Source organism: Zingiber officinale, chromosome 4B, assembly GCF_018446385.1.
Source record: "Zingiber officinale cultivar Zhangliang chromosome 4B, Zo_v1.1, whole genome shotgun sequence".
NCBI lineage: Eukaryota > Viridiplantae > Streptophyta > Magnoliopsida > Zingiberales > Zingiberaceae > Zingiber > Zingiber officinale.
Window position 1 is genome coordinate 78328238 of NC_055993.1, and position 71661 is coordinate 78399898.

Genomic DNA, 71661 nt, shown 5'->3' on the forward strand with positions numbered 1-71661 from the left:
ATCTGCTCGGGAAAGTCGTCAAGCTAGGGTGCTTTTCCTTTCCGTCTGTCCTGGATGGGTACATCCTCTAAAGAGGAACTTTGTGATTTTTTTGCTCAACCCTATTTTTTTTGACGATGTGCAGAATAATGCACAGTGGTGAGGGATTGGCACGTCCGACGCTTCTTTGAAGGTGGCGGTCGGCGTGATGTTTGGCTTGTAAACGGTAGGGTTTTCCGTTCGTCCTTTTGGATAAGCTGTTGACCCCTCCTTGAGACTACAAGGTCGTTTGCTCAGTAATCAGCTGTTGCCTGCTGCTGCTCCACCATCTTAGCCACTCGGGCTTGTATCAACAGCTCCAGGTCCTCTTGTGTTAGCATCACGGTAGCAAGTCGTTCAGTGTCTTCCATCTTTCGTTTCAGGTGTAGGTGAACTTCCCATAAATGACGCCAAATATGTTCCTGTCCAAAAGCGGAGAAGATGGCAAGTTGAGGATGTGACTGAAGTTTGACGAAGTGAAAATTCTACATAATCCTGCAACACAAAATGGTTAGTGCCGAACTAGGAAGGGGTTCATGGCGTTGGCCCTCCAACGCTCAAGTCAGTTTTCGGTGATGTAGAGAATAGTGGAAAACTATAGCTAAATCGTGTAGAATAATGAAGTTACTGTTGGACTGCTGGAGCCGACTAGAAGGGGAGTTGAATAGTCTGGAAAAAAAAATAAAAACAACCCTTCTCGAACTTTCAACAGAATAACACTTGCATAAAGTAAATTAACTAAATAGAACAGAAAAAAGAGGCAAGAGGATTTTTACTTGGTTACAACCGGGGAGGTTGTTAATCCAAGGAAAGTGTAGCACTAAATACTCCTTCAGGCAGAGAAGCCTCTTACAGCAATGAAGCGCAAAAACAAAGAAGTTAATCTAGAAATGAAACGTACAAGTGTTGGAAATGAATTGCTTGAGTTGATTGTAAAGCTTCTAGACCAAGGCTGTATTTATAGTCTTGGTCGGGGCGCCCCGAAGTGTTTCCGGCGCCCTGAGGGGATAAAAATTTATCCCCAACGTACAGATCTCGGTTTGACCGAGATTTGGATATTTTTTCGGTCTGGGGGCCTCGGACTGTTCCGGGCACCCTGGACTGTTCTAAGCGCCCTAGACAGTTCCGGGGGCCCCGGATGGGGAAAGTCAACCTCATTGATTTTTTTCAACCCGGGTCTTCTGCTCCGGCTTCATTCGCCTCAGTTCGAGTCTTTCGCTCGTTTTGGTGATCTCGGCCATCCGGAATAGGGCTCACCCGAACCCAACTTCCGGTCTTCTCGAGCAGGCTTCCGCTCCGGCTTCTCGTCCCTCGGAATTGTCGCGTGCTTCCTTCTCGTCCGCCAGCATACTTATCCGTAGTCTTCGTCCCTCGGTCGTACCCCGTGCCGACCTTCTCGCTAGCTACGTTTCTTGCTCCCCGAGCAGTCTTCCGCTCCAGCTTCTCGTCCCTTGGAACCACCGCACGCTTCCTTCTCGTCCGCCAGTGTACTCTTCCGCAGCGCCTCGTCCCTCGGACGCACCACGTGCTGTCCTTCTCGCTATCTGCGTCTTCCGCTCGACTACCTGTTCTCCTAAGCTCCTGCACACTTAGACACAAGATTAAAAACACACAAGACCTAACTTAACTTGTTGATCACACCAAAATAATCTTGGGGTTCTAACAGCTACGCATACCTCTTCCTGTAGATGGGAACCCCCTTTTATAGTGTTATTGTAGTGCCTGTGCACCTATCTCAAAGCGTGCATACGTTTTCCCAAGTGTCCTATGAAAATACAAGTCAAAAAGTATCTCTGACATATTTTCTTAAGCAAGCATGCATATATCTAATGTAACAATCTGGAAGCTTTTACCGTACGATTTGCTTGCGGAACATGCTTTGTTGACAGTGGCACAAACCTCTAAAAGAGTACAAGGAGATATATAAGTGGGTTATGTTGTAGGCCAACTGATGGGCTGTGCTACACAAATACTATCCTTTCACTTAGCTTTCTCGTTGTCGGAGGGTTGCCTCTCATTCGGACAGACCCTCCTCCCGGTCGGTAGGGACAACGACCAGGGGATGTACTACATGTTTGTCTCTTAACCTCGAGTTATTCATTTAGCCTTACTCGTCTGCTCGAACATGCTATCCGCTCGGCCGTAACTCGCCCACTCGGCCAACTTTGACTCCTTCCTTGACTTTGACTTCCACATCAGCCAGTCTTCCTTACTTTGGTCTATCTTTAGTGGGTCCTTCTTCATCTCTGCATCATCGACTGATGAATCTATAGAGTTCGGAATAACATGGATGCATATCCTATATTTTGTTTAATTCTCCTGATTATATTCATATCCTTAAATATCAATTTGATTTATTATATTGATCTAGAGAACTCATAATTATATGAAATCGAGTTCTACGTGTTCATCTAGTTCTCTTTATTATATCCATGTACTTAAACATCAATTGGACACATTATATTAAAAGTAATGATTTTTTAAATATAAATCAATTATATATATTTATGATTGTTACATTATGTGCTGATGAACATTACCCAAATGAATTGTAACAATTTATTAGGATAAATACTGTAGGATAAAATGAGTACAGATCTCCTGAACTACTTTTTTGTGGTTCAGGAGATGTGTCACTTATATTTACGGTCGGATCGTGGCCGCAATCCGGCCGCAAATGGTTATAATCCTTTCCTGGATTCACCATCCCCATCAGATTATAGTTTTTGTTCGGAACGGGCCGGCGGAGACCGCCCGGAGGCCTCCGGTGATCGATAAGTGGCCAAATTATTGGGCGGCGAGCGAGGGTATCCTCCAGGTGGCCTCCGGCCACCCGCTCCGAACAAAAACTATAACATGGTACGGACGGTGAACTCAAGAAGGAATCACAACCATTTGCGGCTATATCGCGGTCACGATCCGACCGTAAATATGAGTGACACATCCTCTGGACCATAAAAAGTGGTCAAGGAGATCCTGCCTCGAATAAAATAAATATGAGATACGTAATTTGATAATTTTAAAATTCATATGTAATTTGAATATTTTAAAATTTTATCTATGTGCTTCGGTAATTTATTTTAGATCGCCATCCACTGATTTCATCGGACGGCCGAGATTTGATGCCATGCGATCTTGTCTCTCTTTTTTTTCTTAGTTTTTTTAAAATAAATTTCCTTCCTCCACTCATTGGCATGAGCGTTGACTTGTATAGTGCCATCGCACCGTCCGTTGTATGAAGCGACTCGCCTTACCGTCCATCTCAAAGACAGCGTGTCCGTCGTCAATTGGCTGGTCCTCCGGAACGCCACGATGTCTTCTCTCGGTCGGCAGCCCACAGAGGTTGGGTCGATCCGATTGGCCAACTGAATCCATCGCCCACATTTCGACCAATGAGATAACGAGCGTGGAAGGTTGGGGGAAGGTCTGCGACGCCGAACCACATCGGTAGATGGCACTTTTAGAAACCTTTTCGTCAAGGCGCAGTATCCAGCAACGCCGAAGCATACCCACTTGAATATCTACCTTACTACCGGATGGAAGTAGAAGGGACCCGCGTCGGGCTATCTAGGTACGGAATTGAGCTGAGTCAGTGGAAGCGGATGACAAAAAAAGTGTTTTAGGCCACGGGAGTCGGGAGCCCGTGGAATGTGGGACCCGCGTCACCTCATCGTCTCATCCTCCATCCGTGTTTTTGGTCCCTTCGATTCTCTATTGCAGCTTGCGCTCTCGCCTCCTTGCTTCTCTCCTATCGTTTTATCTAAAATTCGTCTCGTGAGCGAATTCAATATCGCATCCTTCTTCTGCTAGGGTTTTCATCCTGTCGCTGGTTCACTTCCATGCCATGGAAGAGGTAAAAAAAAATCGAGATATTTTCTTCTGATGGGATACCACATGAGTTGTAGCTGCCTTTTATTCTTGTTTTTTTTAATAATATTTTTCAAACGGAGTTGGATTCTGTAGCTGCCTTTGTGGAAGCTGTGTTTTTTTTTTACCAATTCGATGTGTCGAAATCCATGTTTTTCTTTTGGTTTTTTGATTTGCTACTGTACTAGCTGCACGTTTCTTTCTGTTATTATTATTATTTTTGTTTTCATAATATGCGTAAACAATGGAATTTTGATGCAAGATCAAGGGATGGATGTTAACAAAATCCAAGCATTTTTTTATGTTTGTTTAATGTTTGAAATACTTTTGTATATTTGTTTGGTTTCGTGGTTTTGACGGAGTCCGAATTTGGTTAAAATACCACCAATTCAGATTCTTTTGCTTCCAAAAGTGAGCTATTAGAAACGTGCTTGCTGTTGAACTGATTCATATGGCTGACTGGCTTTGGCCCTTTTGTCTTTTGCTTTATGTGCTAACTATGATAGTGTTCCGTGCCTAGTGTTTTACAAGATTTTGGACAGTGCAATTTATAAGATTCCACCGCGTAAAAGTCAACTGGAGCTCCTATTGAATCTTAACCTGTTTTGAGTGGTATTATTCTTGGGAATATATTAGCTGCTTAGCATTTTACTAAGATATAAATGTTGACGACATTCCGTACTTTAGCAGGTTTGGGGTCTGGTTTTGGTCTTGCCTGTTCCTTTTTATCATGAACTCTGTTTTACTGATGTGTACTAGTTAAGCATACTACCCCGACCTTAGTTAAAAAAAAAACATGACGTATTCTCCAACTATCACTGCTAAAACTATGTTTCTTGGCAAATTTGAGGAAGATTTACTTTTAGTTTGTTGTACCTTACACATACCCTATTTTACTTTTCAACTTCTTTTAGTGCTCCAGCTAAAACTCAGGACATGCTGTCAATGTGGACATGATGGAACTTTTTGCTTAGAGCAGAAGAATAGTCTTGTTAAAACTACCAAGAACACATTACTTTTGGTTGCTTTTTGCTGAGACTGCAGAACCATGAATCATCTTTGTAATTATTGTGGGGAGAAAAAATCCATAGTCTACTGTAGGTCTGATGCTGCTTCTTTGTGTTTGTTCTGTGACCGGAATGTCCATTCTGCAAATGCTCTTTCTCGGCGCCACTCACGCACACTTGTGTGTGGAAGATGCAATGCACAACCTGCTGTTATCAGGTGCATTGAGGAAAGTGTTTCACTTTGCCAAAATTGTGATTGGAATGGGCATGGTGGATCAGTAGTGGCTTCAGGGCACAAACGACAGACAATAAACTGTTACTCGGGCTGCCCTTCTTCTGCTGAACTTTCAAGAATGTGGCCATTTTTTCAGAACTTATCTTCTATGGTTCAGTCTGATTGTGAGCAGGGACTAGGCTTGATGAACATCAATGAGAATAGCGTCAGTAATTGTTGGGAACCTTCTGGAAGCAACAGTAACATAGAAACTTCATTTGCAGAGGAAGTAAAAGATCTAGATGCCGCCAATAAGTTAAATCCATGGATTGGATCATCGTCAGGGTCTGCCTTATGTTCATTGCCATCTACTGCTGATCAGATAGCTGGTTCATTAGATTCAGAAATTCCAAAGGTACTTCTCAGATTATTTCAGTTTCCAAGGCTGTTGCCTTTTTTTTTAAAAAAAAGAAGGGTAGAAATTCTGTACTATCTATTACCAAGTATAACTTCAAAAATTTTGTTCTATACTTTCTGTTACTATCTAGTCCATTGTTTCTGTGCAGCAGCATATACTGCTTCCTCCTCAAATGTTTGTTCACACTTCTACTAAGGACTGATTTGTGAAACTTACTGGAAAATACATAGAAAAAAGAGAAAAGATTCAACCTATCATATTCTGGCCCTTGTCATTTTCATCTTTGTGACATTTGAACGAAAAATAGAATATATTGTGCTTACTTGATTTTCTCAAATTCAGTGAATAAATTGTTGCAGGACTCTCATTTGAGTTCAACTTCATATTGTATGCTTTGTTGACTAAACAACCTGCTTGTTGACCTAAAATCTCTACTTTTTTCATTGAAATTATACTCCAAAAAGTGCACACTTTTATTAATGCAGAACAAATTATACACTTCTAAACTGAAAATTTAAGCTTGATTTTTTATACCTCCTAATTCTTGTTTGATCCATTTGCAGCTAGGTTGTTCAGGGACTAAAGAATTTGAATTCAGCAAAGATCGTTTCTATGAAGATTTCAATGTGGACGATGTTGACTTGACGTTTGAAAATTATGAAGATCTTTTTAGTGCATCTCATAGCCAAACAAATCGTCTTTTTGATGATGATGGTGGAATAGATAGTTTTTTTGATATTAGGGAGGCTTCTGCTGCTAATTCTGGCTGCCAGGATCGGGCAGGACAGGCACATCTGGTTAGTTTTTATGTTTCCATATGAGGTTTAGTTATTATGCTAGCGTCTGTGTATCATGTTATGATCTATTATATAATGAAACATGATCTGCAATAGTTACACCCCATTATCGTTTGTTATTGAAATCATACTGTGCATAAAGTTTCCTTGCAAATCCATCAAAAGAGCAATTTCTTTTTACATCAAACATTCTAACTACAATTAATTATTGTGTAAAAATCTTGAATAATCTCTCAGCTCATAGCTCATAGCTCATAGCTCATGCTAACTCCGATTGAATACTCCCCTACCAAAAGAATAATAATAACAATGTATTAGCAGCACACTTTTGCCTCAGCACAATCTCTCAGCTCATGCTTTTGCCCCCAATAATAATTATTGAAAAGTATCAAGAGCATAAGCAAGATCTACATATGATATTCATTGGCTTAGGAAAAACTTATGATAGAGTCTCAAGAGAAATTATATGGAAAATTTTAGAAAAGAGATGTGTTAGCGTATATTAAACTCATTAAGGATGTGTATGAGGGTGTAATGGCTAGAATAAATACTTCTGGCGGATTAACTGAAGCATTTCCAATAAAGATAGAGTTGCATTAATGATCAACTCAAAGTTTCTATCTTTTTACACTAATCATGGACGAACTTTGATACATTCAAGACACAGTATCGTGGTGTATGCTGTTTGTAGATGATATTATTTTGGTAGATGAGATACATGAATGAGTAAATGCTAAACTAAAATCTTGGTGGGAAACACTAGAAGTGAAAGGTTTTAGGCTTAGTAGAGTAAAAATAAAATATATAGAATTTAAGTTTAACAATATTAGATGCAATGAGACAATTGTTAAGATAAGAGATGACGAGTTGTCTAGAATCGAGAGCTAAGTATTTAGGATTATTTTTGCAAAATGATGGAGGGATTAGGAGAGATGTCTTACATAAAATACAAGCAGCATGTTTGAATTGGAGGAGAGTGTCTGTTGTTTTATATGATCATAAGTACCTCAAAAATTTAAAGGGAAGTTTTACAAAACGGATGTTAGACTTGCTATGTTATATGATGCTAAATGTTGGGCTATGACTCGAACACATGAGTAGAAGATGAGAGTTACAGAGATGAGGATGTTAAGTTGGATGTGTGGGCATACGAGCATGGGCAAAATAAGAACTAAGAGCATTAGAGAGAAAGTTGGAATTGTATCTATTGAGGGAAAACTCTGAGAGATACATTTAAGATGATACAGATATGCGAGTTAGACAATGTGATAAATACGCACATTAAACGAGGAAGAGGAAGATCAAAAAAATATGATTAGTAATAATAAAATAAGATAAAATTTATTTAAGTATAGATAATGATATAGTAGGGATAGAGCCCAATGACATAGAAGGATCCATACAACCAACCCCATCTAATGGAATAAGGCTTAGTTATTGTTGTATTAGCAACACGCTAAGTAGGATTCCTAATAAGGTACGTAAATCAAATGAGACAATTAAGATGAGCAATTTTAATGACCTAGTGGCGCACATAAAATATCATAAGCATAGCCATAGAACATGAATTTCATAGATCTAAAAGACATCACAATGAAGAGTATAGTGTCATAAAATATAAGGGAATATACATCCGAATGTTGCCCACTTTGGTTGGTATGCTATCCTACCAGCCTCATGGATTTATCCAATGAACAAACCTAGTATAGCCGATCACTCACAAAAGTTATATAGTCCATATACATACGAAAGTATAAAAAAATCAAGTGCATATCCAAGACTCGAGTGACCAATGGAGAAACTCCCACTCTTAGAGCAGTGTATTACCCACCACAATGTGTCACAAATTTACTATCAGGCCCTATCTGAGCTAAGCCACCTAAGACAAGCTTCACTTATAGAGCATGATTTGCAATAATGTCAAAACCAAATGTAACATCAAATCTAACTAAATTGCATACCTTCAGAGAAAACATGATAGATTGCTTGACTGCATGAGCAATAGCCCTAAATAGAAATATAGTAAGGCCAAGCATTTACTATATAACTCTACTTGGTCGAAGGTATAGAGTAGGTGTTTCTATGCTATGAAACACTCGGGCCGACTTAACTTAAATAACAAGTAGCTATTAATCCAAAATAGATAATTATTCAACAACCCTTTAAAGAAAACTCACTGAGCTCTTACCCCCAAATTGAACATGATCTATGGCACTTTGATTCTAAAAGTTGGCCTCAATAGATTGCAATACTCTGTCAATGCGGTAGAAGAGAAACCCTAGAAAAGATAGGTTATCAATGAGGAATGAATGGTCAACAGCAGTGGCCTGCTTAACTCTCCACACATGCTCGAGCTATGAGGAAAAGAGTTCCCCAACTGCACTGTCAGCTCCAATCCCGAGCTACAACAATACCCAAGTTCACAAGTGAGAGGCTTGGGGGAAATGGGAAAGCAAGAGAGAAAGATCACTGACTAAGGCACACAATTCTTGCAATCGATGACTGAGGCACATTCTATCCCCAAATCATGTGAACCCTTGTGAGATCACTAATTGAGGCATATGATCATTGCTCATGCAGCATTAGTTATCTTTTCTGACATCAAGCAGTGATCAATTATTGCCGGCTAAAAGCCACCTCGGATAACATGTTTATTGATTTATGACTTATTTTAAATGATAACTTTTAGCTGTTTTCTCCTTGCTAAATTGTTTAAGCAGTTTTTCCAACTTACACGAACTTTTACAATAGCTTAAGTAGTTTATAAATACCCCCATGAGTTGGCGTAGTTGGTACCTGAATGGGTGTTTGCTGTAATAGGGTTTGGGGTCAATTCCCAGCGAATGCAAAAATGCCTCGTTGGATGCAAAGGGTCGCTGCTGTCACGCCCCGGAGGAGTCCTTGCTAGAGAAAAATCCGGCAGCATCTCCCCTGTACCGGTGACAATCTGAATCCATAAATATACAGCCCTCAGGGCCTCTCACCTCGGCCAATAAGACCGGAACATAAGCAATAATTTAAATAAACATTCCACGCAATTATATATATATATCAAACCTACTCCACCACAGCGAGAAAAACACAACCCACAACGAAAAGCCATCGCAGCGTAAATCATGGGCAGCATACCAAAATTTCGATATAAGATCCACGAGAGCAAGAACTACACATCACAAGTCTGGTTCACATAGCAAGAAACCAAAGTCCGGAAATAGAAAACCATCTCCATATCGACACAGAGTGGGGACTAGCAACTGGAACCTCCTGACGGCTTCAACCTGAAATAGGAAATAATCAACGGAGTGAGTTCAAGAACTCAGCGGGTATCGAGCAGACATGCATAGTAAGATATAGCTATCAGCAATAATCATGCAGTACAGTCTTCTGAATAGTAACAGGAAATGCAAAACTGAACAACAGAAGAACCTGTATTCACCCGGACCTCCTATCCGGATACAAGGGTCGTCAGACCAAATACCTCATGTCTCCTGTATACATGTCAATTATATGCAACCATCAAAATGCAGCATCCAAAATGTAGCAATCACAAGCAATAAATGCAATCCATGTATAGGATGCAAATGACATGGTCACCCCTGACACGAGTCAGCCACCTCACTCGCAATGGTGAGGTTTAGTGGATAGAGTTATGACAATTGTGTACTTTGTCATCACTACTCCTGAGTGACCGAGTGGACAGGATGCTGTCGGAGTACACCTATCCTCCTACCCCAAACATAGTGGGGGAGCCTAAGCTCTCATCTCCCTATGTCATAGTAAAGAGGAGGGATCCCTGTCTGCTACCACGCTGCAGTCACACTACCCATGAGCGGACTAGTGGAGCCCTGACAGAGCAAACTATACACACCCTCCTGATGTACCACTAACCCATGAGTGGTTGTGTATGCAGATACGATATGCTCAACTATAAAGGAGCCGACAATCGCTCAGTATGCAATCATGCAAAATGGTGCATGACACTAAAGCATGTAACTCCTGAAAATATCAACCTCCATATAATATGTACCAAAAGGAAAATCGAGTCTATAACAAGGATCTAGGTATACATGCCAAATAATAAAACTAGGTACACATGCCAGATATATCTAGTAGCTAGGTCTATACCCAGTAATACATTGTATGTCACTACTTCTATGAACATAAATACACATGGCAAGAATCAAGAGACATAAACATAAATACATAACAGATAACAATATGAGCAAACTACGGGTATCAAGTAGCGACATACCAAGCAAATATAAACATAACCATTACTACTAGCTATAACCTATTACGCATATCAGAATGACAATATCAAAAGAGATAAGTCAAAGATACCTGCCTCAAAACGAAGATCGTATCAGATAGATCTCATTTCGAGACTCTTGTCTCGAATCAAAGTCCTGCAAATCAAACGTATAGTTTAGCTACTCTAAAATGTATCAAATAACTAAATCAAATTCCTAATTCAATTAGGAAACCCTCATTATTAATCAGCCTTAACTGATCATCGATTAATTCATCCTCCCATTTGATTAAATTAGGTTTAGCCAAATTTTAACCCTTCCATAAAAGGATTAGACTAGGCTAAGCATGAATCATTTAATTTTTCCTAGTCATAATCCACAATCCCTTACTCAACCAATCCAGTATAACTTTAATCAATCTATTAACCCTCACAAACCAATTAACCCACTGATCAATCCCTGAACATAAACTGAAATTAGATCTCGATGATTACCCAGATCTGTCGGTAGATGGTGGTTGCGATGGCCAGAGACAGAACGGAGGAACTCGGTGAAAGGGGATCGAAGTTGTTGTCAACCACTCATAGAGGAATAGTTGGCTGGCCGGATTGCTCACAAACAGTGATGGTCGAAGCCCTAAACTGGGCCCACCAATTTCCCTCAGACGAAATCTGGATGCGGCTATAGCGGTGAACTAGGGTAGAGGGCACTAGGGCATTGGGAGGTGACCGCAGTAGAGCTGCAGTGGATCGAGCAGTGGCGCGGCAAGTCGGCGGCGTCAATCCGTCGGGTGATCGAGGCGGCGCGTCAATCTAGCAGAGTAGCACCACCATCAGCGAAATTCGAAGAGAGCCTGACGGTATCACGTGGAAGACAGAAAGCGGCACAGCGACTTCATGGTTGCAAGGGCGTCGCCAGCTGAGGAGAAGAGAGTTTGAGAGAGGGACAGCGGTCGGATTGGTTTTGTACGTGTGGAAGAAGCGGCATCGCAAGGCGACGTGTCGGGTTGGGGAGGCGAAGAGATCGGGGAAGAGGAAAGGGGTCGGCGTCGCGAGAGGGAGAGGGAGAGGAAGAGGGATCGGAAGGAGAGGATGGCTAGGGCACGGGCACGGCGTGGAATGAATAGGAAAAGGGAAATTTATAACTTAAGTCCCTTTAATTAAAGCATAGATTATTTTCTCAATCAACTCCCACTAAATGGATATTCCGAACAGGCTTTTTCTCAAGCCTATAAATCCATCCTCTCAAAATTCGTCATACGAGATCCGAAAAATTTCCAAAAAATTCCTTTAAGGTTATTCGTCCTTTACAGTATTTTACAGCTGCATTAGGGTAAAATGTCTCTCGTGATTTACCCCCTTCTAGAGTGTGTGGGGCTGTCCTGGAGGGGCCACTAAGGTGACAGTTTCATCTTTTGCTGCAATAAGTAGTGCATAAATTTATAAGAATTACACCGCGTCAATTGTTTATAGCCGACTCTACCTAGTGGGATAAGTCTTGATTGTTGGTTGTTGTTGTACACTGCATCAATTGTTTATGGACTACAATCTACTAGCCTATGTAAGAGTCCTCAAACTAAAAGGCTTGGCACAAGCAATTTTTTTTTTAATTAAAATCAGCCGAGCAGTTTTCTGACAATGACATGTCTAATCTCATGCCTTTGCTTCTTACGGCTCTTTTCTTCGGAACATTTTGATATTGTTCTTACCCATTTTTCCAGATATCATCTCCTGGAGAGATAAATAGCACACGGGCAACATGCAATGCAGTATCTGCTGCTTCTTTGATGTCAAATCCAGGAAAGAAACTTGATTCAAGTCTGTCTTTTCCTCCATGCAAAGCTCACTCCAGCGTATCCCTTTCCTTCTCTAGTTTGACTGGTGATATCAGCGGTGGGGATTATCAAGACTGTGTTGTATCATCAATGCTTCTAATGGGTGAACCTCAATGTTTTGCACCTGGTTCTGAAAATTCTTCAACGCCTACAGCTACCAGGGATAGTGCCATGATGCGTTACAAGGAAAAAAAGAAAGCGCGGAAGTAAGTCCAGACTATGGAAATTTCATAATGAAAAGCATACTTATACGCTGATTTCTCTAAGATTTGTGGAATGTGGTACCTTTAAGTTTCTAGTTGAGCTTAGCTTTATTGGTTAATCCATTAAAATTATGGTGTTTATTTAATTTATGCAGGTTTCTACTTTCTAACCTATGTTTTGTGATAACAAAAAAAGTTCTAGATCTTTTTCTTCTCTATATCCACTTGCTTAGTTGATGGTTTGGTTAGCCTTTTTTAACTAAGCATGGCTTATCCCTTGTGAACTTTACTGTTTATTGTTCTAATTTTTTCCCCAAATATGCCCTTGCTTTAGCTTGTGATCCAATTACATTCATCAAATCAACAAAGTTCATCTTTTATGCAGTTTATTGTTTGTTTCAACCACTGCTAATTATTTCTTCTGGCCTTTAAAAACCAAAATAATATATTGATGGAAAGGATAAGGATCTCATTATGATCTTGCATAATAATTATTTATGGCATTCGTTTTTGCTTGTGTCAAATCTTTTGGCAACTTGCTTAAGTTCATAGAAACGGGCAACTTGGCAGCTACTAGAAAGGATATAATTGGAGTTTTTGATGAAGAAAACTCTCCATTAGTCTTCTCGGTTACATGTAATACAGATAGGGGTGTAATCGAGCCGAGCCGAACTCTTGAATGTTTGAGTTTGGCTCGTTTATAATCGAGTCGAGCTCGAGTTTTATTTAACAAATATATTCACGACTCACGAGCTTATTCGAGCTTTTATCGAGCCTAAACAAGCTTAATAAATATAAATTATAAATTTAAATATTCATTAAAAATTAAATTATATATTTAGAGAAAATTAGAATATTCTTATTAAAATTTATAATTTTATTCTAATAAATAAATTTAGTATATTTGTCTATATTTTTCCTAAGTAGTGTGTAAAATATATAAATTTAATATCAAAACTATTATTTTTTTTATTTAAAAGTTGATTCATGAGCTTAACGAACGTGTTTACGAGCTAACGAGTCGAGTATTGTGAAGCTTGAGCTTGGTTTGTTTATCTTAATGAGCTTCATTAAACGAGTTCAAACGAATTTTTATCGAATCGAGTTTCAAATAGCTCACGAACGGCTTGGTTCATTTACACCCCTAAATACAGAAAACCAGCAATTCGAACTATACATTTATTGTTGCAAAAGGTGATTACGCTCACCCGAGGCACCCCTTACAGCTCGTTCCCATGTTAGGTTATGTGAAGGAAGGTAAATTACGGGGTCAGCTTATAGCCGATCGCTAAGTTAGCTAGGGGTAAACTACACATTTATTGATTAGGTATAAAATAACACAAAAAGTACCTTGCGTCAAATGTGATCTCTTTGAATGAAGAAAGAAATCACCAGACAGCTGGCATTGGCATGGCTTCTTGATGATGATCAAGTAACATGGAATTCTGATTATTGCATCCTTGGAAAGCACAAAAGACTAATTTACTGGAAATTCTGTTGATCTGCATTGCAGGTTACTTTATACCTCAGGACTATGAATATGCATTTGAACTAATAATAATAGTAGTATCCTTCTGCGATTACATAATGGAGAATGCAATAATCAATAATAGTGGAACAAAAGGCTGGGCACTAAGGCTCTGTTTTCTCTAGAGGGAAGGGAAAGGAAAGGAAAGGAAAGGAAAGAACGGAGAGGGAGAGGGAGAAAAAAACAGAACATGGTGATGGGAAGGGGAAGAAGGAAAAAGGTTTAAAATTGGAAAACTACCACACTATCTCTGTCTTCTCCATCACCTCCTCTCTTCGATTCCTCAGCCCTCTCCATCTCTTGTGACCTTTGTATCCAATTACCAACACTGGATGCCCTTCCGCTTACTGTATGCTAGTTTGTTGCCGATGTTGTTTGCCTTTTTTTGCCCGCTTTGGCTCTGGCAGCCTCTACAGTCATTTGCCGACTTGCTAGTGGAGATGGGTGCCATTGGAGATGAGAAGTAAAGATTGATCTTGATCCCTACATGTTAAAATACATGGGTATCATGTTTTCTCACACTGGATAAACACCCATATTCATCTAATTTTGGGTGGATGTTGAACTAGCACAAACCATCCATAGAAAGGCCCCAGACATCCTTTCCACAGGTTTGGTACCGAGTAAATAAGGGAAAGGTCACAAAATGAACCCCTTACCTCTCCTTACACTAAAATTACACACACCACAAGAAATAGATTTGTTTACTCTGAATTTGACAAAGATCCAATGCCATAATGCCAGATCCATCGAACACCTTTCAAATTAAGAATGGCTTTTAAGTGATAAAAAATTATATGTAAAGTACATTGGAACATTTTTCTCCTTGTGAATGGGAAACTTATTTTCTCTTTATTTGTTAGTCAGTTTGGAGGCCAGTAGAGAATATTTCATTTCACAAGGTTGGATCATTGTGAAGCTGTTGAATTGGTTAGGAATAGAATAATGCAATTGGGAAGTTGTTGAATCAGCTGGATCATTGTGAAACAGAAACTATGTGCATAGAAAAAAGGCTAGACCTGTGCGTATATGTAACTTATAACAGAATATTATGCACTATTTTCTGACTTTATTTGATAAATATATTCCTTAGAATTCTTCAATTGAATTATTTGGAAATGTCTTCCTTGTATTTGAACAGGTTTGAAAAAAAGATTAGGTATGCTTCTCGAAAGGCTATGGCGGATGTGAGAAGGCGTGTGAAAGGGCGATTCGTGAAGGCTGGTGAAGCTTATGACTATGATCCACTTTCACAGACAAGAAGCTGTTAAATGCAAAATCTATCTCATTTTAAGTAACATCAGCTGGTAGATATATTTGCCAAGTGGAGACAGAAATAGCTCTGCTGTGCAATTGATATATTTATTTGACCCAATATGATGAAATGAGAAAGAAGAAAGAAGGCATTTGACTGGCAACCAAGGTTGCAAGTGTTAATTCAATCTTATGCTCTGTAGTCCTGGAAATATCAGTTTTGAGCTCTCTAATTCCTGCACCAACCTTCTGATCTTGTTATGACTGGTCTTAGTATTTGATTTGATAGTGGATTGAGTGCATATATCCTAAATTCTGAAATTGCCGACATACAAGGCTTACGATTCCAATAATGATCCAATTATAAGTTCTTGAACCTCAATCATATAATTCTTTCACTTCAGCTCCGCTCTTTTGTATCTGTTCGGCACATAGCTTCTTGACTCCTTGACAATGATTCACCATGCTACAACATGCAGCAACATAGTGCAGCCAGGGTTAATTTCAACTTCAAAATTTCTCTCTATATTCTTTCCTGTAAATTTGTACATTATACTGTGTTGTATCTAAGAGTATCTCTTTGTATCAATTCACTTGTAAAGGAGAAACATATGTAAGAAATACTTGGAAAATCTGGAACTAGATTTCCATTCCATGTAGTGTATAGACATAAAAGAATTTGCTCTTTATATATATGCTTGTTTTGTTGGATGATTTCTGAGCAAAGGAAATCCTTTTTTATCTTTGCTCATCTATATATTCTGTCTTCCATTTTTTTAAATCATTGTACAATCACTCAACCCATTTATGCAATCCTTATTGATGATAAGTCTTCTTTTAGACCTGCACATGCCCATCCCTAAATGAGCAAATTGCAAACTCTATGATCAGAACTGACCTGCTATGTTTGAGCTAAGCAATGTTGAGTAGAACTATAATGACTCCCTGGAGCACATCAATATTGACAAGAGTATAATGATGCAAGTGTAGGCTTTTATATGCTACAACGAATCAACTACAGGACTAGCTAGATAGAGTCACTCTTAGATCCTGTTTGTCATATCTCTGTTATTTTTTTTTATGTTTGTGTTTTCCTTTTTCTATGGAATTATTTATCGATCACTTGATGCTTGCCAAACTTACAGTGGTTTGCCTCTTCCTTTTACATTTCATTCTACTCTATGATATACTAATCATGTGGACTAGCAGATGGATTGGCACGTGCAAGGTTGTGTGGTTGTGATATTGAACTTACATAAGATACCTGAAAATGCTTATGATTTGTCTATCACTTTCGATCTTATAACGGCATGGTGTGCATTTAGTTTCAATTCTGGGGCATCTGGGTAAACTTTCATGAGAACACTGTGGTCACCTTAGTGAGTTGTTCACAAATTGTAGGGAATATTGAATACTACTACTACCGTATGGCATATTCTATTTCAGTATAGATATTTTATTTGTCCTCTCTTTTATTAATTACCTAGATCTCGTATTAAATTTGATCTTGAAGAGAAGAAATAGTTTTACTTAGCAATGCTAATCAGACATCATTTTTGTTTGTTCAAAAACTGGCTAAGCCATCAAGTCAACACACTCACTGTAATTTTTTCTACTAGATTGTGCCTAAAAGTCAGTGGTTGCACTATGATACTTCACATCAAAATTTTCAGAATCTTAGTTGAAACTTGATTGAGATGTGCTGCTTTTGTCTTTTTGATAGTCTGGTTTCTGTTTGATGCTTTGTCATGGTGGTGTTAGTCATGTTATTCATTGAGATACCAAATTAGAAATATTGGAAGTGAAATAATTGCTGGTCCCTAGATTTTTCCTGGTTCATGTCTATTCAGCCTGGCCACCAAGGCCATCCTGGATGCATGGAAGTACAACTGTACCAAACTTTTCAGGAATTCATACTCGTCAATGGAGGCATCAGAGCAGGAGCAGGTGGACACAGTGCATCTACATTATCCTCACTTTGACTGCAAACAGCTGATCGAGCAGCCAAAATTTTGACTGGTGCCAAGTAGAACATGGCTATAATCTCTTCAGGGGTAATGAGCAAGATCAAATCACCATGTGCTGTTCATTCATGTGTTTCTGCCCTGGTCATTGCACAATGGATCTGCGTCCATGGTGAACTCCTCCCCTCATGCTTGAATGCTGGCTTGGCTTTGGTGTTCTGGAGTCCAGCTAAGAAATCTTATTCTAATTGCTACAACTTATCTTATTTTCAGAATTTTTTTTTTTAAAAAAAGATAATCCAATGTATGAAGCTTTCGACATGCGGGGTCTCAAGGAAGGATTATTATACGCAGTCTTATTCTAATTTTTACAAGAAGTTATTTACAGGATTCAAACTCATGATCTTTTGATCATAAAATAATAATTTTATCGTTACGTCAAGTTCCCCTTCCTATTTTTAGATTTTTTTTGCTTGCTAAAAATGCCTGTCATTGGATTAGAGACATCTAATTTCTCGAAAGCACTGTACTTGCTTCTTTTGAGGGTCAGACTTCCAATTTATCCTACACAGTTCAACACTTTCATGAGAACATTGATCTTGAGACAGCTGAGGCTATCTTTGAGTTCTTTCTCATCACAAATGGTCAATAAAGAGTCCCCTTTATCTCAATTTTGCATGAAGTTAAATTTTCACCTGTAAGCATAAGATGTCATAATCAATGCAGTAGACAATGGTCATTTTTATTACTTTTTAGCATGCATGCAAATTTTGTTGATATTCTTTCAACATTGGCTTCTGAATGTGTTTTGTCACAAGTGAAACAGAGCTCGACTTGAGGTGCCTTGGGACAGCCCAAATCATCTGCCACAATGCTCGAAATCAATCAATGTGCAGTGCACATGCCCCCTACAACACAGGTAACTAGAACAAAAGACTTAGACTTAATTTTTATATATATATATAATTTTATTTATTGGGCAGAACAAAAGAGTGACAAGTTAATTAATGGCCTTGCTCTGAGGAGCCCAGCACCAAAAACCCCTCCATGTGCTTCAGCACAAGCTTCAATGCGCAGGCAACTCTGTGTTTTGTTTGTTGTGCGAGGCCACAATAAATTACAACAGTGCTGTGGCGACCTCATTGGCCGAACCTCCTACGCCTCCATAGAAGGACCTTGCTGGAGCCACAACTGCCTCCCATTACTATATTCCTCTATAGATAAGATTCCATGCACTCTCTTCTGCTACTGTCGTTGAGTAGTTCAGATTCATTGATGAAAGAAAAAGATAGATAATACATCTTTCGTTAATCACACTTAATTTGATTGCATCACTGCCTGCACTGCACTGCCACATCTTAAATCGAATTCAAAGCAGAGCTGTCTATGTGGGCACCCCACTGCCTGCCAAAGGCCTCCTCTGCTCTGCTGCATCATCAAATTGGTAGGCACCACAAAGCTCGCTGAGCAAGTACAAGGTGGCATATTTATGGAAGCAGATGCCGAGACAAACGTGGTACGTTTGTTTGTGGCATTTTACCGAACACCTTGAGGTCGCTCGGAGTGTCCAGGAACTGGAAGATGAACTATTATTCTGGTCTTTCCACCTCCGGCAATTCTTCTTCTTCATCTTCTTCATTTCTTCTTCGTTTTCTTTCTCTTCACGGTGTTTTCATGACTGTAAAATCAAATTTTCAAACTATCCATGACAATGAAGCTTCATGCACAAGTCAACCATTAGTAGCGACATGCACGTTGATAATGGAAGATCCTTGTCTGTTTTGGAGGGACAAGGTCTTTGACTTTTATTATCATCCATAAAAAATAAATACTTCATTTAGAATTGAATAAGAATAAATCACGGAATTATAATATATAATCGACCGTCAAATTCATAATAATAATAATAATAATAATAAAAATAAATTATTATTATTATTATTATTATGTATAAAATATTATTATATATGTAAAGATTGAGGATTTTAATTTTTGTGTACTAATTTCACCATAAATTCATAAAAGTGAAACATAAATTTTCATCAAATGAACAAAAATCATTATAAACTATTTACTATAGATTCTAAGTCCCAAGTCTTAACTATTATAAATGAAAGTTTTAAAGAACTGACGACCTGAGGTAGGTGGGCACATGACATCTCTGACATAATGATCAAAGGTTGATTCTCAAGAACTGACGACCTAAGATTTACCCAACCATACGATCATAATAAGGGAAAAGGCATACTCAACAATATCAATGGAGGAGACTCAACTAAATTACCATCGGGAGGTGAAAGTTGTTGGTGCAACCTTAGGTCAAGGTTGACCTGGTTGACCCGACTCAAGGTGACTTGACTCGAGTTGTATTTTGATGTTTGACTTGGGAAGATTGTCGGTGCAACCTTAGGTCAAGGTTGACCTAGTTGAGTTGCATATTGATGTTTGACACTCGTGAGAGAGTTCTATTCTTGATGTTTGACAAGAATAGGTGTTTGGGAGATTGTTGGTGCAACCTTAGGTCAAGGTTGACCTGGTTGACCCGACTCGAGGTGACTTGACTCGAGTTGTATTTTGATGTTTGACTTGGGAAGATTGTCGGTGCAACCTTAGGTCAAGGTTGACCTAGTTGAGTTGCATATTGATGTTTGACACTCGTGAGAGAGTTCTATTCTTGATGTTTGACAAGAATAGGTGTTTGGGAGATTGTAGGTGCAACCTTAGGTCAAGGTTGACCTGGTTGACCTGATTCGGGAAAAGTCCAAGCAGGGACCTTGGCACGCGAAAAGTCCAAGTATGGAGACTTAGCACTGGAAAAGTCCAAGCAGGGAGCTTGGCACGCGAGAAGTCCAAGTGTGGAGACTTGGCACGCGAAAAGTCCAAGTATGGAGACTTGGCACTGGAAAAGTCCAAGCAGGGAGCTTGGCACGCGAGAAGTCCAAGTGTGGAGACTTGGCACGGGAAAAGTCCAAGTATGGAGACTTGGCACTGGAAAAGTCCAAGTATGGAGACTTGGCACGGAAAAGTCCAAGCAGGGAGCTTGGCACGAGGGAAAGACCTAACTGGGATGTTAGGCAGGTGGAAAAGTCCTGGTGAGTGAAGCCAGGCAGTGGGAAAGTCCTAACTGGGATATTAGGCAGTTGGAAAGTCCTGGTGAGTGAAGCCAGGCAGTGAGAAAGTCCTAACTGGGATGTTAGGCAGTGTGGAAATCCTGGTGAGTGAAGCCAGGTGGAAAGTCCTGGTGAGTGAAGCCGGGCAAGGGAAAATCCAGATAGATCAAGGGTAATCGGACATCTGGTGTTGAGAAGTCCAAGTGAGTGAAGCTTGGCATATGGAGTCGGAGAGGGCTCGGTAGCTCGTTCTCCGAGCTAGGTTAGAGGGCACTCTAAACCTAGGAGTTGGATCGGTCTGCAGATCGATCCAGTGAAACTTCGTGTTTCTCATCGGTGCGGTGACCGATCAAATTCCACTCAGTAGCATACTGTGGAGTCTGATCGGTCCTCGAACCGATCGAGCGTCAGTGAAGAAAGCTCTGATCGGTCGAGGGACCGATCAGGTGTATCTGATCGGTCTCCACGACCGATCAGAGAGAAAGCAGCGCCACGGTCGGGAGGCTGGATCGGTCGGGACCGATCGGAGGCAGGCCCGATCGGTCCCCACGACCGATCAGATCAGCCCCCTGAAGCCTGATCGGTCCAGGTTCTAGCCGTTGCGTTGCAACGGTTAGTTTCTTCGCTGTCTTCTTCGCAGGTATAAAGGGGTCGAGAGCTGCTGCTGCATTACTGCTTCTTTCTCTTCTTCTCTGCGACAGAACTGCTGTTCTGGTGCTTGAGCTTTGTTGAGCTCTTCTTCGCAAGCTTCGCGTGAGCTTCATTCCACGACTGGATCAGCTGCTGCTGAGTTGCTTGTCGGCATCCGTCCGTGAAGTTGTTGCTTCATCTGAGACTTCAGTCGACAACGAGAAGGCAAGCTAGTGTTGTTGCATTCATATTGTCTTGTATTTCTTGTTGTATCTCGTGTACTCTTTGCTTGCTGTTGCAAGATTTTGTGGCGAGGTTTCTCCACCCACAAGGAGTATCTATTAGCCGGGTTTCCGGGGACTCATCCACCGACGGATTGGTAGGCTTCGTCCACCTTACGGACACACCGAGGAGTAGGAGTTCATCTCCGAACCTCGTTATATGGTTTGTCTTTCTTCTCCTGTTTTCTTTCTACGTTGTATTTCCGCTGCACTAACCTAATCGTAGGAAGAAACGCGAAAGATTGGGGTCGGCTATTCACACCCCCCCTCTCTAGCCGTACGAAGGATCCTAACAAGTGGTATCAGAGCAAGGTCGCTCTTCATCGGATCAACACCCGTGGGAGCAAAGCTAGAGAATGGATCTCTATGGAGAAGACGTCACCATTCCACCCTTCTACGAATGCGGCGACTTCGCGTATTGGAAGGTAAGGATGAAGTACTTTCTTATGACTAACATAATGAATTGGTTTTGTGTACAAGAAGGCTTTTCTCCTCCGGTGGATAGGGAAGGAAAACCTCTTGAGAAGAAGGAGTGGACCGGAGAACAAATTCACAAATCCGAAATCAACGAAGAGGTAACGAAAACAATTGAATTTTCATTACCTACTAATATTTTGTGTAAGATAGGTAAATACAACAATGCCAAGGAGTTGTGGGATAACTTGGCCAAGTACCATGAGGAGAGCTCCACTTCAAGCCATGAAGAGGAGCCTAGTGAGCCAAGTAGCTCACATCATGGAGGGAGCGAATTGGGAGTTGAGGGCTACTCAACATCCAAGGAAGAAGAGGAGGAGAGTTCTTCTTCAAGTTCGGAGCAAGAAGAAGAAGCTTCTACCTCCGAAAGGGATGAAGAAGAGAGCTCGCATCCACCCTCAACCCTAGGTAACTCAAGCAATTTAAGTTCAATTAAATTACACATTATGTGCTTTGAGTGTAGGGAACATGGACATTACAAGAGTAAGTGTCCGAAGAGGGTAAGAAAGACTCCACCGGCGCCAAAGGTCAAGGAAGCCGGAGTCCCGAAACGCAAGGGCAAGGAGCACATCGTGTGCTTCCAATGCAAGCAAAGGGGACACTATAGGAGCCATTGTCCGAGGGGGAGGCAACCTCACAAGGGCAAGAGACCGGGCACATCGATAGGGGGAGCTAAGGCAAACCCTAAGGTAACCTCTAAGGTTCATTTTTGCAATTCTAATAAAATGCATGCTAGGAATTTTATTGCACTTGTCGATAATAACAAGCATGATAACCTTAGGAATCAATACATGTGCTTAGAAGCTAAACATGTTAGCCTAGGTAAGGATAACACTAGAAATACCAACCCTAGGATTAACGCTTCTAAAGTTAAGGAAAACCTAGGTAGAAACCCCAAGACAACTAGACATATGCCTAGGAATACCTCAAAGAAAAATGATAAATCAAAACTTGAGGTATTAGAGAAAGAAAATCAAGTCTTGAGGTCAAGACTTGACTCTCTAGAAAAGGTTCTTAAGGATTTGACTCTAGGGTCTAGGGGTCAAAAATCCAAGTCCAAGGACAAGAAAGGTTTGGGTCACAAACCTAAGTCTCAAGTGGTCAAGCCCACTTATCATAGTGTTCCATTCGATTATGGAACAAAACCTAGGGCTAGGAAGACCACCACCAAGGTCACAAGGGGAGTCACCCCTAGAGTTGATCTTGATGAGTCCCAAATGACCAAGGCTTCAAAGCCTAGGAGGGTCATTAGGAGGGTTGCTAGGGAAGTCATCCCTAGTGAATATTTAGTGAACCCAATGAGCTCACATAGATATTGGGTTCCTAGGAGCATCTTCTCTACCCCATAAATGGGTTAGAGAGTGTCAACTCCAATAAGAAGGGTAGTTAACCCAACTTTGAGGAATTGACACTCAAGGAGCATTTTCAAGGTTTTGTGAACCTTTGAAAATGAAATGGAATTATCATTTACTCCTTGGAAGAGTAAAATGTGCCATTATGGAAAAGAATGATTTTAATTGGCACAATTTGGGAAAATCTAGAGAACTCTCGAGGAAAAATGAAACATGCCAAGTTTTGAGGATAAATTTGATCTTTAAGTGGCATGAATTAATCTAGAGTTCAAGAAGTATCAAAATTAGGATTTTGGCATTTTAGGGCAATCAAGGGTTAAATTCTAGGTTAGCAAAGTGGTTAAGGATACTTAGATAGGTAATCTAGGTATATTTATTTATGCTAAATCTTGCCATAATTGTTTGCCCTCACATGTCATGACATCATGTTTAGTTTTATTATCATTTGAAATGTCATGATAATGCTTAGGCTAGTTTATATGTCATGTTTATTTAAGTTTCAAACTTTATGCCATGACATCATGACATTGGCACATATTTTCATTTATGATACCATTTTATGCCATGTCATCATCTCTTGCATTAATGATCAATGAAATTGATTTAAGGATGAAAAACACATTTTGATATTGAGATCAAATTTGTGTTTAGAAAATGCATGAGAACTTAGCCTAAGTTGACCTTAATCCATATCTCACATCAAATTGACTTGAATGTGGTTTGATACACCTTAGATGTGTGTGAGATATTAGGATCATGAGTTAGGATCAAGGTGCATAGTCCTTGTACCTAGATGACCCTAATTCAAGAAATTGAGGATCATAGGGAAAGCTTGTGTACAAGTCATGTACATCTAGCCCTAAGATTATGGTCCCAAATTCAAATGGTTTTAAAAGCGTTTTAAAATTGATTTGAAAAACCTTGATGAAGCTTTCCTAGTGATAGCATTCATCATTGAACATTGTGATACAAAATTGAGTTAAACTTGAACTATTTCAAAGTTTTTGAACTTTGTATCAAGATTGAAAAATGGAAACTATTTTCATAGAAAACTATTTTTCCTTGATAGTGTATGATATGAGGAATGTATCCTCAAAGTTTCGTAATTTTTAGAATTTTCTGTAATTTTCTTGCTTAAAATGTTTGAATTTGCTGAGTCTTTTGACTCACTAGATCCCTATGGTGTAGGTAATGAGGAAATGGAGGGACTTAATGGATGAACTCACTTATACCTGACAGTGTACCTTCGACGACACTCTTCTAGAATACTAGGTTCACTATATATTAAGATATTGGTCTGTTTTAATTTGAGTTATTTATTTATTTTTTTGTTGAGGAAGATGGTTTAGGTTCTTCCCGTTGTCTCAAGTCTATGTACTGACTTGTTTTATATTTGAGTTGTTTCCTTTATATTTGAGTGCATTTTCCTTGTTCTACTACTATGATGTATGTTTAATTTGGTTGGAGTCTAAGCTGAACTCGATTTAGATACATGTTTTGACTAGATGGTTATGAATATAACTTCTAGGGTGAATTACTAAAACCTTCACTTATCACACCCTAAGAGTGAAATTCTCACCGATGCCTTATTTATGACAATATAATTAAAAAAATATAAACAGGATAACTAACAAATTCATCTAATTTATTTATTTATATCAAATGAAATAAAGTAAATATAACAAAAAAATTGTAAATTAAATCAAGAATCAATAGTCGAGATTTCTAAACAACGTCTCTTGTACAAGCTTAAAAAAATATGTTTGTACGTGCAAAATTAGAGGTTAAAGAAGAAAATAAACACAATTACTAAGTGGGTATTATTAGTACAGGGAGCACTAGATAATCAAAGCTGATTTTGATGCTAGCAAAGATTCAAAGTTAAGATTTCTTGCTATCTAATGATGTTGATTAAGTATGCAGAAAAGTTCTAGTTGAGACTAGACATGAAGTCCTAGTCAAAGGATTGAGCACGAAGTCCTGGTCAAAAGGATCGGGTATAAAGTTCTGGTTAAGGGGATTGTGTATGAAGTCCTGGTCGAGTGGATTGGGCAGAAGTCTTGGCAGATTGAGGACATTAGGCGAAAGTCCTGGAGGTCATGAACACCAGACGAAAGTTTAGACGAATCGTGGATCGGATGTCCAACAGAAGTCTCGGAAGTCAAGGTCAGATGCTGAGTAAAAGTCTAAACGGGTATTTGGCAAAAGGTAACTCTCTTGAAAGGAGTAGGTGAGAACACATTCCTCATTGAGGGAGCAGTAGACATCGGTTCAACCTAGGATTTTAGTAAAATCCAAAGTCTGAACGTCCTGATCATTATGATTATTATATTATATTATACTTGTCTTGCTAACTTCGTGATGCAGGAAATCAAAAGTTGAAAGTTAGTTGGAAAAAGTGCTTCCAGGCGCCCGAATTAGGTCTAACCGCCTGGATGGGCCCAAACTTAGCCACTCGTGTAGATGAGGTGGCACACTCCGATTGGTTTGCACATGTCAGCATCTAGGTGTCTGGGAGTGGTTCAGGCACCTAGATCGAGATAAAATGTGGCGGATAGAGCTTCGCTGAGGTCACACCACGTCAACTTGATGGGGGGGGGGGGTGCCTGGGACCGGTCTAAACACCCGGACAAGGCTATAAAAAGAGAGTTTGACCAACACCTAAAACATAGTATTCAAAACGACTTTCGTGCTTGTGTGCTACTTCGAAAAGCTCTCCACGACGTTGAAATGTTCCCCCGACAACGGTGCTCAATTTTCTACTCTAAAGTTGGTATATTTGTTTTTATTAATTGTACTTTAAATTCTGAATTTTCTTGTAATATTCGAGTTATTTCCATTGAAAGCACTCAATGAGTGTGAGTCTTGGAATAAAAGTTGTCATAGTCTCTTAATCAAGTTAAAAACAGAAGGTATTAGCGATTGTTTTTTCTTTATTTTATTTTCCGCCATGTATTCTCTATTTTTTGAAAAAGTGAAAAATGACTCGCGCTATCCAACCTCCTTCTAGCGCGCGTTATGAACCTACAAGCATGAATTTATTTATTTTATAAATTCAATATTTAACATCACCGCTAAGAACAGGGAAAATTAAACCTATAAAAGTTGAATTATTGAAGAAATATATCTATCCTCCTTCACAGTGTTGATTGATGGCTAACAACAACAATAATAAAGCTCCAACCAATGAACTCAAATAGAATAAAGAGGAGAAAGATGACAAGTGAGAATTAACCATAGAGTGGCTAGTGAGCTCAACTAATTTTGGAGATGGACAATTTTCTCCCATTCATCTGCTGAATAAATCCAAAAGCATAGTAGTTTATACTTCGAAACCAACTTATTAAATTTTTTCTCCCTTTTTTGGATTGATAGTTGATGTGATGTACCGTAAGTGCATGATTAGCGTCAAGTAATAAAATTTATAAAAGTCGATCTCACGAGGATTGAAGATTTACTTCGAATTTAACTAGACAAAATCGATAATGGTTTGATTTGAGATTTTGTACTAAAATTTAAAAATAAGAGAAAGAAAGGTAACTGAGGAAGTACTTTGTTCAGAAAATATTTTAGGTCGAAAGTTTCATTATAATGGTGGATGTTATGCTACGAATTGGTCCATTCCTAGTTCTCGGCTTGTATGTTTGCAGGATAGTCTAAACATTTACTGAATTCCACCCTGCGATGGTGGATCAGAGTATTTCCCCTGCCAGTAACCAAATATGTCATCAAGTGAAGAAGTAACTTAGAGAGTTCAAGTTTTAGTAGAGTACCTCCTGTCACAGGGTCTCCCTCGGGTATGCGTCTCTAGATTACGTAGGTCACTTGCATAACATATGATTAGGGGAAGCCCATTAGGTCAAGTGATAGACTTATTCATACATAGAATCGTCCTCCCTTAGGAGGTTACATTCCATATTGAAAAATAGTTACCTTAGATACTCAACTTCAAACAAGTATCCTAAGGTCATTCCGAGCTATATTGGAACGTATACTCAAAAGAGATGATAATTTATATATCTGATCAACGAAAATTAAGGTTCATGCATAGTCTCAATATAGATACACAGCAATGTATCTAACTCAGAAATAAGATCTATGCATACAGAATGCAATCTAGATAGACAAATCCATGATCATAAGAAAAAGCTTCTATGCAAGAATTTCATCAAACAGAACAAGTACATACAAGCTTCATCAAACTAGGAAATTGGCAATTCCATAGAGTTTACATCATTCACACATTACAATTACTTTTTACGTCCTAGAACAATATAAATATACTCCAAAATAGGAAGAAATATAACTCAAGCACTAAAAAACATAGAAATTTTCAAAATCCTAAGGAAGGAGAGTAAAAACTTATCCTTTGACGTCGACTGAAGAGCTTGGATATAGATCTTGAAATGCCGACGAGGATAGAGCAGTAGAATGACCTTGGATCATCCAGATGACGCCTCCGAATGCGAGAATTCGACCTAGATGGTCTTCTTCCGTCCTTGGATCTTCCTCCCCTAGCAAGGAGATGAAGTGCCTATTAAATAGAAGTGAGGCACGGGGGTGATTGTGCCTCTAGGCATGGCTTGAGCGTGGCTCGGGCACCTGGCCATGCCATTTGGCACGACCAGAGCCAATTTGTCTCGGCCATAATTACTTGGCCATGCCAAATGGCACGGTCCTTCCCTGCTGCTGGCTTTTTGACCGTGCCTTAAGGCACGACCAGAGCCAGTTTAGCTCTGTCCACACGACTAGGCCATGCTACTTGGCACGACCAGAGCAGAACAACTTTGCTTTGCTTTTTCTGGGTTGTGCCAATTGGCATGACCAACTCTTCAAAACTGCGCCTTCAAGTGTATGGTCATGCCTCAAGGCACGATCAAGTCCAATTTGACTCTGGAAGATGACATGGACAGCTTTTGGCCGTGCTCTGAGGCACGACCTAGTCTTCATTTGTGCCAAGTCCACTTCTTGGCCATGTCATTTGGCACGGCTAGTGTCTTTTTTTGTTCCTTAACTGTGCTATTTGGCGCGACCAATTCCTTGAGCTTTTCTTGGTCGTGGCTTAAAGCATGGCCATGTCCAATTTGCCTCTGAGATGAATTGCGCACTCCATTCCTTGTTTTAATTAATTTTTATTTGTATCTTTAGTATTTTTTTTCGCTCCAAACTGCTTCTCAAAGTTAAAACAAGTATCGAGTATATATCTAAATATAAAATAATAATTATGCTGAAATTAATATGATAAAAATGTAAAAATATAAATTATAGACTACGAATAAAGAAAAATAATACTATATATAATCTATATATCAATAGTTGAGTGATTTAATGTTGATTGATAGTGTATCTGTGATGATTGGACTTTATTTAGGATATTTTAGATATCTTATTGATAAGTATGTAAGCATCTGATATTAAATCTTAAGAAAATAATGTGATTCTTTTGAGAGTTTTCGACAATTTAATGATCAGTAAATGACTGATCTTAATTTTTAATTGATTTCTTGAAATATTTTTTTACTTATCGTTTTTACCATTTGTCGTTCTCCCCTCTTTGTCCAATATATAGTTGTTTCAAATTAACCTCCAACACAGTCGATTTAGATAAAAATATTATTGTTATTAAAATCAAATCAAATTAAATTAATCAAATAAAATCAAATTATTTTTTTTTTAGATAACTTAATTGATTAAAATTTTAAAAATAACTGAATAAATTGAACTGATCAGTTAATCTGCTAAAAATTAAATTGATCGAATTTTTCTAATTAGAATATACAAATTTGGTTTTGTTTAATAACATTCGATTTCGGTAAAAGGAAAATTAATGTATACAAATTCGATTTGGTTTAAAAATTTAATTTAATGGGTCTATTCAATTTAACCAAATAAAAAATTTAAAAGCTAATCCAAACCAAATTAACAGAATTAATCAATACGGATATTAATTTTATTATTTTTATTTAAAAATATAAATTAATTAAATAAAATCTAAATTAAATTTTAAAATTTTAATTAATTTGATCGAAAATTAAATTAACTAATATTTAATCGTTTAAATTTATTTGATTTTTATAGAAAATTTGGACTATTTAAGTAATTAATTAAAAAAATTTCAATTGATTAGATTTTTAATTTAATTTTAATCAGATTCTCAGCCCAGGACTTTTTTTTAGGCGGATGGACATTTAATAAGAATAAATCTCACTAGAATCAACTCCGTCAATTAAACAACGTGATAAGGAGGAGGGTGGAGATGGAACTGGGTACGGTGTTTGCCTGTCTGCTTGCATTATAAACCAGCAGCTCTCTCCTGGATCGAAGTGTGCACTTCCCCGCAGATCGGTCACCATCTTGTCTCTCCGTCAAACACGAATTGCATGATAAAGGATAAAAAAGCTTCGGCTTTCGCTTTGACCATTCTCTTCTTTCCATGCCCTTTATGCACACCCACCATACAAATTGAACTTTCTATTTATTTATTTGTTTTTTTTTTTGTTGTTGCAATTTTTTCTGTTTTTCCAGACCTCCTCTCCCTTTCCCATCCCCCACTTCGCCCTCTCTCTCTCTGTTTCATGGTGTGATGTGGACTGCAGTGTGAGAGCTGGAACCCTTGCTCGGTGCCTGTCTAGCGATCTCAAGGTCTGAACTTGTCGCAAGGTGAGGTTTTGCTCGCGCTTTGCTCCCATTCTTTGTCTTGTTTCTTGGGTTTCATCTTAGTTCTCCTAATGTCTGGTCTGGGAGGGCTGGATCTGCGTTCCTTGTGCTTCGGTGTTCACGATCCGGGCGTGCCGCATTCTTTTCCGGCGTGATTTGTGTTATTTTGGGGCTTGCGAATCGTCTGCCGTCGAAAGATAGTATTTTTATGTATTTTGGGCGGATTTTTCAGTGCTCTTTGTCTTTTTCCCCCATATCTTTAGTTTCTCTTCGATTGATGATATTTTTGGGGTTCCTTTAAAGAGAAAAGACACATTTTTGCTCAACGATCTGACGCCCCAGACCAGGTTGTATCTATCCTTTGCGTGGTAAAAGTTCCTTGATCTGCCGATCCTACGGAGGGACATTGTTTCTTAATACGTCTCGTACTACTTTCAGAATAATGTTACGATTTATAAGATCTTTATATAATTTTTGTTTCATGCTGATGCGTTGTTTGAGTAAAATCTTTACATATTCGAGATGTATGAGATCCAAAGCAGTTTTAGTCCATTCCATCGGAATCACTGAATGCTTGCAAAATCTGCTTGTAAATTTTTGTTCAGGGAGTCTGGCTACATGGATTGGAACTCTATAAAAAGCTGTATCTGTATTAATGTTCTATTTTGATTCTTGGTACTTCCTATAAAGGACGCATTTGGTTCATGTTGCTGCTATACTCTTAAATGCACTATTCTCAACATTCAAGCCAACTTTCAAACATTCTTATTTTTGGTTGTGTGTAGTTTCCATTTTGAACACAAACTATCTCACAGAAAGCATGCCTTTTCAGTCTTGCTTGCTTTTCATTTTGTTCCAGTACATTCATCTCGAACAGACTGATGGACTATTTCATAGTCCACCAGGGCTGCAAATTTTCGATTCAGTAGTAGGCAAGTCGTAGTGTTTCTTGGCTGTTTGCTTATGCATCCTTGTTGTTCAACTACAGATCCCAAATTGAGCAGATCTACTCATGATGGAGGAGGCATTTTATGCTCATTACTGAAGAATAAGCTCTTTATTGTCACATTGCCTAGTTAGATAATAAGTATCACACAGATATTGATGGCTTCAAAGACTATATCACAGGCCAACGCCAAGTCCCAAACTGAAGTTCCTGGGAGTACCAAAGTAGAGCCAAATTCTTCTAAATCTTCCCAGATTCTGAAGCCAAGCAAATTGGATTGCAGTACTGTCAAAAAAGTGGTAGAGATAAATCAGAATGTGTCAAAATTTGCTGTCAATGGCCTAAAGAAAGATAATAAATCAGATCACCATCAGAAGGAATCTTTTGACAATTCAACAGATAAAGTTCCTACAGAGGTAACCATACCCTCAGAAACTTCTGTTAAGATCCCTTCAGAGAGTCAGAAGCAGTCATCAGAGCAAGTAGATTCTGCGGAAAATAGAGCCACTGCTGGGAATGGTAATGGAGATCAAGCAAAGAAATCCGAACAGAATGGGAATGAAAGTTTTGTATCTACTAAATTTAGTGATGAAACCAGCAGTGCCACAGCTGATTTTGTTGAGAGTGGAAAGAGTAGCATGTGCAGACCTAGTACAAACAGTGACGTGAGTGATGAAAGCTCCTGCAGCAGTTTGGGTAGCAGCATAACTAAACCTCATAAATCAAATGATTCAAGAGCTGAAGCCATTCGAAAGATTCGCACAAAAGATGGGGTTTTAGGCTTGAGCCATTTTAGGCTGTTGAAGAAGTTAGGTTGTGGTGATATAGGTAGTGTGTATCTATCAGAATTAAGTGGGACAAAAAGCTACTTTGCAATGAAGGTTATGGATAAGGGCTTGCTGGCTAGTCGGAAAAAGCTTCTTAGAGCTCAGACAGAGAGGGAGATATTACAGTGTCTGGACCATCCATTTCTTCCAACACTTTATACCCACTTTGAAACAGATAAATTCTCATGTTTGGTAATGGAATTCTGCCCTGGAGGAGATTTGCACACCCTTCGTCAAAGGCAACCTGGGAAGCATTTCTCCGAACAAGCTGTGAAGTATAATTCTGCACTTCAGTCTTTCTTAGACTTACTGTTTGAGGAGCACATGCTAGATGCTTTCTTATCGTTGCAACTTCTATTATTCAGATATAGTTTGTTCAGCCTAAACACATCAATTACATTGTTTGTAAATGCTTACTAACATGTCATGCTACAAGCATGTTCAAATGCTCTCTGCTTTCCTTTACGTTTTCATGTTGATTCATCTATTCATTGTTTTTACTTGGTTTTATGGAGGAAATGACCAGTTCTTGTTTCAAAGTATCCAAATGCCCACAATCCAGTATACCAATTTTCTAATTAGCATAATTCTGTACAAACACTTATTTCCTTGTTTCTCTTCTCATCTGAAACTCTAGGATTTTTCATGGCAATCTAGTAGTTGTTGACCAACGATGCATGTAGTTCTACCCTGTGAATTCTTTACTCGTTATTTTGGTGACTGTTCTAACATGTGCTTGCATATTACTTGTTCTGAATCCGGTGAGCTTATTAGTCAACTAAGAAGTTCCTACTTCTGGTTATCCTCATTGCTTGAGATAGTTATGGACAATTATTCCTACTTCTCTTCTAAAAAAGTTAAATTTGATTGACCTCTGTTTGTATTTATGCTGAACCATTGCTAGGACTTTGCACTTTTGATCCCATGCATCCTGGTGATCCCCCATTCACTGATCACAATTAAATTCTTAAATGTAGGTTTTATGTTGCTGAGATCCTTCTGGCATTGGAATACCTGCACATGCTTGGAATTATATATCGCGACCTCAAGCCAGAAAATGTCCTTGTTCGCGAGGATGGCCACATTATGCTTTCTGACTTTGACCTCTCTCTCCGTTGTGCAGTAAACCCAACACTGATCAAGTCCTCCAACCCAGATCCTGAATCAGCTAGAAGGAACAACACGGCTTACTGTATCCAGCCTGCTTGTATCGAACCATCCTGTATTCAGCCCTCTTGTGTGGCACCTACAACTTGCTTTGGCCCACGGTTTTTCTCTAAATCCAAATCCAAAGAGAGGAAAGCAAAATCAGAGATAGGGAACCAGGTGAACCCGTTGCCCGAGCTCATAGCAGAGCCTACGGATGCCCGTTCCATGTCTTTTGTAGGTACCCATGAGTACTTGGCACCAGAGATCATAAAGGGTGAGGGCCATGGGAGTGCGGTTGATTGGTGGACGTTTGGCATCTTCATGTATGAACTATTGTTTGGGAAAACACCATTCAAGGGATCTGGTAACCGAGCAACATTGTTCAATGTTGTTGGGCAACCGCTGCGCTTCCCAGAGTCACCAACAGTCAGCTTCGCCGCTAGAGATTTGATAAGGGGTCTTCTTGTGAAGGAACCTCAACACCGACTTGGATACAAACGCGGGGCTTCAGAGATAAAGCTACACCCCTTCTTCGAGGGAGTCAACTGGGCACTGATACGCTGTGCAAGTCCTCCTGAGATCCCAAAATCCTTCGATACAGAACGACTCACAAAGCCTGCTGTATCAGCCAGAGAAAAAGCCACATCAACTGTGAACCAGAAAGGTTCAGACAACTATCTAGAATTTGATTTCTTTTAGTCATTCTCCTCTCGATCAACCAGTTGAAGTTGTAGAATTTGTGGAGTTGTATGAGGATTGCAGTTTTGTTTCACCCTCTAGAATCTCTGTGAATCTATATCGGTAAATCTCCTGATGGAAATGCAATATCAACTCCAAACATGTATTCCTCAAGGATTACCACAGCATCCCTTGTTTGGCAATGTACTATCAACTCCAAATATGTGTTCCTCAAGGATTATCCAATATGTTATCTTTGTTCTTCATCAATGTTAGATCTTGTTCTTGTTTAACTTATCTACTGCAATTCTTTAGGGAACTCACGAGGTTGACTACACATTGTAGCCATCTAATTGGATTATCTATAGAAATTTAGTCAGATTCATGGGCAACTTTACTGATAATATTCAGATAAGATTGAATATTATAATTGCTCATGAAATATCTTTCTTTTAGAATATGATTTGGCATTATTTTTGTCAAAAAATTGTATGTAAATGCTAAGAAATGGGTCCCTTCGCTAAAAGTTAATCCGTTTGCATTTGCTTGTCTCGTAGCGGGCTATTGTTGTGATGAACTTTATATTTGTAAGATATGTTGCGTGGTTTTTTTTTTCTTTTTCGTAATTTAAGTATCCAACTATTTAAATCGATTAATTCTAGGAGTAACTGATAGAAAAATAGGGCGAGTAATCTCAACACAAAATATATATATTTTATTCAATTATTAAGAAATTATAAATTGGATTGACAGAATTATGGAAGCGTACCAGAATTCATAGTATGCAGTCAATTTTGGGCAAGGTATTTGCAAATTTTCCAGAGAGTTTTGTCGATGAGGAAACAAAACAAAAGTCTCTTCTGCAAACTGGGACCATAACCCTTATTTATAGAAACATAAGTTTGTTTATTTCTAATTTGACCCCTCAACAAATTAAAAATTGCACATGGTATCCACATTAATTTATTCATAACAATTAAACTCTTAAATCATATTCCTTAATCATAAATTTGATCACATTAAATTATGACTTCTTTAATTGATGACATTAGACATTTATAATTACAATTATGCCCCCAAAGTTCTAATAATCTCCCACTGAGTCATATGTGTAAACTTATAAATGTTAACCTTAATAAGCTCATAACTTTTGTCATCATAGCCGTAGGGTTCCCTTAACAATCTTGTCCATTAATTATATAGATATAGGATCAATGTAGTCTTCGTTGTATCTATCACAACTAAACCATCAATGGTCACGTACATCAATATAATTAAATGACATAAATCAATTATGAATATGGCATGAAAATTACATGCAAGGTGATCTATTCATGTCAATTTTCAACTGGTCCTCCTTATAACCAAAGTAAGATCAAAACTTTAACTTAAATTATACAAAATGTAATGAAGTAAACACTAAACTTTATATCTGATCAGATAATCTCTAAATACATAAGTATCAACAACATAACCAAACATATATAGAAAACATACATAGTGCAAACTCCCACTAGATCTACATTTCACCAAACTGAATAACACTCATATGAGTGGTATGCTCATAGAAGACATTGGGTGGTAAACCCTTTGTAAAGGATCTGCTATCATGAAGTTTGTGCCTATGTGTTTTATCGAAATCTGTCCACTTTTACTCTTTCTTTCACAACAAGGAACTTGATATCGATGTGCTTCGATTTTGTCGAGCTCCTATTGTCGTTAGAATAAAATACAGCTGATCGATTGTCACAAAGTAATTTCAGTGGTCTTTCAACCCTTCCCAAAATACACAGTCCAGTGGCAATTTTTCAGCCATATTCCATGATTAGATGTCTCATAACATGCTATAAACTCTGCTGCCATGGTGGAAGAAGCTGTCAATGCCTGTTTGACACTTCTCCAAGAGATAGCGCCGTCGTCCAATAGAAAAACATAGCCTGAAGTGGATCTCATGCTATCTTAGTATCCCGCAAAATCAGAGTAAGAATATCCCATGATCTCAAGAGTATCTGACCTTTTATATGTGAGCATGTAATCACTAGTTCTCTTTAAATATCTCATTACCCTCTTTGTTGCTTTCCAATGATCCATTCCTGGGTTGCTTAAATATCTGCCCAACACTCCAACAATGTACGCAATATCCGGACGCGTACAAACTTGAACATACATAAGACTTCCTACAGTCGAAGCATAGGGAATCTTTTGCATTTCTTGAGTCTTGAGGCTTCCTTTAGGGCATTGTTTAAGACTAAACTTGTCTCCTTTAGCGACTGGGGTATTACCTGGTTTGCAATCTTGCATGCCGAATCTTTTAAGCACCTTATCGATATAGTTCTTTTGTGATAATCCAAGAATACCTTGAGAACGATCTCGATGTATTTGGATTCCTAATACAAAAGATGCGTAACCAAGATATTTCATTTCAAAATATCTAGATATAAATCTCTTGGTATCATTTAGCATACCTATATCATTTGTGGCAAGCAAAATGTCATCAACATATAGAACCAGGAAGATATGCTTACTCCCACTGAACTTATGATACACACAATCATCTATCACATTCACCACAAAACCAAATGAGATTATTATTTGATGAAATTTGTGGTACTATTGACGAGATGCTTGTTTTAACCCATAGATGGACTTCTTAAGTTTGCAAACCATACTCTTTGGATCTCCTGATACAAAGAATTTGGTTGCACCATATAGATTGTTTCCTCAATGTCTCCATTGAGAAAAGTTGTCTTGACATCCATCTGATGGAGTTCCATATCGAAGTGTGTGACAAGTGCCATGATTGTCCTTAAAGAGTCTTTCATTGAAACTGGAGAAAATGTCTCTTTAAAGTCAATCCCATATTTTTGAGTATAGCCTTTAGCTACAAGACGTATTTTATACCTTTCCACATTACCATTTGAATCTCGTTTGGTTTTAAAAATCTACTTACAACTAATGGGTTTCACACCTTCTGGTAATAGGATAAGTTCTCAAACTTTATTGTCTTGCATTGACTTATACTCCTCATTCATTGCCTCAATCCACTTTTGAGAATTTGAATCTTGCATGACTTGACGAAAGTTGATCGGATCATCCTCCGTCATACCATCATTTTCCTCATGTTCTTGAAGTAGTACTATGTAATCATCCGAAATAGCACTCCTCCTTTCTCTAGTGGACCTTCGTAAAAGCACTTGCTCTACATACACTGGTTCTTGAGATTGTCGAGTTTGTTCTTCTGGGAGTTGATTAACAAATGTCTTGTTGTTCTGGTATTGCATCCTGATCACTAACAGGAAAAAATCCTAATCATTATTAGAAACAATCATAGGAATATAAACCATTTCCTCTTGAAGAGTAGTGGGAATACATTCCTCCTCAAAGACAAGGTTAGTTACTTTATTCTTCCCCCCAAACTTAATATCCTCAAAGAACGTTGCAGTTCCCATCTCAAAGATAATCTTTACTTTGGGATCATAAAACTTATAGCCCCGTGATCACTCAGAATATCCAATAAAGTAGCTACTTATAGTTCTGGAGTCCAGTTTCTTTTCATATGGCCTATATGGTCTAGCCTCAGTTGGACATCCCCAAATATGAAAATATTTGAGACTTGACTTTCGGCTTGTCCAAAGCTCAAAAGGTGTTTTAATTGCCGCTTTAGTGGGTACTCGATTTAGAATGTAAGTTGTTGTCTTTAATACTTCTCCTCAGAGTGACATTGGTAAGGTTGAATGACTAATCATACTCTTTACCATATCCTTAAGAGTTCGATTATGTTGTTCAGCTACACCATTCATGCTTGGTGAGCCTGGCATGGTGTACTATGGAACAATTCCACACTCCTCTAGGTATTGAGCAAAAGATCCTGGACGCTGTTCACCTGAACCATCATATCTACCGTAGTATTCACCACCACGATCAGATCTAACTTTCTTAATTCTTTTGTCAAGTTGGTTCTCAACTTCAATCTTAAATGATTTGAAAATGTCCAATGTTTGAACCTTCTCATAAATAAGAATCAAAGGACAATGAAAAACAACATCCTTCCCGTTCTTTCAACTCTAATTAAAAGCAACAATAATAGTAAATTAAATTAACAACTAAAAAGACGAGGTACAAGATTTACTTGGTTACAATCTAGGTGGTTATTAATCCAAGGACAATGAAAAAGCTCTAAAAGATCTCCTTCGGTGAAGGCGGAGAAACCTCTTACACTCGTTAATTGCTCAGACATTTGTTAGGAAATGAATACTTGAGTTGATGTTTATTTTCTAGGTCCAGGGGTCTTTTTATAGCCCTTGAAAAATCTTATCCGGTGCTGGAAGGCGCCTCCAACAGACTGGAAAGTACCTCTAGCGAGGTGCCAAAGGATAAAGCTTTATTCTTTGGCAACGACAATATTTGCCTAGTCGAAGGCGCCTTCAAGTGGTTGAAGGCGCTTTCCATGATGGGTTGAAGGCGCTTTCAACCCTGTTGAAGGCGCCTTCCCACTGAAAGGCGTGAAGGCACCTTTAACTCCTTTGAGGGCGTCTCCAGCAGCTCCGTAGCTCCCTTTTGGTTCTCTTGTTGCTCCGATTGCTTAGGTGATTTCGGCCAACCAAAATAAGGCTTACCCGAACCTATTTTTCGGCCTTCTCCTCACAGAATTCCTCCCCGGTTTCTTCTCTCGGGTCGCAGCGCGTGTCCTTCTCGTCCTTCAGTGTACTCTTCCGCAGCACCTCGTTCCTCGGATGCACCGAGCCCGTCAACTCTCTTCCCGTGCCATCTTTCTCGTTAGCTGTGTCTTCCGCTCGACTTACTGTGATCCTAAGCTTCTGTACACTTAAATACAGAGATTAAATACTAACAGGACCTAACCTTATTTGGTTCATCACATCAAAACTATCATGGGATTCCAACATTGACTACTATACCTTTTGACTTTTGACTGTCACACCTCTTGATTTTTGACTTTCTGACCTTATCGAGCTTCTCCTTTACACACCGTATCAATTTGATTGATGAGATATTTGATTATAGAATTTGAAATAATTGAGAGTGAGATATTTAATATGTGGGATTTATAAATATTTAGTTAGGAGAATATTTAATTATAGAATTTAGAATATTTAAAGAGTAAGATATTTAATTGATGATATATATAGGGATGAAAATATTTAATGTAATTATGGATGCTCTTAGTCTAAATATTCAGTGGCATAGAGGTATAAAAAAAAATACACAAAAACGTGGAGAACAATCCACGTGTAGATCAATCCATTGGTTGTTACTTGTCAGGCTCAATTATTCTATAAATTTATTTAATTAATATATTTATTTATTTACATTTTTTAAGCTCATATAAGCCATGTAATTACGTGGAGAGCACCCACAACTACGTGCAAAAAATACACAAAAATATAATTAATCAATCTGTGCACGCCTCTGTCATCATCATACACTCCATAATTTATATTTTAATGAAAACAAAATAAAAAAGGTAAATAAAACCAGATTAACCAAATGAAAGAAAGAGAGAAAAAAAACATAGTTAATCACCTTGTTTTCAGATGCCCAGACGATCCAAACTGCAACATGCTAAATTTAGAAGGTCTAAAGCGATTGCATACAGCGGGGAGAATTTTCTTAGAATTAATTAGTTTTAGGGAAAGAAATTCTCTTTGCATTGCGTCTATGTGGTGTGGATCTGTTCTTCGAATCCAAGCAATTCCATTAATTTCGAGCTGCCTGATTTTTGCATTTGTGTTGCATGCGTGTTTGATCTCGAGCTGTTCTTTCGATCTGAGCGATTCCGTTTTTAACTGTTTTCGTTAATTGTGATTTTAGAGGTTACTGTTCATGGTTTTCACATTTCGATCATGCAAGGTGGTGGTCATGGTCGCCATGGCCATGGTCGTCGCGGTCGTGGCAACCGCGCCTGCTTTTTAGATGAGCCAGCGCCTTCTTCACGTTGCTTTCCCTTCTCATGCGCCATCGCTGGCACCCGCCTCCGCCGAGGTGACCCCTCCCCGGAAGCAATGGACGCCGGCGACGAGTCGCCCAGGGCGTCCGGCTGCGGCCTGTTCCGCCGGCGGAGGGCGAGGTCGACCAGTTCGATCCCGTCCTTGGAATCCCCTGGCGCGGCCGCAGAGAGGATGGCGCCGGACGCCGGAATGCCGCGGAGGGGAAAGGGCTCCGACGACGCGACTTCTATAGTCCCCGTCCCGGTCCCCTTGCCCGTAGTGAAGGCCCGGGCGGGTCCGGCGGCGGTCCAGATGCCCCGGCGGACTCCGGAGGCCGTGAGGGCGCTCCCGGCGCCGACGACAGCAGCGGCGGTGGGCAAGGGAATCGTGGCGGAGCTCGACGGGATGCTGTACGACCGGCAGCGCGTCGCAGCCAACGGAGGCGGCAACCTCCTACGTGCATCGTCGGGGAACGTGATGTTGTACGGCAACCTGGGGAACCTCCGAGGAAATCCAAAGAATCCTCCCAGCCAGAACTTGCTCGATTACCTTCCCAAGACGGCCAAGGAAGCGAAGGCCGACGCGATCACGAGTCCCACGCCGGCGCAGGAGCAGGAGCTCTGCCGCGCTTTGTCGACGAGGCGCGACCCGGAGGAGCTGAAGGAGATGGGGAACGAGGAGTACAAGAAGGGAAGGTTCGCGGAGGCCCTGGCGATGTACGACCGCGCCATCGTCATGGATCCCGGCAAGGCCTCCTACTACGCCAACAAGGCCGCCGCGCTCACCGGACTGGGCCGCCTCTTCGACGCCGTCGCTCAATGCAAAGAGGCCATCAGAATCGATCCCGCTTACCATCGCGCGCACCATCGTCTCGCTTCTCTCTATCTCAGGTAATCCATGCATGGAAAACAGAGCACTCCGATCAAAACTCTCATAACATCCACATTGCATCTCATCGATCATTAGATTGGGAGAAGCCGGCAAAGCAGTTCATCATTTCAAGCAATCAAGAAACGAAGCCAGTCCCTGGGACAAGTCAAGGGCACAGGCCCTGCAATCCCATGTTTCCCAATCCAATGAAGCACGCAGGATAAAGGACTACCTTACCCTGTTGAAGGGATCAGAATCTGCTGCTTCCTCCGGCGCTGATTCTTCCCCCCAGGTTTCATTTCTTCTCCTAATGCTGCTATGTTTGCATTACATGATCATCGTTTTGTTCCATCAATTTCACAAAGGTCTTCGCACTGCGAGCTGAGGCACTCCTGAAGTTGCAGCGACACGACGAGGCGGATTCGATCATGAGTAGCGCGCCTAGATTCGGCATCGATGAATCTACCAAGTTCTTCGGCGCAACTGCAAATTCATACTTCCTCATGATTCGAGCACAGGTCGACATGGCTGCGGGAAGGTTAGTTAACAACATAAACCGATTTCTTGCTGTTCTTGTTGTTTTTCCATTAGCTCGTGTCGGGTTGAATTCAGGTTTGAAGAGGCAGTGGCGGCGGCCCAGAAGGCGGCTCAACTCGACCCAGGCAACCGAGAGACGGCCACGGTAGCCCGACGAGCCAGGGCCGTAGCCTCAGCAAGAGCCAGGGGCAACGATCTCTTCAGGGCGTCCAAGTTCGCAGAGGCATGCGTGGCCTACGGAGAGGGCTTGAATCATGATTCTCAGAATGCCGCTCTTCTCTTCAACCGAGCTGCCTGCCGTTCCAAGCTTGGGCACTACGAGAAAGCGGTTGAGGACTGCAACGCTGCCCTCGCCGTCCGACCTTCCTACGGCAAGGCCAGACGACGGCGAGCTGACTGCAATGCCCAGGTCGATCGTCACTAGTCTATTCTTGCAGTCGATTCTGTTTTCCATGGCTAACTTCGTACTGAATTTAACAGTTGGAAAGATGGGAGGCGTCGGTGAAGGATTACGAACTGTTGGTCCAGGAAAACCTAGAAGACGATCAGTTGGCTAAAGCTCTCTCTGAGGCTCAAGCCATGCTCAAGAAGAAACAAGATGAACTCTGAATTAATCGCAGTTCTGAGTCCACTTGTAGTATTTTTTTTTTCTTTTTCTTTTCAATCTCATTGAAATTACAGATGATACTCAAAATTATTCAATAAAAGTGAAACCCCAACGATCTGTGTGCCTTATCACGAGCATTTCTTCCTATTACAAAGTTCAGTCCCGGACAGTTTAACCCTGATGGCATCTAGCTCAGGATCCTCTGGTTCCTGATTACCAAGAAATGAAGCCCTAATCTTCTGTAGATTGATATCAGAGGGCTCGTCCGCCATGGCCGACAGCATATCTTGCATAGCAACGCGCCAAGCAGGTTGCGCTTTAATCAAAAATTCATACACGTCGAGGACGGGAATGGCGACGCTGCCCAGATCAGGCTCGTCTTGTCCGCTTCGTCCATGGTAATCGGATCCTCCAATTTTCACAAGCTCGTATCTATCAGCCAAATCACTAAACCCTGTCGAGGAAACGAACATTGAGTAGCTGCAAATGCAAATGCTGAAAAAGAAGGATGATGAATCTACGAATGCATACCAGACAACTTCCCATCGCTCCTGTAAACCTCAATCGCATGAAGTCCTGAGTCTTTCAAGCTCCTGATGACACCGACAGGATTCTTCAATGCCCACGGATGAGCCAGAGCAGCGACTCCCCCAGTATGGCAAATTAATCGAACGACATCTTCGGCAAAAGGTTCAGTGCCCCTGATCGAACAAGAATCCACAAATCATTAATTGTGTGAGAACAATAAATGCAGTTCGCAGAGAATAGCATAATTACTTGGCATAAGCAGGACCACCATCATGCAAATATCTGCTAAAAGCTTGCTTCAGATTCTGAACATAACCAGATTCAACCATGGCACAAGCCACATGAACTCTTCCGGGCGCCACACCATTGCCGGCGATCTTCGCGACGACATCCAACTTAAGAGGCAAATTGAGTTTACTCAGTTTGAACACCATTTCTTCTGCCCGAAGATATCGACCGTCTCTAATGCTGCTCAGCACTTTCTCTAAAGCTTCGAACCGCGAAGGTCCGCAGCTACCATAGTAAGCAAGTATATGAACAGGTTCCTCAGTTTCAGATTCTTCCCTTCCCATGTTAAACGTTGGAAAATAAGCAAAGTTAATTCCCGGAGTAAAAACTAATTCTTGAGAAAGTCGATTAAAGTGTTACCTAGGAGAATATACTGCACTTATCTCAACTCCAGGAATGATCCTGATGCCGAACTTATTGGCAGCTTCCACAGCCTCTGCTACACCAGCCATGGTGTCATGATCCGTCAAAGCAAGTACATTCACCTGCTCTGGACATGCATGTTGTCAAACATAAAAAACAGAAATGACCATGCAACATGTGAAAGTAGTGAGAACAGCAGCATTCTCACAGATATGAACAACGGAGAAGATAAAGAGAGGAACACTGTTCATGATACGGAGATATGAACTAGTTTAACGTTTCCATTCAGCGTCTCATAATTACCAGTACACAAGTCTGGGTGAATACGATCGACATATGAATATATGATGCATTTCAATGGCTGAGAGACAAACAAGAATCAAAGATTCAAAGGGAAAGAAAGATGGGAGAGAGATTTTAGTGAAAAAGGACACTTCGGATCAGAAGGACACTTCGGATCAGAGGGACAAGTTTTTTGTACGAAAGGTGAAGTAATAAACGTCATGTCAAGATCGAAACTTTCGATCGAGAATCCCATCGGAGCACCGAGGACAGCTAGGACTCACCCCTCTGGCGTGCGCTCTCTCCACAAGCGCCGTCGGCGACAAGAACCCGTCGCTGCAGGTAGAGTGCGAGTGGAACTCGAACACCATTTTCCCAGCGGGTCTGACGGGATCATCGCCGTCCGCATCGTTGAGCGGGGCGTCGGGGAAGGCCCACCGGCGGACGTATAGCGAGGCGAGGATTTCTTCGGGGCTGTTCTTCTTCCGCTGGCCGCGCCCCCTCCGCTTCCTTCTCCTCCGCCGCGGTTTGCTCTCTTCGTCCGCACCGCCGCCGTCCGCGTTCACCGCAGAGGTAAGCACCATCCCGCTGGGGAAGGGAGCGGCTAAGAAAGGCACAATTTTGAGGGTAGCAACCGGCTCACTTCATGGCGTAAATCGTTCCTAAATAAAAGAAGAAAAGAAATAAGAGAGAGATACAGGAGAGAATCACCCTCCCTCCTTCCTGCTCTCGCCTTTGTCGGCTACTGCCTCTGTTGTCTTCAGGCGAGTGACCTTCTCGATTTGGGGTAGGGGCGGTGGGTGGGGGCTGTCTCAGGCACAATTCTGACGGAAGACAGCCCACCGACTTCTCCTCTTCCTTGTTCCCATCCACTGTTCTCGTTCAGTGTTTCCTTGGGAGCAGATGCCTTCCTCATCTCTCTCTTTCTCGCTGTCAAAAAAAGTGAGCAGCGATTACCAGGGGTAAATGGTGGTATTTTTGGCAGACGCAGGCGCTGGTCGGTCGGTGTCTGGGGCTATGACTGCTGTGGTTCAAGGCTCGCTTGCAACCAACATTATTGATCAGAAAGCGTCGTGGTGCCCGAGAGAGATATCGAGCAGGGACAAAGGACCTTGTCTCATGGATCAGTCGTCAAGGTAAGGCTTTTGCGATCCCCGAGAGATAAAATTAGGCTTCATGTCATGGTCCAATCTCCAAGGCGATAGATTGGCACAAGCAGACATCCGAGCTCTGGATGAATCATTAATCTATCGTAAATAGGTTGTAGGCTAAGCAATCGATTCGCTGCGAAAGCGAGAAGTATGATCTTAAGAAAGGTTCCGGCTGATCTGATTATATATGACTCGATCGATATAAAGCTGGGCCGCTTGTTGCCGGTGTAGCATGCAAAGATCAAGCAGCAGCGATAAAAGCAAGAGCGATTCTAGCTATCTAGAGACGTTGGTGCAGCACAATGTCAGCTCTGCAATCTGTCATCAGTATTAGAACATACCCAAACGAAACTTTTCAATGTCTGTTTATTGCTGGGAAGAGAGTGAGAGAGGAGGAAGGGGAGAGAAGATGAAGGAACAAACTTTTATCTGTGTCCTGGTCCCCCATAGATGAGATGGAGAAGAAAGAGAGGAAGAAGGATTATATTGGAGCCAACAATTGGGGAAGATCTCACTTCATCGATTTATTTTTATCATTCAGGTATTCATATCGTTACCCAATTAATCCTGAGGCGGAAGTCGATCTTTCCCTATATAAATCTGAAAGTATTCATGGTAATTCGTCCAACAACCGATCTTCACAGCCAAAAATTCACGGTAAAACTTGCCCTTATCACAGCTAGGTTTCGAACCGGAATACTAATGAATTCACCAAACCTTACTGCTGCACCGTATCGGGTGGAGTCGCCCTTTACTTTGCTAGGCCTCAAACCAACAAATGAGAAGTTGATTAATTGTCATATATCTTAATGAGCATTAACTATCCATCTATATTCAATTGTAAATAAATTTTGATACGGTATTTAAGATGGATCCTTTTGGGAGGTGTCAAGTCTAGGAGATCAGTTGGGTGCTCAATAATATTCGGAACCAAAGAATGTCCAACCGAACTTCCGAGTTGACCGGGACTTAAGTTTCAATCTTGTGTACGAATAAAGTGTTAAGCTAGGGGCTCGTCCGATCGGACCATCTGGCCGGTCGGGTCTCGAAGCCCGATTTCATAAACAATGATGAAGCATGGAGCCAAGTATTTATTATTCCAACCGAGTGCTCTAGCCGATCAGATATATAGTCTGATCGGACACGCTAGACACTTGGTTGCTTGAGGTTTAAATAAAGAAGTTGAGTGAAAGCTGAGTTGCTAACTGCATTCATAAATATTGACCAAGTACCTCTTTGGAATAAGGGTCAGTCAGACTATATCAATAATTCAATTGGCTAGTTAAAGTAGTCTATTGTGAGTCTCGCAGCCCAACAAATTAATACGCTTTTTTGATATTTTTATGCCACAGAGGACAGAGAATATTCTGTAAGCAAATATCACTTTTGAAGCTTCCGATCTATCAAATCATAGAGATTTGTGAGTTTATTTTAGGAAGGCTGTCAGAGTTACTTTATGACATATCTTTTTTGAAAGCGCTTTGAAATTCATGCATAGATACAATAGTAACATTATAAAAGGGGGTCTTCATCCATAGATAAAGATATACGATGCTACATAATTTTACACGCTCGTAGCTACTGTTCATTCGACTATTCATCTACTCGACTCGATCACTGACTTAAGCATCGGAGGGCTTGCGCTAGAGATCTTTTTCCTGACTTGGTTGCTAACACTCTTTGTGACATGCAGGACAATGAGGAGTTTTCATTTGGTCAACATTAGAGCCATCTTTCTCAGCCAACCATCTTCTTCTCTTTCAGATAGGATCATATTTGACGTCGTTTGTGGGAATTACACCTAATCTGGAACGTGAAGATGGAAGATGATGGAGAACTCTTTGTCATCGTCATCGTCATGACTCTGGAGGGTTTCGATAAACAAATCATTGCCACAGTGTGAGAGAAAGAAACCAAATGTCAAATCGGCAAGATGAGTAGTGATAAAGTCAAGGGAGATCAATGATCATCTTTCTTGGCTGACCCGACTAGTTGATCTACCACTCTTCCTAGATGATCTGCCACTCTTTCTGCTCTATCCTCCAGTCTTCCTGGCATAGCTGAACTAGTTATAAGTGAGTGTGCTCTCACGACCAATTCCTAAACTCTCGGACCATTCGGTCGAGTTATAAGTGAGTTTGCTCTTACGACCAACTCCAGATTCTCGAGCCGGCCGGTCGAGTTATAAGTGAGTCTGTTCTCACAACCAAGTCCTAGACTCTCGAGCAGACCAGTCGAGTTATAAGTGAGTCTGTTCTCATGCCTAAATCCCTGACTCTCAAGCCGATCGATCGAGTTATAAGTGAGTTTGCTCTCATGACAAAGTCTCAAACTTTTGAGCCGATCAGCCTAGTTATAAGTGAGTCTGGAGTCGACTGACCGAGTTATAAGTGAGTCTGCTCTCACAACTAAGTCCCAGACTCTCAAGACGATTGACCAAGTTATAAGTGAGTGTGCTCTCACAAACAAGTCCCAGACTCTCGAGCTGACTGACCGAGTTATAAGTGAGCTTGCTCTCATGATCAAATCCTAAAGTCTCGCGCCGATCACCCGAATTATAAGTGAGTTTGCTCTCACGACCAAGTCCCAGAATCTCACGCCGATTGGTTTAGTTCTAAGTGAGCTTGCTCTCACAACCAAGTCTCAGACTCTCGCCTTGATAGGTCGAGTTATAAGTGAGTCTGCTCTCACGACTAAGTCTCAGACTCTCGCACTGATCGACCGAGTTATTAGTGAACTTTCTCTCATGACCAAGTCCTAGACCCTCGCTCTGATCGACCGAATTATAAGTGAGCTTGCTCTCATGACCAAATCCTAGACTCTCGCATTGATCGACCAAGTTATAAGCGAGCTTGCTCTCACGACCAAGTCAAAAACTTTTGCTCCAATTTACCGAGTTATAAATGAGCTTGCTCTCATGACCAAGTGTTAAATTCTCATTAAATTTTGGAAATCATTTGGATAAATGCTCTCGGTAATATTGCTCGATTGAATCAAAAAATGCAAGTATAGGGGAGGTAAGGCATATGGTGAAATGCTATGTCATCACAAAGTTAAAGGCAAGGATCAATATGTACAGCCAAACATAAAAAGTTGTTAAGTTTTTTACAAAGGTCAATGAGAAGATTAAGAAAAATACTACGTAAAGCCAACAAAAGCGTCATCTAGAATAGTCTTCGTGATTTTATGACGCTTGATGAAGTTTTTAGAAACCTCTGCAGACAGAAAACCATCATCCTTCAATTGTTTGAGGGTCCCCTCTATACCATAGCTGAACATTCTATAGTCCAATCGATTAGCATCTGGTTGAATCTTCTAGATTGAAGATCTCCACTATGAAGGCCTCTAGTCGACTGGACTCACCATCTTTATTGTTTGTCATCTTCACTCAGGAGGCTTCAAGCTTAGCTTTGAGTGCAGCCAGCTCAGCATCTTTTGTATCTAAGGGCCGTTGATGCTCCTCGAGTTGAAGCTCTTGTGTCGCATGTTTAGCCATTTGGCTAACCTGTTCGGTAAGGAGAGCAGCTTTTGTTTCTTCAAGTTTCTTGGCTAAAGCCCCAACCTCCTTGTTTTTGATATCTAAATCGTCAATGACCCTAAGTTTTCTAGTGTTGGCTGAGTGAATGCACAATTCCTAATTTTGGGTCTGTTGCATTAGCTTCTTGAGCTAGACAGCTTGGTCGTGAGTTTTATCTTTCTCCATAGCGAGGGTCCGCTTGGCCCCAACAATAGTTCTGACTGGCTGTCCAACTCCTTCTTTAGTTGGACCACCTCGTTTGAGAGCCGCTCAATTGAAACCTGGGAAGTGCTCATTTGCCCGACCAAGTCTTGCAACTTCTTATGCTCGTGGCCAATTTTTGGCTATCAAACTGTTTACCCAGAACTGTCACAATGAAAAGAGGGTTAAAGGAAGTAAATAAGAAGGGCAAAGGAATTAAGAAGCTTATCCCAATGACCCCTTGACTAAAGCGGTCAACTAGCTCCTCTAAGGAACTAGTAACCGCTTGGGTTCGTGCATCTGCCCAAGTTTGAGCCAAGAGACCTTGAATTCTTATTTTATGTTCTAGGGCCAAGGACTTGGTGGAGTACATGGATAATAAATCTTGCTCGGATTTTCTTCTGCTTGCCTGACTTGCTGGGTTCTGTCGAAGTCGAGTTAGACTTACTTTTGGACTTGGAAAGAGGAGTAGAGCGTATCGTTGAGAGAGGTCATGTTGGTTCAATCGACAGAGGTAGTAGGAAAGATATAGGTTTAGTGAGGATAGGGCCGGTCGGCAACTCAGATAATGAAGGAGTCCGATCAGAGGAAGTGGGAGTGGTCCGACTGGCCACTATTTCAAGGACCGCAAAGGTAGAGCTTTCCCGCTGCTCAGAGGGTGGTTGCACAGTTAACATGACTGTAGATGTTTGAGGAGCAGGACCTGCTGATTGGATAGCTGTTGTAACGACCTCACCCTCCACTCTACTAGTCTGTGAGGGTAAGACGTCACTGGACTATTAACTTTACTTAAGTAGTGTTGCTCACATGTTGATAATTATACTTATAACTCTTTACAAACTCGAAACATACAATAAGTAACAACTGGAAACATAAATAACTCATCTAATACATTCTACTCAATTATTTATTCTCAACTAAAACTATACATATTAATCTGAACATGCTAAAACTATATATTAATCTGAACATGCATGCAACAATAATACAACTCAGATAGCGGAACTAATGTGCATAAAGATTTTTAAAACTTAAAATATTCAATGAACAAATTCATTAACATGAAAGAATAATCCCAACAGTCTAAATACAAAATCTTAATGAATTCTTAAGCAAAATCCCAAGGCTTCCATAGTCCAGACATCACACATCCATCCACACCTCCTTGTCACCTTCCTTCACTATAGTTTTCCTTTTCCTTTATCTGCAGTAATAGGAAAATGCAACTATAAGCAAAATGCTTAGTAAGCGCTATCTAACTCACAAAACTCGAACATGCATATGAACAGGAAGAAATATAAGAACTGAATGCTTAAAAGAAACACTACTCATGCTCATCTAATAGCACATAACAGTAAGGAAACCAAACAACATGCTAGAATAGAAGAAGACTAAACTTGCTGAATTTTTAAACTTATGTGGAGCTTATTCCACTTGTTCAAAACTTATACTTTTATACTTCAAAATAATAATCTCTTGGGCCCAGGCTTAGTACCATTGCGCGCTCCCTAATAGAAACTGAGGTAGCGAGCCACCAGTCCTACGAGGGTAATGACCTTGGTCTTACCAAGGGCGAGACCTCGGAACCAGTCACCTGGATTTGTTTAAGGACAACCTCGGAAGTCGGGTACTAGCCTCTTCAAGTAAAATACTTGTTACTTGTTAATACTTCTAATAAAAGAATGCCTCGGCAATTAAACAGCAAGCTTTAAAAAAAAATTATTCGTGTTCATAGCATATACATAGAAAACTAAAACTAAATACTTGATCACATGCTATTCGTGTTCATTGGAAAGCAAAAAGGGTCTATACGACACAAAACCACCTTGCTACATACCCATTTAAAGGGTTATACCTACACACGGCAGTAAGGAAAAACCCAATACTGGAATGTTACACACATATAGGCCTTTACTGTTAATAGCAGTAACCACGAAATCAACACCACATGCTTAGAATCTAATTCATCTTATACTCATTATCTGCCAACAACAAAGAAAAATCGAATTACACAGCAAACCCCAAAGGGAGTTGCTCATGCCCCTTTCACAACACAAAATCGAGCTGCACAGGAAATTCCAAAGGAAATCAAAACCCTGCAATGCCAAACAATAAGGCCCTTCTCACTCAAACAACACCAGCCAAGAGAACAACAACAAGATTTAAAGCTGATATGAAATTCATGGCTGTTCTTGTTCGGATTTAACAGAAAATCTACGGCAGGAATGCTATACTACATACAGTGGATCCAAAACTGCATGTATAAGAAAGTTAATAACAAAGGATCTATAATGAAAACTAAACAAACTGGAATGCCAAGCCACATGTCCAATCTAAACAATTCCCTTTTCGTTTCCTTTATGAGACTCACGGCAACAACTTCAAAATAATAATCTTTACAACATGATTCAAAATCAAGAAGAAACAAGGCCCGAAAACTACTCCTACTGCAGGTGAAAAGTACTTACCTTTGTTCTTGGACTTACAACCGAACAAAAAGGCTTCTAGGGTTTCGGAGATCTGCAAGTTTCGGCCTCTTCTTCGTGCCTACGGTTTCTCCTCGACGAGAGGATCGTGAGGATGTGAAGAACCCTCGGATTGACCCTTGGCCGACCGCCGGAGACGAAGCCTAGCTTCTTCTTCGTTTCCGCCCAAGCAGGGGCGCCGCTCGAAATCGGGAGAAGAGGGAGGTTTAGGTCACGAGAGAAAATAAAACCCTCTCTTAACTTATTCCTTTTAATATCTAGGGTATTTCTGTTACTTATTACCGCTTAAGTTTATTTCGCTATCTATTTGATCAGCACGGCCCTGCTGGGTTCCTAGTCATCCGAAACAACTTAAGACTTTGCTTAACTAGAGGTCTCCGGTTCGATCCTCGGCCCGACCTCTTTTTGCCTCAAATTCGTTTCTTTTGGTAAAATACCAAACGAACTCCGAAAATTACATAAAAATACTCTAAAAATCTCTAGAATATTTCTAAAGCATTTCTAAATATTTTTAAGTACTATTAGGACTCGAAATGAGGAAATTTGCGTTGTTACAATTCCCCATACTTTATAAAAAGTTCGTCCTCGAACTTAGAATAATTCTGGATATCTCTGTCTCATACTGTCCTCATGCTCCCAAGTAGTTTCCTCGCGCTTCTGATTTTGCCAAATGACCTTCACCAGTGATACTTCTTTGTTCCTTAGTCTCTTAACTTCTCTGTCCACTATCCATATATGTCTGCTCTCATAGCTAAGATCCTCCTGAATCTGCACTGACTGAAGCTGAATCACTCGGCTAGAGTCGTGGAGGCACTTCTTTAGCATGGAGACATGAAATACATTGTATATTGCTGACATATCTTGTGGTAAGTCCAGCTTGTTGTTGGGGTTGCAAGGTTGCAAACATAGTCCCATATTGAAAACACATGGAAAAGATCATGGGTTTATAAGAGAAAGATATCTCCATTGGCATGAGGCCTTTTGGGTAGAGCCAAAGAGCAAAACCATGAGGGCTTAGGCCCAAAGTGGACAATATCATGCTATTGTGGAGATATCTAAATTCTTTTCGATCCTACAATTGGTATCAGAGCCCGGACTGTCAGAAGGTTTAACCGCCGACTGTGCACAAGAGCTATGGTCTGATTGAACCATGTGAGTACAATATTAACCTCGAACAAAGAAAGTGGGGGCTCCTATATTCGGATTAAGAGGACCAGACACCAGGCAGGAAGTCCTAGTAGGTCGGGTGGACCGAGGGGCAGGAAGTCCTAGTTGCGGCTAGGCATGGAAGTCCTAGTAGGTCGGGTAGACCGAGGGGCAGGAAGACCTGGTGGGTCGAGGATCGGACGTGGGAAGCCCATGGTCTTTTGTTTGAGGGGGGATTGTTGGGGTTGCAAGGTTGCAAACATAGTCCCATATTGAAAACACATGGAAAAGATCATGGGTTTATAAGAGAAAGATATCTCCATTGGCATGAGGCCTTTTGGGTAGAGCCCAAGAGCAAAACCATGAGGGCTTAGGCCCAAAGTGGACAATATCATGCTATTGTGGAGATATCTAAATTCTTTTCGATCCTACACTTGTAAGCTACTTTCCCAATCCTCTCTATGATCAGGTAGGACCCTACATAGCGGGGACTTAACCTTGCCCTTTTTGCCAAATCTCATCACTTACTTCATAGGAGCAACTTTGAGAAAGATTGAATCCCCTACTTGGAACTCAAGTGGCCTACGGCGTGTGTTAGCATAACTTTTCTGTCTGCTCTGGGTAGTCTCAATTCTCTGTATGATCTTCTGGATAGCCTGAGTGGTCTCATCTATCACCTCTGTCTGAATGCCCAGCTCTACTTCCATTTATTTCCTTTCATCTGCTTCTTGCCAACAAATGGGTGATCTGCACTTTCGGCCATACAGTGCCTCGTAAGGCACCATCTTGATAGTGGCCTGATAGCTATTGTTGTAGGCGAATTCAGCTAAATACAGATACTTGCACCAACTGCCCTTAAAATCTAATACACAAGCCCTGAGTATATCTTCTAAAACCTGATTTACTCGTTCTGTCTGTCCATCAGTCTGGGGATGGAAGGTTGTGCTGAACTTGAGTTTGGTGCTTAATGCATTCTGGACACACTCCCAAAAATGAGAGGTGAAACGCCCATCCCTATCGGAAACAATCGACTTCGGGACTCCATGAAGTCTGATCACTTCCTTAACATATAGCTGTGCCAACTGCTCTATAGAGTGGGACACCTTGATGGCTAGAAAATGGGCAGACTTGGTCAATCTGTCCACTATCACCCATATCGCATCGTATCCATTAGTAGTTCTTGGAAGACTTATTATAAAGTCCATGGATATTTCTTCCCACTTTCACTCTGGTATTGGGAGAGGTTGTTGGACTCCTCCTGATCTATGGTGCTCTGCTTTGACTCTCTGGCAGGTCAGGCAGGTACTGACATATTTTGCAACATCTCTCTTGAGTCCAGACCACCAGAATCTCTGCTTCAAATCTTGATACATCTTAGTGGAACTAGGATGCATGGAGTATCGTGTACTATGAGCTTCTTCTAAAATCTTCTTTCTCAATTCCTCATCATTGGGGACACAAAGGCGGCTCCCCTGATAGAGGATTCCACTGTCTGATACCCGAAATTCTGAATTTTCTTCTTTCTGTATCCCTTGCTTGATCTTCTAGATGTCTGGATCTTCACCTTGTTTTCTCTGTATATGCTCAAACAGGGTTGACTCTAAGGTCAATGCAGAGAGTTGCCCATAAATAATTTCGACTCCAAAGTCTGACGGTTCCTTCTGCAGTGGCAGTGCTAATGATGACAAGGGCATCATAGTTGCACTGGATTTTCAGCTTAGTGCATCCGCCACTTTGTTAGCTTTACTTGGGTGGTAGAGGATTTCACAGTCATAATCTTTAACCAACTCTAGCCACCTGCGCTGTCTCATGTTTAAGTCTTTCTTGGTAAAGAAATACTTCAACCTCTGATGGTTTGTGAAAATTCTGCACTGAACTCCATACAAATAATGTCGCCAGAGTTTTAGTGCAAAGACCACAACTGCCAGCTCAAGATCATGAGTGGGGTAATTCTTATCATAGTCTTTGAGTTGTCTGGAAGCATAAGCTATAACCTTCCCCTCTTGCATGAGAACAGCTCCAAGGGCCATCTTGGAAGCATCACTATATATATCAAAACTCTTGTCACTCTCTGGAACAGTCATAATGGGAGCATTGGTCAGTCTTTTCTTCAATGCTTGGAAACTTTGCTCACATTTGTCTGACCATTCAAACTTCTTGTTCTTCCTAGTCAGGGCTATTAGTGGAGAGACTATCCTGGAAAAGTCCTCCATGAACTTTCTGTAATATCCAGCTAAACCAAGGAAGCTTCTGATTTCCCTGGCGTTCTTGGGTCTACACCAGTTGTTAACCGCTTCTATTTTGGCAGGATCCACCTGGATACCTTCTTTATAAATGATGTGACCTAGAAACGCCACCTGCTCTAACCAGAACTCGCACTTTGAGAATTTGGCATAAAGCTGCTTTTGCTGAAGGGTCTGCAGTACTATTTTCAAATGCGTGTCATGCTCCTCTGGAGTTCTTGAATAGATCAGAATGTCGTCGATGAATACGATGACAAATTTGTCAAGATATTCTCTGAACACTCTATTCATTAAATCCATGAAGACCGCAGGTGCATTAGTCACTCCAAAAGGCATGACTACAAACTCGTAGTGTCCATATCTGGTCCTGAAAGCTGTTCTGGGTATATCACTTTCTTTCACTTTCAACTGATGGTATCCAGAGCGCAGGTCTATCTTAGAGAACACTGTTGCCCCCTTTAACTGATCAAATAGATCATCTATTCTGGAAAGAGGGTACTTGTTCTTAATTGTCACTTTGTTCAATGCTCTATAATCTATGCACATCCTCATAGATCCATCTTTCTTCTTAACGAACAACACTGCAGCTCCCCATGGTGAATGACTAGGGCGGATGAAACCTTTGTCAAGTAGCTCCTGGAGTTGTTCTTGTAGCTCTTTCAGCTCTGCTGAAGACATCCGGTACGGAGCTTTTGAAATTAGACCGGTACCAGGAACCAACTCAATTTCAAACTCCACTTCTCTGTTGGGAGGTAGTCCAGGTAGCTCTTCTAGAAATACCTCTGGATACTCACAAACTACCCGGACATCTTCCTGCTTGGGTCCTTCTTGTTCTTCTGCATTCACAATGTACGCAAGAAAACCAGTACACCCTTTAGCTAACATTTGGTGAGTTGTTAGGGAAGAGAGAAATTTCTGAGTCTTCCTCTTCGACACTCCCGTAAACTCAAAGGATGGTTCACCTTCCGGGTTGAAAACCACTTTCCTTCTGTGGCAGTCCACCGAGGCACTGTACTTGCTGAGGAAATCCATACCCAGAATAATGTCAAAATCCTGCATCGCAAGAACTACTAAATTAACATATAGTTCTCGGTCTGAAATTTTGACTGGTACAGTCCAAAGCCACTGGTTGGACTCCATGACTTCTCCGGAAGGTAGGGTTGTCAAAAACTTGGAGTTCATGCTCTCTATAGGTACCTGAAATTCCTTGGCAAAGGGTACTGATACAAAAGAATGGGTCGCCCCAGTATCAAATAATACAGTAGCGACATGCTGAAAAATAACTACTTGACCTGTTACGACCGTGGAGGCACTAGCAGCTTCCTCTTTAGTGAGGGAGAATACTCTAGCACTGGCTGAAACTGGTGGGGTCTCCAACCTTCCTTGACTGAGCTGAGGTCCGTCCAGAGTTGCAGGCATGTAGTGCAACTGAGGCTTGTTCTCGTATTGCGCTGTCTGTTGCTGAGGTGCTTTGAGCTTGTTAGGACATGCCTTAGCCAAATGCCCTTCTTGACCACACGAATAACATCCAGTCATACCCAAAAGACAGGCTCCTGGATGTACTCTCCCACATTTAGGACAGGGAGGGAAGTTAGCCTGCTTGTTTGTTGAACCTCCCTTCTAGTTGCCTCCTGTATTCCATCGTTTCCTTTTGTTATCTTTGCCCTTCCAGTTCTGCTTGCTTGCCTGGGGTTTCTGACTCCCTACTGTCATGTCCTCTATCTTGACCGGCTTGAGTTGCATTTGTTGTGCCTTGATGCTATTCAGATAGTGCTCAGCGACTAATGCCCTGCTAACCAGCTCTTCACCAGTCTGTGGTCAGTGAGTTCCACTACTCACGTTAAGTGCTATTTCTGGCCTCAGCATTCAGAGCATCAGTCTGACTCGTTCTTTCTCTGTACTTACTAGCTCTAGGCAGAGACAAGCTAGTCTGTTGAATCTCTTGACTGCTTCTTCTACTGGCAGGTCACCCTGTTTGAATTCTATAAACTCCTCATAATGTTTATTGGTGATCCGTTGACGGAAGAATTCTTCGTAAAACTCTGTCTCGAAGTTAGCCCAGCTCATTTGGTTGGCTGCTCTCTTGCTCTTCACTCTCTCCCACCACATACGGGCATCTCCAGATAGGCAGAAAGAGGCACACTTGACCTTCTCGACTTCTGGCCAGTCAAGAAGCTCCATTGTGCTCTCCAGTGTCTTGAACCAAGCCTGGGCATCCCAGGGCTCAGTCGTGCCTGAGAAACTTTATGACTTCAGCTTCAGCCACTGTATCAGATATACTTCTTGTCTTTTAGGTGTTGTGGCGACTTCCAGGGCAGCTGGTGGAACTTCAGTCACCACTGGGGTCTCCACATTGATAGTTAGGGGAGTGGGAGGGACTGGTTGCTAATTAGCCATCAGATTGACGATCACTTGTTGCTACTCTGCCACTTGTCTCTGGAGTTGAGCAACAACTTCAGAGAGATTTGGTTCAGTTGCTCTGGGCTCTTCGTTCTCCTGTGCTTGGTCCTCAGTACGAGCGGTACGGGGGCGTCCTCTTCTTGACATCTAGTCATGTAGAGAGAGAAAACCTGAAATTATCTCTATACTCTCTAGACATATATATAAAAACATAGAAAGACAAACAAGAACTTTTATCTAGCTTAAGCACATATAAGCAAATATTTCCAAGGATTTCTCTATACTACAAATAATAAGGAAAGACATACTAAATAAAAGAATTTAAGTACTTTCTTACTTGAAGACGGCAAGGCTGATGCTGATGTGTGTGTGATACTGGAGAATGGGGACTGCTCTAATACCAACTTGTAACGACCCCACCCTCCACTCTACTAGTCTGTGAGGGTGAGACGTCACTGGACTATTAACTTTACTTAACTAGTGTTGCTCACATGTTGATAATTATACTTATAACTCTTTACAAACTCGAAACATGCAATAAGTAACAACTGGAAACATAAATAACTCATCTAATACATTCAACTCAATTATTTGTTCTCAACTAAAACTATATATATTAATCTGAACATGTTAAAACTATATATTAATCTGAACATGCATGCAACAATAATACAACTCAGATAGCGAAACTAATGTGCATAAAAAATTCTAAAACTTAAAATATTCAATGAACAAATTCAGCAACATGAAAGAATAATCCCAACAGTCTAAATACAAAATCTTAATGAATTCTTAAGCAAAATCCCAAGGCTTCCATAGTCCAGACATCACACATCCATCCACACCTCCTTGTCACCTTCCTTCACTATAGCTTTCCTTTTCCTTTATCTGTAGTAAGAGGAAAATGCAACTATAAGCAAAATGCTTAGTAAGCGCTATCTGACTCACAAAACTCGAACATGCATATGAACAGGAAGAAATCTAAGAACTAAATGCTTAAAAGAAACACTAGTCATGCTCATCTAATAGCACATAACAGTAAGGAAACCAAACAACATGCTAGAATAGAAGAAGACTAAACTTGCTAAATTTTTAAACTTATGTGGAACTTATTCCACTTGTTCAAAACTTATACTTTTATATTTCAAAATAATAATCTCTTGGGCCCAGGCTTAGTACCATTGCGCGCTCAATAATAGAAACTGAGGTAGTGAACCACCAGTCCTACGATGGTAAAGACCTTGGTCTTACCAGGGCCGAGACCTCGGAACCGGTCACTTGGATTTATTTAAGGACAACCTCGGAAGTCGGGTACTAGCCTCTTCAAGTAAAATACTTGTTACTTGTTAATACTTCTAATAAAAGAATGTCTCGGCAATTAAACAGTAAGCTTTAAAAAAAAACTGTTCGTGTTCATAGCATATACATAGAAAACTAAAACTAAATACTTGATCACATGCTGTTCGTGTTCATTGGAAAGCAAAAAGGGTCTATACGGCACAAAACCACCCTGCTACATACCCATTTAAAGGGTTATACCTACACACGGCAACAAGGAAAAACCCAATACTGGAATGTTACACACATATAGGCCTTTACTGTTAATAGCAGTAACCACGAAATCAACACCACATGCTTAGAATCTAATTCATCTTATACTCATTGTCTGCCAACAACAAAGAAAAATTGAATTACACAGCAAACCCCAAAGGGAGCTGCTCGTGCCCTTTTTCACAACACAAAACCGAGCTGTACAGGAAATTCCAAAGGAAATCAAAACCCTGCAATGCCAAACAATAAGGCCCTTCTCACTCAAACAACACCAGCCAAGAGAACAACAACAGGATTTAAAGCTGATATGAAATTCATGGCTGTTCTTGTTTGGATTTAACAGAAAATCTACGGCAGGAATGCTATACTACATACAGTGGATCCAAAACTGCATGTATAAGAAAGTTAATAACAAAGGATCTATAACGAAAACTAAACAAACTGGAATGCCAAGAACATGTCCAATCTAAACAATTCCCTTTTCGTTTCCTTTATGAGACTCACTGCAGCAACTTCAAAACAATAATCTTTACAGCATGATTCAAAATCAAGAAGAAGCAAGGCCCGAAAACTACTCCTACTGCAGGTGAAAAACACTTACCTTTGTTCTTGGACTTACAACCGAACAAAAAGGCTTCTAGGGTTTCGGAGATCTGCAAGTTTCGGCCTCTTCTTCGTGCCTACGGTTTTTCCTCGATGAGAGGATCGTGAGGATGTGAAGAACCCTCGGATTGACCCTTGGTCGGCCACCGGAGACGAAGCCTAGCTTCTTCTTCGTTTCCGCCCAAGCAGGGACGCCGCTCGAAATCGGGAGAAGGGGGAGGTTTAGGTCACGAGAGAAAATAAAACTCCGGCCTTGCTGGGTTCCTAGTCATCCAAAACAACTTAAGACTTTGCTTAACTAGAGGTCTCCGGTTCGATCCTCGGTCCGACCTCTTTTTGCCTCAAATTCGTTTCTTTTGGTAAAAATACCAAACGAACTCCGAAAATTACATAAAAATACTCTAAATTTTTTTAAAAATCTCTAGAATATTTCTAAAGCATTTCTAAATATTTTTAAGTACTATTAGGACTCTAAATGAGGAAATTTGGGTTGTTACAAGTGTTGTTGCTCGGCGCCTTTTGCGACGCTGATGCTGGATCAATAGCTCAATTGAAGTTGTGGACTCCAAGAGAATGGCTATGGGTATTAAGGAAGGTCGCGACTGAGGCATCTCTTCAGTATTTGCGGCTAGATCACTCCCTGCTACTTGGCTCGTCCCTTCTTTGCCGGTCATCCCTCAAAGGTTTCGATCGGTAAGAGCCTGTGGCTCTCCAGCTTGGCTGTCCCGCAAGCTTCAATTACTTCATCATCTAATTTGGTGGAGTCACTTAGCAGGGCTTTCCACATTGTCTTAGATGCAAAATAGAAAAGAAAATCAGTTAGATCCAACAATAGCAAAGAGAAGATTTTCTCACCAAAAGAGCCGGGCAGCCGAGCGCGAATAAGACTCAGTCCAAACATATATACCACTCCTTCTAGCAGCAGCTTGTGAATATGATATTTTAAGCTAGTCAGTTGAGCAGCGACTTCAAGGTAGATTGACTCCCATTGATATTTGCCCATCTCTGGGGGGTTGGGCAGCTCCATTTGCTAGCCGGTTTGGAAAGGTACCGAGTGGGGTAGTTGAAGATTAAAATAGTGTAATTTTCTGCCCTTGTTGGAGGAGGGAATCTTATCAAAATATAAAATGCCCACTCATGCGTGGAAGAGAAAAACGGCTGACTCAAATTTTTTGGATAATAAAAATAGTTAAAAACATGAAGGTGTAAAAGGATCTTATACAAACAAAATAGTATTACAATCCTACACAGTAGCCTAAAAGAGTTAGGCGCTAGCTGTTGTAAAGAAATGTGAAAGTATGCATATACTTCAGAAAAAAATGGATGTAGAGGAAAACAAAAGTCAACATAGAGTTAATCTTTGAAAAAAGTAAGGAAGCTAGATGTAGGGGTGTGAGGACGATCATAAGCGGATGCAAGGAATACAATAATTAAGTCACATGTGATCTACCTCATCACCATTGAAGAAGGAGGTGGAAGTATACCATAGTCCAGGAATAACAGGAGGAAGAGCGGGTGAAGATGCCATTAACAGAAGATGATGAAGATCGGAAAAAGAAGAGAAAGGAGACTTACAGGACACTAATCACTGGTAACATTAAGTAGGATAAAGAAGAGGAGAGGAAAACAAGGTGAAAATGATAAAGGTTTCGTTGAGGAATAAAATTTAAAAACCCTAATGATGATTGATTATAGTTGTCTGATTAAAGGGACAAAAGGAGGAAGTTTGATCTTGACCGTTGAATTTAAGCCATCGGTAGTCACATCAAATCACAATAGTCACCTGTCACATAAGATAATTCTCTTTTGTAGGCGTGTGACACGTGTCAATAGAATACAAGTCGCATTAATGAGGGATGGGAGGTAATAAGTAGGCTTATAATAAAAGCCATGCTCGACACGCTTCACATTAATAATAGGTAATTTGCTCATATTCCAAAAAGTTAGAATGACGTCAGCCCTAACCAAGTGGCACCACTATGAGTTAAGATCCATTCGGGAGAAGAAGGAATTGAAAAATGGTGACAACTAAGCAGACCATCCATGCAGGCCGATCGACATCACATAGATGATTCTCTGGTCGGGAAACAGGGGATTTCATAAGCAAGGATAGCTAAGCATAATATTCATTCAAGCCGAACGTTGACACAACAAATAAATGCCTGATCGAAGGATAAGAGGGCTGACAACACTAGAGTCCAGTTAGTCAGACTTGCAGTCTCCTGTAACTAGACTTGAATGAGAAGCTTGTGACACAATGTTTAAGGTGGGCCCTTTTGGAATGGGTCAAAGTCTAGGAGGTCAACTAATGTGGGAGTCAAAGTCAAAGGGTGGTCAATAGCATTCAGAACAAGAGAATGTCCGACCGGACCTCCAGGCTGACTGGGATTTGAGTTCCAATCTTATGCGCGGACGAAGGGTGTTAAGCCAGGGGCTCGCCCTATGAGGCCCTTTGGCCGGTCAGGCCTCGAAGCCCGATTTCATAAACAATGATGAAGCATGGAGCCAAGTATCAATTACCTCGATCGAATGCTCTAACCGATCGGACATATGGTCTGATCAGACATGCTAGACACTTGGGTGGTGTTTGGTTCTTTTATAGGAATCGAAATGGGAATGAGAATCATAGTATTGCAGACTGGGAATGAGTATAAGTATGGATATTACTCTTAAAAATAATATTTAATTAGTTGAATATTTTTTATCTAAATAAACTAAAATTTTTATTTTTACCCTTAGAGGAGAATAAGAGAAAAAAAATTAGATGTGAGACAAAGTTGAATGTGAGAAAAAAATATGATGAGAAGGAAAATATGATAAGAAACAATGAAGAGCGGGAAAATATGATGAGAGAAAATGAGAAAAGAGAGTGTGATGTAAGAGAGCATGCTGAGAGAGGATGAGGAGAGAGAAAGTATGATAGGAGAGAATAAAGAGAGAGAAAGTGTGATGCGAGAAGATGAGGATAGAGTGTGTGATGGAAGAGATCGAGTAAAGGAAAAGTATGATGAGAGAGAAAGTATGATGCGAGAGAAATAATGATGAGAAAAATAAGGAAAGAGAGTGTGATGGGAGAAAAAACATGTTGATAGAGAATGAAGAGAGAGAAAGTGTGATGAGAGAGGAAGTACGATAGGAGAGAATAAAGAGAGAGAAAATATGATGAAAGAGAAAGTGTGATAATAGAATGAGGAGAGAGAAAGTATAATGAGAGAGAATAAGGAGAGAGAAAGTGATATGAAAGAAAAATTAAACAAATATATTAAGGCTATTTTCGTCCAAAACTTAATTCTCATTCCCATTTTCATAAAAACCTAAGGGAGGAGGTGAATTTCATCAATACCTAAATTTTTGGATTTCATTCCAAAATTTTAATTCCATTCCCATCAACTAAATATAAGGTTTGGAAATGAATCCATTCCCTTATTCCCAAACCTCTAAACCAAATGCCACCTTGGTTGTGTTGGCGCTACTCGGAATTCCGTTTTGTTTCCCATGTATAAAAATTTATACAAACACAGAACTTTTCCTAGCAACCTATGTGTTGGTGCGGGAAGCATCCGACGATCGAACCTGAGTTTTGATAATGGCAAAGGATTCAAAGTTAAGGTGTGTGGTGATCTAACAGTCTGAATGAGATTGCAGGAAAGTCCTAACTGCGGTTAGGCAGGTGAAAACCCTAGGGGGTGGTAACCCTAGGTCCCAGGGGGTGGTAACCCTAGGTGGAGAAAAGTCCTAGCTACAGTTATGCAAAGGGAAAACTCTAGGGGGCGGTAACCCTAGGTCATAGGGGGTGGTAACCCTATGCAGAAAGTCTTAGTGGGTCGAGTGCTTTAGGCAAAAGTTCTAGGGGGGGTAACCCTAGGTGGAAAGTCCTGGTGTCGCGAGCCAGGTGAAAGACTGAACCAGCCGGGAAGCGGAAGTCCAGCAGAAAGTCCGGAAGCATCGAGCATCAAGCAAAAGTCCAGTCGATCTGGAGGATCGCACTGGCAACATGTAAATCTCCTGAGTAGAGTAGGTGAGGACGCGTTCCCCGTAGAGGGAACAGTAGGCGTCGGGTCGACCTAGGGTTTCCGGTTGGAAATTCAAAGTCAGACTCGGACAGTCCGATGATTGTCGTTCACTTATATTATTATGTTTTATGTGCTAACTTTATGCTGCAGGGTATATTTGGGATTAATGTATCTTGCAGGGACCAAAGTGCAAAGAATAGCCTCGGATGAACAATACCGAGGCGCCTCCATGGAGCTTGGAGGCGCCTCGGGTGCGAGCCAGAAGAAGCCAGCGCAGCACAATCCAAGGCGCCTTGTATCAGGCTGAAGGTGCCTTGGACCAGGCGTTGAAGGCGCCTTAAAGGTGATAAGGCGTGACTTCTTCAGCGCTGATCCGCGCGTGTGACTCGGCTGCCTGGAGGCGCCTTGAATGAGCTTGGAGGCGCCTCCAGCACTGTATAAAAGAACCTCTCGAGCATCAGCCTCATTAATCAAGTACCAATCGATCCATCTACAATGTGCTGCTAACGAGAGGCTCCAGCTAAGCTGCGACAAGTTTCCGACAACCCGACGCTCCGATTTTTATAAATTTTGTTGTCGGTATTGCTTAGATTTTCTGTACTCATTTTATACTTGTACTATTGACGATATTATAGTTGTTGCCCACCGAAAGCAATCAACGATCGCGGGCCTTCGAGTAGGAGTCGAGATAGGCTCCGAACGAAGTAACCTCTCGTGTTCTTTCTGTGTGTTTGTGCATTCTTATTTCCGCTGCTTTATAACTCGATAGTTTTATGAATTCGATACGAAATGTCACGAGCGCTAATCACCCCCCCCTCTAGCGCTTCTCGATCCAACAATTGGTATTAGAGCGGGGTCGCTTCGAATAGATGAAACCACCGTTCGAGCATTTTTTTTGTGACTTTTTCGTCTGTTTACGCCTTTCGTTTTTTCCCTCCAAAACTGTTTTCAAAAAATTCATTTTCATCTTTTCACAATTGATTGGGATTAACGAAATATCGCATTTAGCAAATTTTGAAATAATATTTTTTATATTATTTTAATAATATTTTTTTATTATTTTATTATTTTTTTCTCAAAATTTGTAAATTGCTATTTCTATCTTTATTCTGCACTACTAATCCAAGACCAAGTCTTGGAACAAGCCTTCTTGTTTCTTTGTGTGCAAGATTTATTTCTCAAATGACCCATCAAGAAGGCTACAGCACTGCTCGTCCCCCGCTCTTCTCCGGCGAAGACTTCGGCTATTGGAAGTGCCGAATGGAGTCTTTTCTCCAGGCCCAGTTCGACATATGGATGATGGTCAAGACTGGATTCGAACTACCAACTGACGGAACCGACAAACCAACACCATGTGAGAACTGGGATCCTATCCTAATCAAGAAAGTAGAGGTCAACACCAAAGCAACCTACACCCTACAGTACGGACTAACAAATTCAGAGCTTGATCGAGTTGGAAAGTTCTCAAGTGCGAAGGAGTTATGGGAGAAGCTGATTGAGCTTCACGAAGGTATTTCTGATACAAAAATAGGTAAGCATGTTTTAATTAATGAATTATTTGAGCAGACTAATACTACTCTGGCCGAGAAAGGTGTTGTGTCATTTGCAGGTACAAGCAAGACGAAGAAAGTGTTAAAGGCAACATGGTCTGAGTCATCAGACGAATCTGAATCCGATGAAGAAGAACAAGCAAGCCTCCTCGCTCTACCAGTACTAGCACATGTTGCCGAAACCGAGTCCGAGCTTAAATCCGAAACCGAGAACGAATTAGACACCAAGTCCGAGCGAAGCCACGGATCCGTATCCATTTCCGAAGGACCCAAACCCACTATAAGTTCTATAATGTCTAGTATTAACCTAGACAATTCGGAAAACTTAATTCCTTACTTGCTTAAGAAGTTGGCCAAATCTAACGTCCGGGTCAAGTCACTTCTAAAGGAGGTAACAACCCTTAAAGAAGTGACTAACTCAAGTCCCTTAATTGAGTCAGTTTAAATTGGAAGTTCAACTCAAGTCCAATAACTTGAGGAAGAAAATTCCAATTTGAAAACTCAAGTTAAAGAACTCAAGGACATGTTGGAATGATTCACCTTGGGTTCCAAGAATTTGGATCTGATTCTTGGAAAACAGCGAGCCGTTTACAACAAATCCGGACTTGGATTTAAAACTAAAAGAAAATACAAATCGTATTTATCATTAGTAAATAGAAATAATAGAAAGGTAGTCCAAGCATGGGTACCTAAGTCCAACTTGGTCAATCAAGTTGGACTTGGTCAATATTGGGTCCCCAAGGATCAAGTCTATTACCTTGATAGACCTTATCGAGGCTATGATCCAGGGGGAGTAAAAAGAAAAATTATTTTAATTAATAAATAAATAATGAAATTCATCTTAATAAATAAATAATTATCTTAACAAATAAAATTCAAATTCAAATTAAATTAAAATCAAATTAAATAAACTTAAAAGTTAAATTAAATTAAAATCAAGTTAAATTCGAATTAAATTAAATCAAAATCAAATTAAAATCAAATTAAATCAAATTAAAATCCAAAGGAAGGCTCCAGAATAGCTGGCACCTCCGAACTTAATCCACCCGATAAGGGTAACCAAGAGTAGACTACCCGGCAGGGTAATTAAGGATAGATTAAAATGGGCTAGGTTTAACTTGACCCACGGTACTGGTGAAGTATTGGATGATAGTACGTTGGGGAAACTTAGTCATCGCATGTCTAGGAAGATATGACTTCGACCTGTTGCATTTGGCTAAGTGAAACTGGCCGAAGCTACCCTTTATGGATCCTAACTAGTTAGACCAAGGTTTTGTACTAAGTTCAATGGGTAGAACTATTTAGAAAACCTAGAAGGCATGGTTACTTTAATGATGTCCTTGTGACTCACCATATCCCAGAAGTTTATCGAAAGAACGCCTACTTGTTGAACCCAAAGTTAAACCTGAATCTAACACAAAGTTAAACATAACCTTAAAATTGAACCTAATTCATCTCACAAAAATTGTAGGATTACCTTAATGAAAATTTAGATCGGGTGAGATGACTAAGAAATAGAAATTTAAAAGAGAATCAAATTTGAAATTCAAATTCAAAATTAAATTCATAATTATAATTAATTCAAATTCAAATTAAATTCGTAATTAATATTATTTTTTCAAAGGAAATTAACTCAAAATTATTTTTCAAAAATTAATTAACTAAAAACTATTTTTTTAATTAAATATTATTTAAAAAATCTTTTAAAAATTATTTAAAAATCTTTTAAAACTTAATTTCAAAATTATTTGAAAAATCTTTTAAAAAATTATTTAAAAATATTTTAAAACTTAATTTCAAAATTATTTGAAAAATCTTTTCAAAAATTATTTTAAAAATCTTTTAAAACTTAATTTCAAAATTATTTGAAAAATCTTTTAAAAATTATTTAAAAATCTTTTAAAACTTAATTTCAAAATTATTTGAAAAATCTTTTAAAAATTATTTAAAAATCTTTTAAAACTTAATTTCAAAATTATTTGAAAAATCTTTTAAAAAATTATTTAAAAATATTTTAAAACTTAATTTCAAAATTATTTGAAAAATATTCTAAAAATTATTTAAAATGTTTTAAAACTTAATTTCAAAATTATTTGAAAAAATTCTTTTAAATCTTTAAAAAAATTCTTTAAAAACTAGTTGAAAAATATTTTTAATACCAATTTTAAAATGAATTTCAAAATATTTTAAAAATCATTTGAAAATTACTTTCAAAATATTTTAAAAATCAATTTCAAAATATTTTAAAAATCATTTCAAAATTACTTTGAAAATATTTTAAAAATTAATTTCAAAATATTTTAAAAATCATTTCAAAATTACTTTAAAAATATTTTAAAATACCAATTTCAAAATATTTTAAAAATTATTTTAAAAATATTTTTAAACCTAATTTCAAAATCATTTAAAAAATTATTTGAAAATCAATTTCAAAATCATTTAAAAATTATTTGAAAAATCCTTTGAAAATTCATTTAAAAAATCTTTTGAAAATTCATTCCAAAATCATTTAAAAATTTTTGGAAATAATTTCAGAATATTATTCAATTAATTTCAAAATATTAATTAATTTAAAAGGGTTTAAAAATCTTTAATTCTCAAATCATATTATGATTGCAAATGTTAACTCCAATTAATTTTTACTATAGTCTCAAAGTTTAATATTTACTAATTTGAAATTCAAACTTATATTTTCAATAGTTTTATTCACAAAGTTAACTTTATCTAACACTCACTCATAAGCTAAACATGCTTGAAAACCTAGAATGGGTGAGATGGAAAATTAGATAAAATATAAAAAATCTATTATATTTTATACATGCTTGGACTCTAGGACCCTAGGGATTCATGTTTGCATTAATTAAGGGGGAATGGACGGAGTCAAGCTAATTATCAAGTAACTTTTGAAGAGCTTTTCAAATTTAATTAAATATCTTTCGAAAAACTTTTCAAATGGAGATTGTAAGACTGAGCATGCTTTAGGGCTCTGATACCTGATCAAAACAATTTGGATAACTTAACATCTATTTAACCTGACTCATGCTTGGACTTAAGGACCAACTGAATTTGATTAAATAACCTAATTTAAATTTTTAGTTACTCCCTCTTCGTCCTAAAATTTCATAAATTCTTACTCCTATTTTTTCAAAATTAAGTTTTTAAGCTAAGTATCTTTTTAAACTGAAACTACATTTTCAAAATTCAATGTTTGCAAAAGGCTTAGCTAAGTGACTCATATAGCAACTTTCAAACTTTCTCAAACTTAGCCACCTTTATAAATTTTTGCTAAAATACTTTTCTAAGTTACCTCTTAGATTCATTCTATACTTAGCTAAAAGTATTAAAAAGCATATTTCCTTACTTGCAAAATTTAACTCATTGCTTTCAAAAGATTTCTGCTAAGTGACTTCAAATTTTTTTTTTCAAAAATAATTTGGCTCCAAAAATTCTTTAAAATCTAGCTAAGTTTTTCAAAATTTAGTTAAGTATTTTTTTCTAAAAACAACTAAGTTTCAAAGTGGCTAAAGTCATCATTCGAAGTCATAACTTAGGTGAAAAATATTCCTTTAAGTCCTCCTTCTTCCTTAGCTAACAATTTAATTATAAGCTAGGTGTTACACAAGCATTTTTACATTCTTTCAAAGCTTAAATCTATTTTTTCTAAAAACTTAAAACTTGCTTTCAACCGGCTTATTTTTTTGATAAATGGCAAAGGGGGAGAGTAGGGAAATTCAAAAAGTAAAAGAAAATCTGATTAAAAAAGAAAGCCCTGTATTAAGGGGGAGCTTCACAAAGTTTAAGTGTTAACTTAAGTTATGCTTGTATTTGAAATTTATATACTTAAGCTTGCTCACTTAAATCTTTTAAATATATTTATGCATTTGTTGTACTTAACTTTGAATTTCAGTTGCCATAATAAAAAAGGGGGAGATTGTTGGTGTGGGAAGCATCCGACGATCGAACCTGAGTTTTGATAATGGCAAAGGATTCAAAGTTAAGGTGTGTGGTGATCTAACAGTCTGAATGAGATTGCAGGAAAGTCCTAACTGCGGTTAGGCAGGTGAAAACCCAAGGGGGTGGTAACCCTAGGTGGAGAAAAGTCCTAACTGCGGTTAGGCAAAGGGAAAACCCTAGGGGGCGGTAACCCTAGGTCATAGGGGGTGGTAACCTTATGCGGAAAGTCTTGGTGGGTCGAGTGCTTCAGGCAAAAGTCCTAGGGAGGGTAACCCTAGGTGGAAAGTCCTGGTGTCGCGAACCAGGTGAAAGACTGGACCAGCCGGGAAGCGGAAGTCCAGCAGAAAGTCCGGAAGCATCGAGCACCAAGCAAAAGTCAAGTCGATCTGGAGGATCGCACTGGCAATAGGTAAATCTCTTGAGTGGAGTAGGTGAGGATGCGCTCCCCGTAGAGGGAACAGTAGGCGTCGGGTCGACCTAGGGTTTCCGGTTGGAAATCCGAAGTCAGACTCGGACAGTCCGATGATTGTCGTTCACTTATATTATTATGTTTTATGTGCTAACTTTGTGCTGCAGGGTATATTTGGGATTAATGTATCTTACAGGGACCAAAGTGTAAAGAATAGCCTCGGATGAACAGTACCGAGGCGCCTCCATGGAGCTTGGAGGCGCCTCGGGTGCGAGCCAGAAGAAGCCAGCGCAGCACAATCCAAGGCACCTTGTATCAGGCTGAAGGTGCCTTGGACCAGGCGTTGAAGGCGCCTTAAAGGTGATAAGGCATGACTTCTTCAGCGCTGATCCACGCGTGTGACTCGGCGGCCTGGAGGCACCTTGGATGAGCTTGGAGGCGCCTCCAGCACTGTATAAAAGAACCTCTCGAGCAGCAGCCTCATTAATCAAGTACCAATCGATCCATCTACAACGTGCTGCTAACGAGAGGCTCCAGCTAAGCTGCAACAAGTTTCCGACAACCCGACGCTCCGATTTCGTTAAATTTTGTTGTCGGTATTGCTTAGATTTTTTGTACTCATTTCATACTTGTATTATTGACGATATTATAGTTGTTGCCCACCGAAAGCGATCAACGATCGCGGGCCTTCGAGTAGGAGTCGAGATAGGCTTCTAACGAAGTAACCTCTCGTGTTCTTTCTGTGTGTTTGTGCATTCTTATTTTCGATGCTTTATAACTCGATAGTTTTACGAATTCGATACGAAAAAGCCACGAGTGCTAATCACCCCCTCTAGCGCTTCTTGATCCAACACCATGTGCTTTTCAAAAGTTAAACATGGATTGCAAACGAAACTTAACATTATTAATTCAAGTTTAACCCATGTGTTCATCAGAAGTTAAACCATATTACAGAAGTTGATTAAATATCTATTTCAAGTATTGACTTCTAGGTTGTTGGCGAGGCACTCGGCCTTCTTGGGTATGGGATCATCCACCACTTCCTAGATAAAGTTTTTCAAAGAAATTGAATATTTAAACTCCTTACAGTAAACCTTAGGTTTAACTACAGAGACCTCAGTCGAAGTACAAAATCGCTAGCCTCTTGTGTTGGTATTTCAGGATCCATACAAAGGAAAACTAAACTAGTACACAGCGGAAACAATTAACTAGTTATACCTTTCTTTGTATCTAAAAAACCTCTTGATCTTTTGTTGTATTCCTCTCCTCCTCTTGGACGCCATGTGAGCGACGATCTACCAAGACAACACCACTCGAACCACTTCTTTGCCTCCAAGACTTTTGGCCACCAAGGGATGCTAGAATAGGGAGCCTCCTTCTCTTCTTCTTCTCCTCCAAGTAACCGGCCACAAGAAGATAGAGCCTCTTGATGCTGCCGACCCTTGGTAAAGGAAACAAGGGGAGAATTGAAAGGGAAGAGGGCCGACCACAACAAGGATTAAAAGAAGAGACTTAGGTTGTGTTCTACCATAAGGCACCATCTACCACTCTTTTATAATCCTTGGTGAATGCAAAAAAGGAAAGATTTAAAATTAAAACCTTCCTATTATGTGTGGTCAACCCTTATTTGGGAAACAATTAAGGAAAAATTTTAAATTAAAATCTCTCTTTTAAACCATTGTGGATGGCTACAAAAAAGGAAAGATTTTAAAATTAAAATATCTCTTTTAAATCCCTTTGTGGATAGCTATAAAAGTAAAGTTTTAAAAATTAAAATATCTCTTTTAAATCCCTTGGAGGATGGCTATAAAAAGAAAATTTTAAAAATTAAAATATCTCTTTTAAATCCCTTGGAGGATGGTTATAAAAGGAAAGATTTTAAAATTAAAATCTCTCTTTTAAATTCCTTTGTGGATGACTATAAAAGGAAAGTTTTAAAAATTAAAATCTCTCTTTTAAATCCCTTTGAGGATGGCTATAACAGGAAAGATTTTAAAATTAAAATCTCTCTTTTAAATCCCTTTTAGGATGACTATAAAAGGAAAGATTTTAAAATTAAAATCTCTCTTTTAAATCTCTTAGAGGATGACTATAAAAGGAAATATTTTTTAAAAAATTAAAACTCCCTTTTAATTCCCTTGTGGTCGACCCCTTGCTTGGGCACCAAGCAAGGCTTGGCTGGCCACCTCTTGGGCTCCAAGCAAAGCTTGGCCGACCCTTCTTGGGCACCAAGCAGGATGTGAATGACCCATTACTTGGGTAAGAAGTGGACTTGGTTGGATACGAGGCTTTATACATAGAGGCTACAACAGGGACCTAGAGGAGAAATTGACTTTGACCTCCTGATGAGCTTGAGCTTCTTGTGTTCAACTCGAACACCCAACTTAAGTTCATCAATAATAACTCATACCACTAAAGAGTTATTATTGAACTACCGCATCAATCCTATATTACATTATTGGCTCCTTCTTATCATAAGTGCATTAATCTCCCTGTGTTTAAGATATCGAATGTCCATTAATTAAATGAGTTACTGACAACTCACTTAATTAACATCTAGCTCCAAGAGTAGTACAACTCAACTTCATTGTCATGTCGGAACTAAGTCCACCTGCAGGGTTTACATGACAATCCTTATGAGCTCCTCAAGGGGATATCATCATCCTAATAAATAGGACACAGTTTCCTTCTATAATCAACAACACACCATATAAATAATATTATTTCCCAACTTATCGGGCCTATTGATTTAATGAATAAATCTCACCCTTTGATAAATTAAAGAAATAAATACTAAGTATTTATTTCTTTTTATTATATCAAGATTAAGAGTACCCACATCCATAATAACAGAGGTTCTGTTCTTTTATGCAGTCAGTATAAAAGAAATAACATCAAATAATCCTGCTCAATACACACATAGTATACTAGTGTAATTTTATAGTCAAGATAAACTAATACCAAATTACACTACAACCATTCCAATGGTTTGTCCCAATCTATCTTGGTTGTGAGCTACTATTTATAATTTATAAGGAACTGATAACATAATATTCTGTGTGACACCACACACCATGTTATCTACAATATAAATTAAATGGACAACTGCATTTAACTAAATATAGGCATTTGACCAATGTGATTCTCATTTCAAAATAAATGTTTATGCAAAAAGCTAGGCTTTTAGTATACATTCTAACAATCTCTCACTTATACTAAAAGACTATGCTGCCATATATGCTGCCATACATCTGATCCCCATCCCCTCAACATGCCCATCAAAAGCTCTCGCCGGAAGGGCCTTAGTGAAAGGATCTTCTAGGTTATCTTCTGATGCAATCTTGGCGACAACAAATTCTCCTCGCTTTACGATGTCTCATATTAGGTGGTACTTGCGCTCAATGTGTTTACTTGCCTTATGAGCTCATGGTTCCTTCGAGTTTGCTACTGCACCACTATTAGCACAATAAATTGTGATAATTTTGGGCAAACCAGGAATCACATCTAAGTTCATCAAGAAGTTTCTGAGTCATACAACTTCTTTGGCTAACTTAGAGGC

General features: G+C 39.8%; 4 protein-coding genes across 5 annotated transcripts; 3 read left to right on the forward strand and 1 right to left on the reverse strand.

Moving 5' to 3' along the window:
- Nucleotides 1-3706: 3706 nt before the first annotated feature.
- LOC121975216 (zinc finger protein CONSTANS-LIKE 10-like) lies at nucleotides 3707-16101 on the forward strand. Of its 2 annotated transcripts, none has more exons than XM_042526722.1 (5): nucleotides 3707-3871; nucleotides 4800-5521; nucleotides 6088-6321; nucleotides 12292-12611; nucleotides 15278-16101. In XM_042526722.1, the coding sequence occupies exons 2-5, from the start codon at nucleotides 4934-4936 to the stop codon at nucleotides 15405-15407; spliced, it is 1272 nt and encodes a 423-aa protein (XP_042382656.1). In that variant the 5' UTR covers nucleotides 3707-3871; nucleotides 4800-4933; the 3' UTR covers nucleotides 15408-16101. The 2 variants fall into 2 exon arrangements, with proteins under 2 accessions (XP_042382656.1, XP_042382657.1); XM_042526723.1 differs by having other exon boundaries at nucleotides 4808-5521.
- A 13413-nt stretch (nucleotides 16102-29514) lies between these two features.
- On the forward strand, nucleotides 29515-33751 carry LOC121975217 (serine/threonine-protein kinase D6PK-like). Its single transcript, XM_042526724.1, has 3 exons — nucleotides 29515-29861; nucleotides 30847-31906; nucleotides 32609-33751. The coding sequence occupies exons 2-3, from the start codon at nucleotides 30963-30965 to the stop codon at nucleotides 33477-33479; spliced, it is 1815 nt and encodes a 604-aa protein (XP_042382658.1). The 5' UTR covers nucleotides 29515-29861; nucleotides 30847-30962; the 3' UTR covers nucleotides 33480-33751.
- Nucleotides 33752-39319: 5568 nt separating this feature from the next.
- LOC121978323 (inactive TPR repeat-containing thioredoxin TTL3-like) lies at nucleotides 39320-41419 on the forward strand. Its single transcript, XM_042530683.1, has 5 exons — nucleotides 39320-40293; nucleotides 40370-40565; nucleotides 40639-40811; nucleotides 40886-41219; nucleotides 41291-41419. Exons 1-5 carry the CDS (start codon nucleotides 39320-39322, stop codon nucleotides 41417-41419), a joined length of 1806 nt encoding a protein of 601 aa, XP_042386617.1.
- Nucleotides 41417-43760, reverse strand: LOC121975219 (5'-3' exoribonuclease-like). Its single transcript, XM_042526725.1, has 6 exons — nucleotides 43577-43760; nucleotides 43163-43482; nucleotides 42594-42718; nucleotides 42195-42509; nucleotides 41949-42118; nucleotides 41417-41871 (listed from the first exon to the last, which is right to left on the reverse strand). Exons 2-6 carry the CDS (start codon nucleotides 43460-43462, stop codon nucleotides 41546-41548), a joined length of 1236 nt encoding a protein of 411 aa, XP_042382659.1. The 5' UTR covers nucleotides 43463-43482; nucleotides 43577-43760; the 3' UTR covers nucleotides 41417-41545.
- Nucleotides 43761-71661: the final 27901 nt, after the last annotated feature.

Excerpts from the sequence above, each read along its gene's own strand:
- LOC121975219 (XM_042526725.1), bottom strand. The coding sequence starts at position 43,462 with ATGGTGCTTACCTCTGCGGTGAACGCGGACGGCGGCGGTGCGGACGAA. Across the intron at positions 42,510-42,593 it reads AGTGCAGTATATTCTCCTAG|GGAAGAATCTGAAACTGAGG; the intron begins GTAACACTTTAA and ends TAACATGGGAAG. Across the intron at positions 42,119-42,194 it reads GGTGGTCCTGCTTATGCCAA|GGGCACTGAACCTTTTGCCG; the intron begins GTAATTATGCTA and ends TTGTTCGATCAG.
- LOC121975217 (XM_042526724.1), top strand. The coding sequence starts at position 30,963 with ATGGCTTCAAAGACTATATCACAGGCCAACGCCAAGTCCCAAACTGAA. Across the intron at positions 31,907-32,608 it reads TTCTCCGAACAAGCTGTGAA|GTTTTATGTTGCTGAGATCC; the intron begins GTATAATTCTGC and ends TCTTAAATGTAG.
- LOC121975216 (XM_042526722.1), top strand. The coding sequence starts at position 4,934 with ATGAATCATCTTTGTAATTATTGTGGGGAGAAAAAATCCATAGTCTAC. Across the intron at positions 5,522-6,087 it reads TAGATTCAGAAATTCCAAAG|CTAGGTTGTTCAGGGACTAA; the intron begins GTACTTCTCAGA and ends ATCCATTTGCAG. Across the intron at positions 12,612-15,277 it reads GAAAAAAAGAAAGCGCGGAA|GTTTGAAAAAAAGATTAGGT; the intron begins GTAAGTCCAGAC and ends GTATTTGAACAG.
- LOC121978323 (XM_042530683.1), top strand. The coding sequence starts at position 39,320 with ATGCAAGGTGGTGGTCATGGTCGCCATGGCCATGGTCGTCGCGGTCGT. Across the intron at positions 40,294-40,369 it reads CTCGCTTCTCTCTATCTCAG|ATTGGGAGAAGCCGGCAAAG; the intron begins GTAATCCATGCA and ends ATCGATCATTAG. Across the intron at positions 40,566-40,638 it reads GCGCTGATTCTTCCCCCCAG|GTCTTCGCACTGCGAGCTGA; the intron begins GTTTCATTTCTT and ends AATTTCACAAAG.